Here is a 54,227-nt window from a genome sequence, read left to right as displayed (position 1 = left end):
CAGTACATCCAACCAGCCTCACAACCGCAGACCACGTGTAACCACACCAGCCCAGGACCTCCACATCCAGCATGTTCACCTCCAAGATCGTCTGAGACCAGCCACTCGGACAGCTGCTGAAACAATCGGTTTGCATCATAGAAGTGGCGTTTTACTGTGGGCAGTCTAAGGCACACCTGTGCACTAATCATGGTGTCTAATCAGCATCTTGATATGGCACACCTGTGAGGTGTGATGGATTATCTCAGCAAAGGAGAAGTGCTCACTATCACAGATTTAGACAGATTTGTGAACAATATTTGAGAGAAATGGTGATATTGTGTATGTGGAAAAAGTTTTAGATCTTTGAGTTCATCTCATAAAAAATGGGAGCAAAAAAAAGTGTTGCGTTTATATTTTTGTTGAGTGTAATTAGTCATATAATCATGCAGGTAACAGACACAGTAACTGCCAATCTAATAATTAGATTATTAATAGAATAATTTTTCCAAAAACGGAATATAGGGACAGGGATATGGAACCAGAGCTATGGCATGACATGGTCTGCATAGTGAAGAGGGCAAAAAATAAATAAATCCCTGTTTTGGACTTTGTTTATTTTATCTGGCCTGAGAGAGTCAACTACAACCAAAACTCTGGAAACTAGCTGATGAATTCCTGAAACTTTAAAAGACTTCATGTCAGAGGATTGATGGTATCCCTGCCTATGCTTAATGTTGAGTGTCCTTCAGTAAGACACTGAAACCCTAAAAAAATATAATTCAAGTCATTATTAGAGTAGAATATATAATCTATAGACTTCCAACCATCACAACATCGTGGTTCAGCACACCTTGGTCCAGTTGGTAAATCATGTGTCATCTTGCTTTGCGGTCCTGATCAGACAGCAGCAGGTTGTTCAGTTTGATGACAATGTTGGCAAAGTCAGTGAGCTCCACAAAGTCAGAGGTGATGATGTTGACCCCGTCCACTCCTGGTCTCTGAGCTGCAACCCAGGACATGATGGTCGGCAGGTTTCTAGAGCGGAAAAAAGGTTTACATATAAACACAGATTACACCAAATTTTGTCATGCTTCTTGCCATTTCAGTTTTAATCCAAACTGATTCCGTGACCTTACTAACATACCTAGTGCCAAGTTTTATTGTTGTGGCTATTACATTGCCAAAATTTAATCAGTTGTTCCTTGGCTGCATGTTTGTCTACGTCTGCTGCAAAGCTGTTGATGGGGTTTTGAGATATATGTCACAATGTGGGAGAAAATAGGCCTAATGGAAGAAATCAAAAGGGGGCGATGTTTGGGTCTGTCTGTCAGTGAAAGACAACTTTGCCACTTTTGTCTCAGAACCACTGCTTTGCTTTCAGATTTTCTGTTTTGGTTCACTGCACACACACAAATAGGGACGCTGTGGCTGTATCACTTCTAACACTGCTAACTTCTCCGCCATATTTCAGCCACCAGCAGAACAAAACCAGGAAACCAGAATGTTTATGCAGTGGTGATAAACAATCCCCATTTCCTCGGAAGTGCAAAATTAGGCCACCTCCTGTCTCGCCACAGTGTCCGTTCAGGAGTTTTATACCCCAACGCTGCTGGCTGGTTCCCGTAGCTCTAAAGGCGTGGAGAGTATGTACTGTAAGTCAGGATTTCCACTGTCATTTCCACTGAAATCTCAGGCTCAACAGGCTGCATGACTGCAAAGGTGTGTAGAAATCATTCAGTTCTTGTCTGGGTAAAATAAGATCTTTTATCTGACTTAGGAAATGTGCCATCCTTTGATACTCTGCAGTTTGGATTAGAGTTATAGCTGAATAAACTAATAGACAAGCCAGAGATACAGAGACATTATGTACTTATAGAATGCATAGATTATATAGATATAAGGATACAGTCATACAATACTAATGCAATAATGTTCTTACCACTTAACATTGTTTTATAAGATGTGGTTTAAGTTTAAAGAAATGTTAGTGGTGATGTAATTACAGCATTTGCTGCACTGTGGTGTATTTTCAGACTTTCTTCATTTTCTCTTTGTCAAGGGCATGTGCAGAGCCGGCGATCCTCTTTGTTCCACCCATAACATCAGTAGAATTTACGGTAATGCCCTCTACAGGCCGCAAACCACAGTAAGTAAATAAAGCTGAGCAATAAAGAAGAGGAAAAGATTCTTGAGCAGAGAAACAAAAGGTTCCCTTAGGTGTTTCAAATCAGCATCACTAAATGTGTTTCCTTCCTCCGCAAACCACTCCACCTCATCACTCATTCATTCACCCGCCCAAACCCAGCCACTGACCTCTCTACTAGGTAGTTGCGTAGCCCCCAGACCAAGCCCTTGGCCACAGTGTTGACTCTGGGTGTGAGGATGGCCTGGGACACATGGAAGGATCCCTGCTTGGCTCTTTCCTTCAGCGTAGTTTCCAGAAACTAAACAGGACGATGCCGAATAGAAGAAATCCAAGTAATCCTGTTAATCTGAGAATTTCGGTAAAGTAGCTTATGTAAGAATATTGAGGCAGCACAGTGGATCAGTGATTAGCACTGTTGCCTCACAGCAAGAAGAACCCTGGTTTGTGTGCCAACCTGGCATTTTTCTGCACAGAGTTTGCATGTTCTCCCTGTGCACGCATGTGTTCTCACCAAGTCCTCCAGCTTCCACACACAGTCCAAAGACATGTTGAGGTTAACTGGTGATTCTAAATTGTCCTCAAGTGTGAATATGAGTGTGATTGTCTGTCTCCCTGTGTAGTGCTGTGATAGACTGGTGACCTGTTCATGGTGTTCCTGCCTTCACCCTAAGTCAGCTGGGATAGACTCCAGCCCCCCATGACCCTAATGACGACTAAGCAGTGTGTAGATAATGGATGGATAGATGAGGGAAACATATGTTGTTGAGGTTAGTAGAGTAGGAAACTGAAGGATAAATGGCCACAAAAATGGAAAGATGGGGTAGCTTTGGATGATGACAAGTTAGAGAAGAATATGGAAATGCTTTGAACCCACAAAGTAACAGTAAATCACAAGTTCCTATGGGTTTGTTCATCTCTGGTATTAACATGAGTCTTGGGTGGTCTGATCATAAGTGAACAGCTCAGTTCACTCCTAACATCAGAATGCATCTAAAATGACCAGTTGTGATTGGATCTCGCATATCGCAATTGGGATTAGAGCACAGGGTCAGCCATGGTACAGCACCCCTGGAGGAAGAAGCATTGAGGGCTTTGATCAAGGGCCCAATAATGGCAGCTTTGGGGTTTGATCCTCTGACCTCCTGATGAGTAGCCCAGAGACTTAACTGTTGAGCCACCACTGCCAGTATATGTAAATAAGATATAATTTCATTATTCTCATTTGCAAAAAACAAATGCATTGTTCCTTTTAATTGTTGGAAGGCAGCAGTGCACTTCCTGAATCTAGTCTGCTGTAAATTAAAAGAAGAGGAAATCACTTTTTTGTCTCTTGTTTTGCTAATGCATAGGGTGTTGAGTCGGCAGTCCTATAATGCAGCCCGGGACACATTTGCGTGCAAACTGCTAACAGCATGCAGCCGTACGCCCAGACCTTCAAATATACTCTGAGCAATTGGATCTCAATGTGTCTAGAATGTGTCTAGGGTGCATTCACACCTGCTGTCCACTTGTTATCGGATAACCCATGACGCTTGTTAATGATGGGTATGAAAAGGGTCTTTAATTTGTTTTTACCCTGAAGCATTTGAAATGAAACATGCGTGTGAAAACACAGACAGGGTTGGTCATTTTCTGACCTGAATGAGCTTATTGGGTTCGGTGGTGTTCGCCCAGGGAGCGGGGATCTTGTTGCCAGGCCACATGACGGGGTTGCCCTGCCCTGAAGGATGATGGTAGAACACAATGACCTGTGGAGAGAAGAAAATGAAAGATGGTTAAAAGACTACAGGACAGTTTTTGTGCCAAAATTTGCAATAATAAACATAAAGTATCAAAAAATGCATAACAAAACCGATGAACATACCATGGTGTAACATCTGACCCCTATCTTATTGTATCATTCAGCCTAATATTTAAAGTAATATCCTCACATAATGATCATATAAACATAAATGTAACCACACTACTCTCCATCCACAGTAAGTTGGCAGAGACACAATATGACAACAGGTAGGTTACAGTGTCAAAGCAAACAGAACGAAGAGGAAGGCTGCCCTCTGCAGCTGCTAACTGTGCACTTCTACTTCCTCTCTGTCTGCTCTGCACTCTCTCTCTCCTTCTCATTTGCCAAGTAAGCCAGTATCAGATTAGGGTCATGGGAACAGGAATGATAGCATCTGAATGAGACACAGATACACATACTGTAGTAATGTAAGGCATTCACACCTAAAACAGGCACACATACTGTAAATAAACAGACACAGACGTGTGTGTACACAGCTGGCTGCTGAGCTTTCATCTGTGTATATTTGTGTAGCACGTGTTCATTAAAAATAAACTAAAAGTATTCTAAAGAAAGGTTTAAATTCAGAGTGTGAGATGACAAAAATATGGAATGATAAGAATTGTGAAATATGGTATAGAAACATGGCTTTAGCAGGAGGTCAAAGGAAGAAAGAAAGAAAACTGTTGGAAAGAGCCAAAGACAAAGAGATGTTAAGGCTAAAAGCTAAACGCACTGAGAGGAGAAAGGCTGGTTGATGGTGAAACAAGAGTTAATGGGATGAGCACTAATTCCTGCCAGGGAGAGTCACAGGTGGCTGGGATTACCTGAGCACAAAGGTCACAGTAAGTGAGCCGTCCACTACACGCACACCCACAGACCACTTTTACTTCCATCCATCATCTACACACCGCTTAATCCTCATGAGGGTCATTGGGGGCTGGAGCCTATTGCAGCTGACTTAGAGCGAAGGCAGGGGACATTCACACCTACGGACAATTTAGAGTCACCAATTAACCTGAGCATGTTTTTGGACGGTGGGAGGAAGCTGGAGTACCCGAGAAAACCCACACCGCATGTACAGGAAGAACAACTCCATGCAGAAAGATCTAGGGAAGGCCGAGAAGCAAATCATGGATCTTCTAGTAGCAAGGTGAAAGTGCTAACCACCAAGCCACTGTTTTGCTTGCAATGTATATTTTCCTGCATTTACTGACACATTCAGTGGCACCCAACAGCACAGTCAATAGAGAACTCCCTCGCGGTCACTCAATTTTAAATTGTGTTTGATTATTGGAGTCCCACTACCCACTGAGAAACACATGTTTGTTGAAATGTTTCCTTGCTTCACTCTGGTCTCACCTGGTACTTCTTCTCCCAGAGGTAGTCCAGAGTGATGCTCTCCACAGCACAATTGTTGCACAGCTTGTTGCCGAACACTTCCTGGAGCATACCGAGGAGGTACACGTGGTGCTCTGCCTCCATTGCATAGTAATGGTTAAAGTCCAGGAACACCACCTAAATCAATCAAACACCAAATTGAATCTGTTCATAGTCTACATGCGGCTATCTACAGCATATGTAATGTGTTATACATGGTGTTTTGTTCAAAAAAATACAAGTAAATGTGCTTCTCTCACCTCTTTCTTGTGTCTGCTTAGGAAAGAGCTGATTTCTAACAGGCCGTCCCTCACCTTTAGAGCAAAGCAGAGTGAAATAATGGAGATTAGAGGTTGTATCAAACCTTATGGTCCATCAGTCATACATAAATTGTTCTGGTCACAAGCTCTAAAACTCCTCTGAAATACTTTATTACCTCCGCCAGGAGGTTATGTAATCACCGGAGTTTGTTTGTCTGTCTGTCCGTCTGTCTCTGTGTGTGTGTGTCTGTCTGTTTGTCTGTTAACAGCATAATTCAAAAAGTCATGGACGGATTTTCACCAAATGTTTACAGGATGTCCGGAAGAGCACGAGTAAGAATCGATTAGATTTTGGAGGTGATCCGTATCACCGTCTGGATCCAGGAATTTTTTGAAGGTCGAAGGACAATTGAGATATGGCCGCCTGTCTCAAAAAATTTCTGGATCCAGACGGTGATTCGGATCACTTCCAAAATCTAATCGATTCTTACCCGTGCTCTTCCGGACATCCTGTAAAAATTTGGTGAAAATCCGTCCATGACCTTTTGAGTTATGCTGTTAACAGACAGACAGACACACACACACGGACACAGACAGACGGACAGACAGACAAACGGGATGGCGGAGGTATGCGCTCTCCGAGTGCTTTTCTAGTTGACTATGGAATGCAAAATACCACGAAACTAAATCACAAAACAGGGTAATGGAAGTTAATGGAGTCAAATATCAACAATACACCCTCTCCAGTCTTTGATTTTGCTTTCAAAAGCTCTTCTTTGTGTATCAAAATTACACATTTGGAAGCTTTTTGGTAAAAATGATTCCCTCCAGCTTTAAAATGTCTCTGATTTAACTCTACACTGCTTTAAGAATATGCAGCTCTACTGTGTACCCCTCCCCATTCACTGCAGCTCAAGCACACCAGCTCACCTCAGCTCAAACAGTGTGAAACCAGTCTAAACCACACAATGACGAGCTGTAATGTTGGAGTAACTGAGTCTATGCATGTTTGAACTGATTCTTGTGAAGAACAATGACACACAAGGTCTCACCCTGTAAGCTGACAGGATTGGTTCCTTTGGTTTGTCAAATATGACGCACCAAGTTATTTTTTTATCATATTTGACAGGTTGAATCCAGAGCCAGATAGGTTAGTAGGGGAGAAGACCTGCAGCAAAGGGCCGTGAGCTGGAATCCAACCCAGGCCGCTGCGTTGGGGACTATAGCCCCTGTTCATGGGTCACCCACTCAACCAGCTGAGCTACAACTTTGAGACTGTCATTGTTAAACTGCAGTGTTGTGGTGCAAATGCTCAACCATGGTGTTGACTGATGATTTTACAGTATATTAAAAAACCATCATAAGGACATGTTAACAAGGCAAAAAAACACACACACACAAAAAAAAACAGATTCTTCCTGCAGAAGGTCTTCAGCATTGCATAATGTTGATGTTCCCTCCACCAGCCAAGCCTGTATACATTTTTTGTGTAATATCTTACAGCTACAAGACCATCTGATGACGCAGTCCTCAGTTAGAATGACCCATTTCAGCAGAGGGATGTTTACAACTAAACTCACAACCTTTGATCCCTGAGCTAGTCCCCATCTCACTACACAACACAACATCAATACTCAAAGGCAACATTTACTCTTCATACTGGGACAAATTTAGCATCTAAACTAACTGAAAGATCTAAAGCAACAGTCATTTCTGTAACATTTCAGGAGTGAAGTCATCAGGTCTACAAAAACACTCAGCATAGAGTGATATACCACATCACACAAATTAAGATAAAAAAAAATGCAATCAGTGGACCACAGAATGGTCAAGACAGTCACCATGACAACCATTTAAAGTAAATGTTGACTCCTCCACTCACCTTGTGTCCAAAAAGGCCGTGAATAAAGTAGATCTCATTTCCAGGCTCCCCTGGTTTGGAGGACACCCTGAGATCAAAGTAACGAATTCCTGCATCCAGCTGCTCCATAAAAGTCAAGTTCTGGGAATACACACCATACCACATTACACATTAGAACTGGCTGTAAAACACAGACTTTCAAAATCTGCCCAAAATATGTCATCTTATGCATCATCTGGTTCCCCACATGGCTGGGTTTGCGGATTGCAGTAATTTGAGAGCGGTACCTGTGTCATGGACCACTTCACCATGACCTTCTTGGCTAAGACACTGAACATGGTGGCCAGGTACTTCACATAAACCTTCTGATCAGGTCCCACGGGAGCCTGCACATCCACCCAGTAGGTGAAGGAATCGTGGGACCCTGGAAGAAAGAGGCAGAAGGTGCAGCTGATGATGGAGTGGAAAGAGGTGAGACAAAGGACAAAACGTTGAAGTCAGTGTAAATATTTCTGAATTTTGCTGTAAAAATGTATGCTGGACCACTATGGACAATTATTGGTCCAGTTTCCGCAACATCAGCTTTATAAAGACTGACTAACCCTATTTTCATCTTAAACAATATGACTTTATCACAATCCTATCAGACTTCCGTAGTTGGAAACCATACATCTTTACGCACGGCTGGCTCACCTGGCACGGCGAGATGTTTGAGGGGCATGGCACTGAGTTTGGAGGGAAGCAAACCCATCCAGTCAGCATTGACATTGCCGATCCCCGCCGGTCTCGTCTTCATGTCAGGAACAACTGCCCGCCGACAAACCCCTCAGGAAACCACTTTCTGGCACAGACGCACTCGGTGACGGATTCCCGTGCGCTTCCAACAGGTCAAAACTACCATGGATCATCTTGGAACGTCACGATTGATGCAATCAACGTTCTACATCTACAAAACGTTACAAAGCCAACAGTTCACGCGTGACCCCCCTTTTTGTCTCCCGGTTTTGGAAGGCTGTTGCGGTGCGCACTTGTGCTCTATTCCAACCGGCAAACGAGGCATCTGGTGACAAAGCGGCGAGGTAGAGACGGTGATAATCCTCTTAGAGTGAAATTCCACTTGCTGTCCCCCCTCCCGCTTCTTGGCTTAACCTGAGTTAAGCGAAGACCACCTCTTGGACACACAAACTCATCATCGCACTTAGAGAAAGGTGGGAGATGGAGTGTAGGTGCAGAATAAATGTCCACATAGCGGTATCAGCTCATATAGATCATCTTGTCACATGGACAACATCAAAACCACAGTGTATGCTCAGGTGCACATATTCCTACCTGGTCAATCAACATTTTAAACCACCTGAGAAGTGACTTCGCAGGTGTTCTCTGACAGGCGTTGTGCCAAAAAGTTGCAACAAACTTCATGTTTCTTTTATTTGGATTAAACAGTCCTAACGTGCAAATACACACAAGTCAATATCTGAGGTGACAATAAAGGGGGGATCTGTGAAACTAAGTTTTTTTTCTAACTTAATAATTATGATCATTTATTTATTTTAGCTTTTTTAAAAACTAAACTGTCATTTAGGAGGATTATAGGTAGTAATATAGCATATTTAATGTTCAGGCTACATATGTTTGTCTAATATCTTTATTCAGACATGATTTACAGATGGGGTTTTAATATGAAATAAAGAAATTACATATTTTACAACTGTCATATAATAATAACAACAATAGTAATGTTGTTTGGATTGCATCTTTCAAAAACAAAGTTTACAAACAGCTTTGACAGACAATCCAAAAAAAAGGAACCATAGGAAGACTATATTACAACAGAAAGCCAGTAAGTGGAGAAATGGAGTTAATCATGGTTAAAGATAATGCAAAACTTGAATGTTAATAAAGTCAGAGATAAAACACCAACTGATATGAGTAAAAATAATGAAGGAACAGAAACACCCCCAAATAGCACAGAGTAAAATAGAGTAAAAGACATGACATCACATAAAATAAAGTCTACAACAATAGGTTTTAAGAAGTGATTTAAAAGAAGATTTTGAAGCCTTGTCTTGCCAGATAGGTTATTCCAAATCTGAAGGGCCCCACCTGAGGATCTCAGGCTGCGAACTGGCTCATGGAGACATTGTTTTTTTGACATATCTTTGGGGACCAGAGTCATGAAAAAAGTCTTATACTCAATTCTAATATGGAGTGCGTAAAGAAGCCAGGATAGAGCCAATGTGATGTTGTCAGTTATAACCAGTAAAAAGTCTATAATTTTAAAAACATAACCCTCATTTAATGAAGTCAAGTAATTTGACAATGGGCCTTCAGTCGCTTTTGGACAAGTTAAAAACTATATACTACCTTTAAAGCTATTTAACCTTACAAACAGAGCTGGATTAGTTCTGATGTAGAGCAAGTAAAATAATACAGACAAGGGAGATGATTTCTTCACGACTGTTTGATACAAATAAAGGCAGTTGTACATTTATATAAAGTAGATACTTTTGGCAAAGGAGCATTTTTTGGTAGAACAGTTGTGTGAAAAAACACGAGCATGCAGCTCCATCTGTTGGTGCAGACCTTCAATTACAACTGTGTGCAGAGAAGTGGTGTGAGATAGAAGACAGCTCCAACTCTGTTACTTCATCCTGATCAAAAACAGTCGTTCTGTGAATATAGATGAAGATACTGCTGAGAAGTTGGAGCTGTTTGGGTCGAACATTTGCTACATACACTACCAGTCAAAAGTTTGGACACACCTTCTCATTCAGTGGTTATTCTTTAATTATTTTATACATTGTAGATTAATACTGACAAAACATATGGAACATATGGAATTATGCTGTTAACAAAAAAGTGTTAATCTTCAGTATTAAGTAACAGAAACAAACAAAAAGCATTAAATGAGAAGGTGTGTCCAAACTTTTGATTGGTAATGTAAAAAAAACATAAATAACGAGAAAAATAATGATTTCCTCTCGTAGGCCATTATTAAATGACTGAATAAATAAGTCAAATTATCATGTTTTGGGCTGTAAAGTGTTCAAGTATTGTAGGAGTCAAAACATTTTGGAAAATAAAATCCACATCATTTCAAATTTTACAATAATTCGACCTCAACTCCCGCTGTCACGCTCGCCGCCTCCAAGGACAACAAGCCCCACAAGGCATTGCGGCACGTCGTCACCTGGCAGCTCAGCCGGCGTTGCGTTTGTGTGTCTGTTTCCATGGGGAGAAGTCACGCACACACACCCACACACACACACTTTATCGTTGGCGCTGGGTTTAGATAGTACGTAAATTTTATCTGGAGCTGTCAGCAGGCTGAGACAACGGCCGAGGAGAGGAACAACACCCCAAACTAACCGGTGAGTGTCCAATAGAGACAAAGAATGAGGAAAAGAAGAAGAAGAAGAGCTAAACACAGGAGCAGGCCTGCTGTTTACAATGGCTGAGGAGCTCAGCTGTCAGAGCTGTCATGTCAACAACAAATGTCAACTCTGTTTCTGATAAACTGCTCTGCTCGTGATGTCCGTTTGTCATATTCTCCTGTACAACTGTGTGAGCTTTAGGTTGCCTTGTTTGTTTCATATTATGGCTGAAAGCTGAGTTAGAAATTATTTAATCTAGTGTTCATATTTGGAAGTCTTGATTCAATTTGCTGTTTGGGTTCCACCGTCAGGTCAGTGTCCACGTGTATTTTCACCATAACTGACCTTGAATAGCTTCCTAATGTCATGCGGCTTGGGCACATCTTAATTCCCTTTAAATCCCTCCACAACGGATTGCCATATGTGAGAGCTGAGTGCAGGCCAGCAGTCCTCTGGCTGGCCTCTCCACGCCTCTTATTGTCTTTTTATTTTTGTTTAGAGAGCCCATTTCTAATTTGCTGTGGAAATAAAATGATAAATGTGAATGCAGTGCTGCAGAAAGAATGGCAGATCTTTAAACATTTACATAATACCACATTTCTGCTGATGATTCACTCATTAAATGATTATCAGGAGTCACAGAACTAAACCTGGTTTTTGGTATTCTTCTTGGACATGTTCCCGGGCCCATTCAGAATAATAAACACCGATCTCATTTTGTTTGGCTGCCCTTGGCTCGCCTGCAACTGCATTTCCTCTAACCTAAACACAGCAGGTCAGCACTGAAGGAGGCAAGTTCTTTTTGCTCGTACCACTTTGCTGAAGTTACATGAAAATAGCTCACAGATGGAATTCAAATCCTAGCTCTGTAATGCTTAAAATTTTTGTGTGCATTTCATTATTATTATTTGCAACCAATTCAACCATTAACATTTGTTTATCCAAGAAATACCAGATATTCCCTGACATGTTTTACCCTTATTATGCCAGAGTGTACAAGCAGCTTGTCATTCAAACCTTTATGTTGCACACTTGTTGACCATTTGCTGCTTGTTGCTCTGGGAAAGTGCAGTTTTCCAACAATATTTCAGTCTGACTTTTGTAATACCTCATTAAAATATTTTAATAATCAACAACATATACTAAAATCTACAGCGGATATACTAGTATATATTCCATGAGGTAAAACCTCAAATTACCAAGCGATTATTTTCCTGTAAAACTGATTTAAGTGGCACTTCTTAGATTAACATGCCTATCCCACAACCTATCCTGAATATTTTATCCTACGTAATTTATACCCAGTTTCTGGTTGATTTCTATCTCCCAACATTTATACTCACCATTTGAGGACACCAAAGCATGAATTATCCATGCAAAAGGATAAACTAGGCTTAAAAGGTTTCAGGGAAGCTCCTCAGTCTACCTCATTCTCTGTAAGCTATTAGCTATGAGATGTGGCTGCTGTCAGACTACCTGTGTGGATAAAATCCAACTGCTTCAAAGGAAAGAATACACAGTAGCTGTGCATTTGTTCCAGGAAGAAAATACACCATGCCAGTGTAATCTAAGTATGACAACTGTTTATTTATTTGGTTGTTGTCTGTATAATTGAGAAACAGTCCTCCAGGAGGTTTACTTGGCATATAATCTAACATAACAGTGGCCTGTGGCGTCAATCAAATCCACCTGCCAGGCAAGGTGCTTGGGGAAGGTAGTAAGCATGATGGTGATGTAACATCCTATTTACATCCCTGTTGGCCTAATCTGCCTACGGCTGGCTCTGTCATCTCCCTTGGGTGGTCATGTTGAGTCCTAGTGTGACACATGCCTAATCCTGCTCAGTGAGGGAAAAACAAGAAGTGGTCCTAGCGTTTCCTAGCCCTTGTAGTCTGGTTTTGTGGAGATTTTTAGGAGTGAGTAAAAGACTGGGTATTAATTTAGTGACTCTTTGTGTTTGTAATCTGTACTGCTGCTGATTTTTTTTCATTTCTTTATCGTCTCTTCACTTTTGGCTTAACTACACCACCAAGATCCCACCTTCCTAACAATGGATCAGTTCTTGCAAGATGAGCTCTGAACTCCCAGAATCTGCAAAGATTGTCCAACTGGAGGTCCTTCCTTCTGGGAAAGAACAACTGAACTCTACTGGAGAAGAGGCTGGTGAAACAAAGACTGAGCATTACTTCAGCTGAAGAGAACGGGGAGGACATCAATGAATCAGCACCGTGTTCCCACCTCTCGTCTCACACATAAGGAAAGTTAGAAGCTGATGAAACCGTCGTGAGAGATGATGAATCGCTACACCACCCTGAAGCAGCTGGGTGATGGCACCTACGGCAGTGTGCTGATGGGGAGAAGCAACGAGTCTGGAGAGCTTGTCGCTATCAAGAGGTGAGGATGGTGATTATATTTCTGACATAAAAATGTAAATATCACCTTTCCGTGTTAGACACTTCCAGTATATTGCTGCAGTATCTATGCTGTGGTCTTAGAGTAGCTGAAGTTGTTTTAATATTGTGATAGGTGTAAGGTTGTGATGCCAAGCAGCTCTATTTTACATGAAATATTTTTAGTAGTCATAAACTGTAATAACCCCCCAAACAGCATTACATCATTGCATGCAAGAAGTCTGATAACAACATCAAGGTATTTGAATTTAACATTACCTACGAGCTCTACTACTTTCCAAGACTGTTCCAGCTCCACTGTATATGATGTCTTCAAGTGTCTAAGTTTCTATTTACACATTTAGATACGACTCTGATAATGATAAAACCAAATCTAATTTAAATTTTAAATGTAAAAGGTCAAATCATTGCATTAACCCCCACCTCAGCCTTTTTCCCCTAATGCAGCCACACTAAACACTTTTACTGCAGATAGTACACTACAAAGCTAAACGCTTAAACCCTGGATGATTTGTCTACTTCAAGTTTCCTTCCATCACCAGGGCAAGGAAGCCAACTTGCATGCTTTTGTTTCAGCAGCATGGTAGCACGCTTTAATAATAGATGAGAAACCAGGGAGATGCGTCCACTGCTTGATCATTTGGTTACCATGCAAGACAATACATGTGGTGACGGCGAAAGGCAGTGAAAGTAGAAGGGGGTGTGTCGGGTTGCTGACATTGTGGAAGAGACGACTGAAACTGGCAGGAGCCCAGAGGAGGAGAAAAAGATATCTACACATTCTGTAGCTCTTATGTAATTCCAGAGGGACGGAGACGTAGTGTGGATCAGAGGCGATAAGCGTATACCAGCTGATGTGTTGTCTTAAGATACAACACATACTGCGATAAAAGTGACAGATTAATACGTCAGCTGAGTCGAGACGTGTTCCTAGATGTGGGTCAAGCAGAGAAAAATCAATGATGAAACTAGTAAAATACAAAATGGCAATCAATATCACTTCAATCTACAGTTTTTGCAGCGTTTCCTTGGGTGAGCTGAAACTGGAGACATGTCAAAAGAGATGAATTATTGATGGAGACACACAAAAACATTTAAAAGACAATGACACAACAGTATACTGGAGGAAATATATGTGGCCTGTCTTCTTTTTCTTCTTATTATGAGCATAATTTCCTTTAATGGCTTTCTTTCAATGACTTTTATAGGATGAAGAGGAAGTTTTATTCATGGGAAGAATGTATGAACCTAAGAGAAGTGAAGGTAAGCATTGTGATATCCTTACACTTACAGGTAGTACCTTACAGCAGCAATAAGAGTCATTGTTAGTGAGGAAAAAATGCATGCCACTGACACACACTTGTCCAAAAAGTGGCTTTCAATGCTTTCAAATGTGGACCATGAAGGGACCCCAACAATGTGAAGTTAATCACCTAAAGGTTCTACATATCTAACTTTTACTCCATGAACTACTTTGATATTTGCGTTCTAAATGAAATGTCCACAAGCGTCTTATTACGTTACATGTTTTTCTTACTTTCTCATTCATGTGTCTCTCCAGTCACTGAAGAAGCTGAACCACGCAAATGTGGTGAAACTAAAAGAGGTCATCAGAGAGAACGATCACCTCTACTTTGTCTTTGAGTACATGAAGGAGAACTTATACCAGCTTATGAAGGACAGGTAAGAAGAGAAAACACACATCTCTGCACACGTTTAAAGCCGTGGCCAGTTTCATATCATGATCACAACAAGAGCACATTTAAAAGCTCTTCCGCTCGATCACAATCCTGTTGCGGCCAATTAGCCAACAAAAGGTTTTCATGACTATTCGTAAGTTTGTGTATTTTCTCAGTTATTCAGGTCTGTGTAATCTTAGGAGCTTCAGTAAAAAGCAGCTGGGTCGATATGTAATTGCGGAACTTTTTGGAACATAGTTGACAAGTAGAGTTGACATTTTTGCTGTTTTCAGGCCTAAAATCAACATGGCCGCCTATAACCAAACACCACATGGCATTTTTATAGAAAGATTCTTCCAAATATTATATATACAATTGAGTAAAATTGAAATTGAAAGTTATTTATAAAGATATTGTAGTAAATCTGTTGACATGCCATAAATCCACACTTTTGTCACACACTACTTTATATTAAATAACTCAGAAAGCCTTGGAGTCTTGCCAGTCTTTTCTTCAGGAGGAAATGACATCATTTGGAGCATGTCATGTGATCTGGAATTAACACACTTCCTTGAGAGGTGTTTTTGTAATGGCTAACTTAGCTGAAAGTGATTTCTCGGACACAGATACAATTTGTTATTTTACATATAAAATTTGATATATTGCCAAAATAGAAATATCTGTCATGACTATCTCAACTTAATAAAAAGAACACAATCAAAAGAATTTTTAAAATAAGCTCATTTTTATTATTGTTTAGCTAATTAGAAGGTGATTGTATTTACATTCGGACGGTTATTTAGTTGACATTTTAGTTATTTCCAGAGTAAATAACTATAGAATTTGTAAAGACATGATCATAATGAACATAAAAAACTTTTTCTTTTTTTTTTTTTAAATAAAAATGTTAGCAAGATATATCCCATAGACTTCAAAAGTCCTCCAAATATATATTGACCCAGCTGGACTTTCCTAAAGACGTTTCACCTCTCATCCAAGAAAGAGAAACAGAAATCCAGGTGTATTTTTACTGAAGCTCTGAGGAAAACTAGTGAGGGTTTGTGATATGACTGGAATAATCTGATGGGATCCAGTGGTTTTCAATGAAATATTTAAAATTTCAGTCACTGCACCGTGCTACCCCGTCCCTGCATTCGGCTCTGTCCTGCAAACAGCTGCCACCAGACTTTCCTTCTCCAGACTTTCACTTTCTCTCAGGGAGTCTCTGATGTTTTTGCAAGTTTAGAAATCCCTAATGTGTACATGTGCAGAACACACCTGGGGTTTGTTGTCAAAGGCAAAAAAGCAGACAAATTAAGAAAGCTGCCATTGTTTGAACGCTGATCAGATTAGTGGCTGAACATATTTTGATGTATGCATTGGTTTTTTTTTGCATATATGTGTACAAAGACAAACAGAATGCTGTTCCTGTAATGATGCTTTCATTAGCTCGCTCATGAGAATTGTGTCAATTTTATGTTTACAGAAAAAAATTGTTCCCTGAATCAGTGATAAGAAACATAAGCTTTCAGATTTTACAAGGCCTGTCGTTTATTCATAAACATGGTAGGTGTACCGCGTTTCCTTCATGAACTGCAAGTCTATGAAAGTGGTTTCATACTGCAAGATTCACTGAGCTGCATCAAAGTAAGGCCATTATTTAAGATCTGAATTCTATAAGAAAACCGTAAAAGCCAAGATACATGAAATTCAATCAGAGATCAGAATAGCTGGGATTGGATAGACATTAACAAAATTCTTGCAGGATGTGAACCTTCCATAAATACCTTGTTTTTACTCTTGTGTACCTCTCTGCTCTGCATTACAACTATCTAACTACTGGATGTGTGGATGCTTCATATTTGTACGTGTTAGCCAAACAAACATACACTACTTTAATCCTGGTTATGGATATGTGTGGTCAGAAAACTACAAACTTATGCATGTGCGCATACACACTCCCATGCTTCCACACATCCACACTGCATGCACGTATATGGACTTCTTTCTTTTAACACTTCTCTTTGATTTGTCTTTTTTCCCCACTTTCCCTTTCACTTTTTCCATCTCTTTGGTGTGCTGTTAGAGAGAATAAGATGTTCTCAGAGAATGAAATTAGGAACATCATGTTTCAAGTGCTATCTGGGTTGGCTTTTGTACATAAGCATGGTAAGAGGCTTTACTCTGTCTTTCTGTACTTGTTCAAGAAGTAGCAGAATCTTTAGATGGTTAATTTGGATGTATTTGCTATTGTAAAAAGTCACTGTGACTCTAAGGCAGACCCCCAATTATGTACCACAAATGCAATTATACTTGTTTTATCATACCTTGGTATTATCATCTATTTGCTTCGACATATTCTATAGCCATATAGAATTTGGATTATTTTGTTTGGCTATTTTACATTGGCAAAATGCATTTTTGTATGATCTGACTTGGACTACCTTTTTCTTCAAAATATCACATGTAATGTTAATATTTAATGAAACTGCAAATTGCAATGCCGTTGTGTGACAGCTGAAGTACTGTACACTCAAGGACTCCGGCCCTGGTTACCGTAAATAATGAAAATGTTGACGTGAATTACTTTGGCCTTGGACACACTGGCCTGTCACTATTACAGGGGCTGTTTCAAATATATACCCATCCACAAGCAGTTCTTTCTGAATTATGCAGAGCATTGAAGATACTAGTGCAATGCGGTTGTGTATGGTTGCAATGTGAGTCCAGTCCATTGCGAGCTGGCTAAAATCTTGGTATAAATCTTTGTAACAGGTTTCTTCCATCGAGACATGAAGCCAGAGAATTTGCTGTGCATGGGTCCAGAACTGGTCAAAATAGCAGATTTTGGACTGGCCAGAGAAATCCGCTCCAAACCTCCCTACACAGACTATGTGTCAACGAGATGGTGAGATGTCTTTCAAAACACTGTGCACATTTAAAAAGAAGAAGAATGTCTAAGCATCCATTGCCATGTGCTAAATGAAATGCTTAATGTTCTCTCTGAAGGTACCGAGCTCCAGAGGTCCTGCTCAGGTCATCTACCTACAGCTCTCCTATTGACCTGTGGGCTGTTGGCTGCATCATGGCTGAACTCTACACACTCAGACCTCTTTTCCCAGGGAACAGTGAGGTCGATGAGATCTTTAAGATTTGCCAAGTCCTGGGCACTGTCAAAAAGGTGAGAAGAACCTGAATAGAGAGAGGCGGAAATGCTTGACCTCAGTTCAGATGTTTAATCATGAATGTCCCGAACTTATCATGTGCTGATACAAGAAGTAATATATTAAAATAAGTGAGTAAATAGCTTTTAAATATTGGGAGAAATGCTTCTGTTTCTGTGAGTGAAGTGTGCTTCGGGTGGGCCAGGTGGCTACTTCATTGTAAAGGCTTTTCAAATCCATTACTATTAAAGAGTGTGGGAAAAATTCTTTGCTTTTACTGAGAGAATCCTCACTTAAAGAGCATAAAGTGTTCATGTAACCTTTTAAATGGCATGTGCTGGTGGCATGTGTCAATTTTAGATAGATTTAATCATGTGCAAAACTAATGTCCACATATAAACCTTTGATTGCCTCCTCCTTTAGATTGATTGGCCAGAGGGCTATCAGCTAGCATCTGCTATGAACTTTCGCTTCCCCCAATGTGTGCCGACCCACCTGAAGACCCTTATCCCAAATGCCAGCAATGAGGCTATTGCCCTGATGAGGGACATGCTGCAGTGGGACCCCAAGAAAAGGCCAACTGCTGTACAGGTACGCAACATCAGAGTGTTGAAGCAAACTCTCAGACCTCAAGGCTTTTTTGGCAGGTCTGTAGAATTTCCACGCAAAATGTTGGGATTGAAAGAATAGTCGTAGCTGACGAGGAATCGAGGTATGCACTATTAGGCATTCTTGGTTGCCCAAGAATTAAATACTTTGTATAAGCTAGTATAACATTGGATGTATAGAAACATTCTGTGTGCTCAGAGATAATAAAATGTGCTCATAAGACTGCTCCTGTTTTTTTCAACTTGTGCATCATGAATAGTACTTTGGCTTTCCTTAACCAAAGTGTTTCCCCTCAAAGGCATGTTTGAACATGCGTGTAGTAAAAGGACATGCCTGTCCTCAGAGAAGCAATTTCCATTACAGCGCAACACTCAGCCTTGCTCCCCTCCTATGTGAAGATTATCTATATTTCCAATACAGAGATTGCATCAGCATCCTAATCCAAGTCATTTTAAGTAGCACCTAAGCCATACTTCATTCCCTCTGCCACTACAGTATGTTTTACCTGTGCATGTGTGCTCTGCATCACGTAGACATGTCAGGCACTATACGTGGTCATTATGCCCCTAAGGATGATTTATACTCCGGTGAGACAGCTGAATTACTCTGTGAGACTTGAGTAGGAAACACCTTTCTGGAAAGAGTGACAGCTTCTCCATTTTATGCCTACAAAGCTCCCAGGTGTTTAGAATCTCTTGGGAAGCACATTTGTTTTCACCCAGCTTAAGAAAATAGTTTGGATTCAGACAGCAAACAACTTTAATTATTGAATAGAAGAAAGGCTGTGCTACATATCTATCGTTCTAACATTGTGTGTTGAGTGTGGGGTTTGCTGATAAATTTATCAGGAAATCTTGTGTATCGAAGGCGTCCCTTAAAGTTTGATTGAGTCAAGACACAAAATGATCAGATTTATCTTGTTTTGTAAATGTTGCATAATAGTCATACTTCCTGATGGCGGACATCTTGATTTTACTAGAAAACAGGGCCCACAGAATATTCTGAATAACAACTGTATATTCATTCTTCTGTCTGGCTAGGCCCTGCGGTATCCTTACTTCCAGGTAGGCCAGATCTTAGGGCCTCGTCCTCAAAGCCAGGAGGTGAAGAAGGTCCAGAACAGGCCACAAGCCCAGAAACAGGCCTCTGAGTCCAAGGCCGATCCTCAGCAGTTTTCCTCCGAGTCCAAAGCTTCCACATCCTCCTCCAGAAACCATCAGCAGCATCAGCCTCTTCAGCAGATCCCTCTGCCCCAAGCTGAGAGCAAACCTGGCGTGAGTGGCTTTATAAAATCACTGCCGTATTTCTGTCTAATCTTAATGAAATGAAGCAGTGAAAGACCGAGCTAAGCTAAGTGGCCAAAATATAGCAGAACTTCCAGATTAACTGTGTCCTCTTCTATGGAGTGGAACTTCTAAAATGATGACAGTAGCAGAGAGCAGAGTTAACTTAGTAAGACAGAGTTCATCGGTCCAAATATGACAGTATGATCTTGATCAGAAGGTGACACGGCAGGGCAGTGAGGACAACATTGGCATGGGGGCGCTGAAGAGTGGCCGTCGTCGCTGGGGCCAGACGGTTACCAAGACCTCAGACAGCTGGGAGGAATCCGACCTGTCTGAAACTTCCGCCTCCAACTCCAAGAAACCCAGCTTGGGAAATGCAGAGGAGGAGAGGAGCCCGAAGGAGCACTGCCCACAGTGAGTGCTAGAAAGTCTCGACATGAGCTGCATATGTATGTGTGCATACAATTTTATTTTCTGCCAAAAACACTTTAGACATTTATAAATGCATTACACCCACAGAAGCAGTGCTGAAATTCAAGCCTAAAGTGATGCATTTTTGGCGTTTTGGTTCAACAGACATTTACTAGTATGTGTTTGGATTCTGTTTTTAGGCCTAAGGAGCAGAAACCTCTGTACTCCTTCAGCACAGTTACCAAGCTACCTAATAATGTTAAGGTTGGCCAAATGGACTCTAATCTCCCAGGATCTGCAGCACGACAGCACTATCTCAGCCAGTCACGATACTTGCCAGGTAGGGCTAACAGGCGGTCTCAACTGTGTTGTTACCAATAGATCATTGCAACCTAGATAATAAAAGCAATGTGAAATCTCCCTTTTACTCAAAAACTAAAGAAATGCTCATTGATTTTAGGAAGAACCCTCCACCTGAATTAAAATAGGGGTATTTTAATTCATGGTCAGAGTGTTGACGTTGTCCAGCAATACACCTCCTGTCTGAAAATGTTCTATTCTTGTTTTATTTGATCTGTTTTAATTTTTGCTTTTATTGCTGCTTTTGGTCTCTTACCCTGAAAAACAAGAACAGGTTGGAGGGAATTGTAAAAGTCAAAAAGTCATAGGGACTGACCTGAGAAAGCTCAGTTTCAGCAAGAGCCTTAACAGATGTAAAAACTCATTTGTCCCTGCTGCCACTGTGTTTTAAAACAGCAATGTGTCATTTTATATTATTGTAATTATTTCAGTTTATTTGACTCTTACTTTGTTTCACTTTATCAACATTTATCATTTATTCTGTCCTAAACTGATGATGAATTAATTAACTTTAGTCTTCTTTCTTTCTGGAATCATATTTTTGTCTATTGTGTGGTTTTAGTGTAGTAAAATGATGTACCATTGTGGTGTACAGCTGGCAAATCGGCCCTCTGTGTTATAAAGATTACCCTTACTTTTGCGTCATTATCCCTCTTAAAGTGCATTTCAAGGCTTGTTTTACCTTTTTAAGTAGAATTATTGCAAAGTCCAACTGCTGGTATGCTAGTCATTTTATTGTCTGTATTTTTAACCTCAGTTTCTGTCACTTTAAGGCTTGATCGGCAAAAATCAGACTTCCTCCGGTGATAAGGAGTTGGGCGGTATGACACTGAGGGACCTGTGGGAGAACTCCTCAAACACTGTAAATAAACCACTGGGCCCCATTGGAGGAGGATTATCTGTCACGAGAGCCAATGCAGGTAAGGACTGCTGATGTCTAATGCACACGTGTTAAAAGGTTTGGCATAGTGTACAGTGGAGGGGACTCGGGTTTCCAGATTTCACTGACATGCTAAGGAAATTACATGCAACAAGCTGCTCGACAGCTTGTAGATTTGCTAATGTAGAGAGGAACTGAGACTTGCAATGTCAAATAAAAAATAGGTCTTCCAGGAAAAAAAAATCAGGTATCAGTAATTGAGCTCACACAGTAGGGTTTGACAACAAAATTAGCTAATAAACCTGTTCATCCGGTTGATTGAATAACAACTACACCATAACTTGCCTCATTTTGCCGTCCACTGGAAACCTAGTGTCACCTAGAGTTACATGATGCGACACAAAGGCTCTGAATGCTAATGGTGCAGCTAAAGTCTCCTGGTCAGTAGTTAGGGAGTGAACCTCCGTGATGCGACTTTAGAGATATGAGACATCTATAAATCATTTGTTGTGTAGAGAGACACATAATCTGACTCCCCCCTGTGATCCCTTCTCGTCTCTGTCTTTCACCTTGCCTCTCTCCATGGCTTATTGATGAGATTAAGACTGTCCCTGTAAGATCAAGTGTTTCTTAAATTGTTGCAACTGCACCCCAGTCTTTAGAAGTGTTGGCTTTAACACTACTCATCAATATAAAGTCTCATTAAGTTGTGGAAAGTGCTTTTCATTTCCTCTATTTCTGTTGTGTTATTTAATATTTCCTTTTCTTTCTCCTTTCTCTTTGCATGCACATCTCCTCCAACTCCAATTTCTTTGCTTTGAAATTAGAAGAGAATGCCACTAAATCTGAGGATAGCCCACCAGAGAAAACTATTGTTAAAGAAAGAATACTGGAGAAAATCGATCTCTCCAAAGGTATTTAAGTCAACAGTTTTGCTGTATTTTACAGTTGGCAGCAATAGATGCAGTTGTAGTACACAGGATAGCTTGAGAGTAAAATGAAATAAGCCAGTGTGGCGGCTGATGCAACAAGCTTCAGGTATTCAAACAGCACTTTAACATGTGAAAGGAACTCCCTGCTTAAAGCTCTGCAGGAGATAAGGGTGCAAATACACAGTTTCACCGGATAACTAAGAACTCCAATTGCTAAACAGAGGGTAAATGACACTAAAACAGGGAACAATGAAGCTTTTCACTGATAACCATCTGCGGCTGCTGGTGAAGGAGCTCGATTGAAAAGCTCAATGACAACGATCCCTCTGCCTTATTCATCCGTTTTGGTCCTCTGAAGCGTTTGCATATGCAGCAGCTACTTCACACGCGCTCACAGCAGTAGTAGCCCTGTGTGTCTTTGTTTACTATCCTATTCTTCATTTATTTGTTGTTCGTGTTTTAAATACTGCATAGTTAATATGTTGTTGTCTGGAAACCCGTGTTGGTTGGATACCTGGAGGATATAATAAGAAAACACACACAAAAAAAATGCAAAGCTTTGACCTATGTTTCCTTTCTTAAAGGGAATTTTATAAGCACCAAGTACAACCTCTCTGGCGGTTACATCCCTTCATTCCAGAAGAAGGAGGTTGGCTCAGTGGGACAGAGAATCCAGCTTGCCCCTTTAGCTGGACAACAGGCAAGTAAGAACTTAATTCATTTATGTACAGACAAGAGGAGGACAGACAGGACTCAGATGAAGGGAAGCAGCTATTCGGCACTGGGGAAAACCTCTGGAAACCTCCTGACCAGAGCTCCTGCTGTGCAGCCCGTCCATGGCCGGGTGGACTGGACGTCCAAGTACGGTGGAAATCGATAATTCAGGGAAGCAGGTGCTGCTGCATTCACTACATGCTGGGCTGGTGCATCTCCGACTGAGAGAAATAATCCTGAGCAAAATTTTAACCACATCAAAACTGAATCATACAATTTTTCCTGACGATTACATAGACATTTTTCATGCACATTTCGGATCAACGGTATGTGCATAAAATCTGCGTTTTGGAGATGATGGTTGCCATGATGCTGAACCAAGACTGGTAAAGTCTGCAAGACAATCCCACTGTATTCCTCAAGGATCCAGTGTGAGCCAATTTCTACTGTTAGGGCTTGGATATTTTGAATAGGACTTAAATGTAGCATAGCTTTTCAACATTTTTTGTACTTTAGTTTTTATTGTCTGGTATTGTTTCACTCTATAAACAGTTCCTATGATGAAGCTGCATTCTCTCTACTTCACGTCACCATACTGTAGTTGACACATGGAAAAACTGTTCATTGTATTTGCTATAAGGATGATTACAACTTACCCTGCAAACCTCTTTGTATTATGCAATGAATAAACTGAACATTTTGTAATTGTTTTATACAAATAAATATATGGAAAGTCTAATGTGGATTCATTAAAAAAAGACAAGACACCTTTTCCTATACATAAACAATATATTTCATTCTCAAATATACATTTTTTTAGAAAGAAAATGGCATGATTTTCAACAGTGAATGACAACTGCAGAGAGGCTGCTTCAAGAGATCCACATGAGCGAACGTTTTATCATCTTGACTTCTTCAGGACTCCGCGGGCTTCTGGAGCAGCGCCAAACTCAGCTTCCCCACCATCAGAATACTAGAACAGAAGGATAACATTATAACTTATTCACAGAGCATTAAGTGAGAATTGTTTTATAGACAACAAAAACATAAATATATGTCACTGTAGTTAATAAAAAAAAGCCCCAAATATAAATATTGGTTCTGTACTTTTAGCTCAGGAGAGAATTAAAGTTTCTTCAGATAAGAATAATGGTCCAGAATGAGTTTAAGGTTTCCTTCATGCAAACACCAGAGCTGCTTTTAAAACTAGACACATAATCTACAGTCAGATTTGGCCATCTTGATTAATTACACAACCACATTTAATACTTTACACATTTCCTCCTGAAATAAAAATGAGGTTGATACCGTACCTTGCTCCAGCAATCAAACCAGCTGGCATGAACTTCCTCGATCCATAGAACCTCTTTCCCATGACGGCAGACAGAGCTCCAGATGTAGCTGACAGATAGCATAAATGTTTGTCACTTTGGAGACACCTTACTAATTCAGAAACTCTTTACTCAGTTTACCCACATGAGGAACATACGGGTGCAATCAAAATTATAGGACATAATCGTTTATGCATGAAATGATTTCTGATTATTGACAAATTTTACAGATTACGTTTGAGGAGTTTGTTCTGCATACAAGAATTGTTAGAACACCCAAAGACATTGTAGTCAGCACAGAAATGGAGATTGTTTTAAACTGTGTTCTTGTCAAACATTGTATCATGGACTTCTTGCTGCACATGGATTGATCATGTTTGATGTCATGTGTAGTGACCCAGCAAAGGTCTATTTTGACCCAAGTAAAACCATGAAATGTACGATTTGAGTGACATTATTTGATAAAATTTGCAGTATAATATTTCTGAGTTGCAGGATTTTTTGTTACACAGTCATATCCGAAACATTCAGACCTTTTCTAACATCACTGTTTTTAATTACTTACTAGAATGAAAGGCTATTAGACTGAACGAACTAAACACATCTAAAACAATCAGAGTTTGCTTTAGTAATCATTCCTGAAATATCCTCCTATAAAAGTGGCTTTCGTCTGGGAAAAAGTCATATATCATTAGTGCTATTCCAAAGCTCAAACAATATACTCCCCAAAACACACAGATGAGTTTTTAACTCTCTAAAAGAAGGATAAAATGTCTGACAGGTTGATGCAGCTCAATTAATTCCATTGCAACTATGCAAACCAAATTATTTAAAGTTTACGAACCTAGTGACACCCAAATATTATTTGGGTCATTGGAGATCTGATAGGCACCAAAACCTGCGAGGCCTCCAAACAGAAGACCAGCAGCCAGGGAGGGGACACTGCCTAAAAGAAAAAAAAAAACAAAATAATAATACAGGAAGTGAACACCTGCACCTGACACCTACAATACTTTAATAGCATGTGGAGTAGGAAGCAGACTGGTGTATTTAAGGAATGACGTGTTTCAACTTTATGAATTATGAAAACAACTAAATGTACAGTGTGATAAAGTCCATCTGCAAAGGATTTTAATGTCATTATAACCAGCAGAGATGCAGATCTTGGAGATCTGATAGAAAACACACCTGCTTTCACATATCCAAGGACTCCTCCTGATGCCACAAGAGTTGCATATCCATATCCTACCCAATCCACCGACATGTTGGACACCTGTTCAGTAAAACAACAAACAAATACACGTTGAAAAACTTGTGCACAGTGACAACTCAACTCACACGACCTCCTGTTGTGAATCTCAGATAACTTACAGATGCAAAAATATTAAAAGGACTGTCTGAGTCCTGCAACACAGAGCTGTTGCTGAAAACCAGCTGAACCAAGAGAATATGTGCAAACATTTCCCACACTGGCTGCTTTTGATGAGAAATCGTTGCGCAGAGATGTCCATGAGTGTGTCTGTTTTAGTAGATAAGATAAAACCACTGTACGGTGCATTAGCATGAGCCGCAGCAGCGTGAACTAGCATCTCTGTTACAACACACACGCCGAACGGACACAGAATACGCGACAAAACACGAATATTGTCACTTTATAAAACAACTACAGTGGTTCTAATCTGAATTTGACTTTTAAATGTCTTTAAATATCAAATACAAACCCCAAAACCGACCTAAAATAGCAACTTACAGCTTTAATCCTTCAGTTTGTCCTCTGTCACCAACAGCAGCAGCCTGTTTCCCACCGAGCACAAATTACTGGTACACACTCCACACAAAGAGGGGCTGATGGGAAATGTAGGAATTTCACGCCAATGAGGCAAAAATATACTACCTCGTATATTTAAGGCATTAGTATGGGCAAAACTTGTAATTACATAGCACGTGAACTGTTAAAATTCATACGGTGCCTGAGTGCATCAGCAAATTCAGGCAGATCTTGTTAAACTCATAAATGAACTTTAATATAATAATAATGTAGAAATAATGTATCCACGGGGAACAGTTATTTCTACTTTTGTCATTTATATTATCCTTTGGACGTTCAAAAAGATAAATGTCATTGCTTTATATCTGTGGAGACATATAATAAGTGAAATAAGTTTTCAAGTTTGTGATGTACACTGTAAAAAACAGTCTGTAGATTTTACAGTGAAAAACCGTCAAACCATGACGGTAAAAATCAACTCTAGGAATATAGAAACAGTCCTATACTGTTAATAATTACTGTAAATGAGTGAATCAGGAGACAAAAAATGCATTTTTACATTTTTTCTCCTGAAAAAAATATTTCTCTACTCTCACACAATTTTTAATGAAAAAAATGCTGCATTATGTAAAATAATAACATTTTGTCATTTTTACATTTATTTCTCCTAAAGAATACAGTTTTCATAAGTAAATGTACGTTCTGTTGTTGTGAAACATGTCGAGAAATTTAAAAGCAGCATTTTTGTATTCATTTGATGTAAAAAATACAATTTGTTCCTGTCTAATAATGTGCTTTTGTGTTTATAATGCACATACGCTTCAATATTTATGACAGCTACAGTTGCAATTTTTGCATATATGCCATGCTAAAAATGCATATATTAAATACACTAGCTGTTGTGCTGATAATGGAAAAATACTATAATATTTATATTAGGTGACACTGCAGGCTTTACATTCACTTCTTGTAAAGAATGCAGTTTGTAGTAACTGCGGCAGTATTGACTAACTACTACTGTATTTGTCTACTATACTATACTATACTATACTATACTATACTATACTATACTATACTATAGAGCTCCGGGAGATGACGTCACACAATCCCGGCATGCAACAGTCGAAATCAAAACACCGCCATATTGGCAGGAAGGCGCGCTGTTTAAACTACTACCAGCTAACTCCTAAACGTTCTTCAGCGTCGACATCAGAGAGTTCCACCATATGGTGGACAGTTGTTGCGCCCCGGGATGCCAGAACAGCCGAGGACGAGCAAAGGGGAGAGCATTTTATCGGATTCCCAAAGATCCTGAAAGACAACAGAGGTGGATCACTGCCATAAAACGCGCAAGAAGCGAGCAGAAGAAAACGGAGCGGTGGGAACCCACAGGCAACGGATTCCGCTTATGTAGCGACCACTTTGTATCAGGTACAGAATCCGTTTCCTAAGCTTTATATCTGATCGCGTAATTTCTCTTACCCCTCAAGGCTTTTATACGCTGTTCCGCTTCAGTTGCGCTTCAGTGTCCCGCCCGCGGTACACTTTGAGATCTGCATAAGCAATTTGCTACATGTCTGAAACACGATTATACAAACACTATACGCCGATGGAAAGCTTAGATTCTCATGAATCCGCCGGTGTAAACCACTTTCAGATGCGATTACCACAGCGGGTAATATAAACACATTTGTCCAACAAACAACGAATATCCATCCATCTGTTCTCTATACACGGCTTCAACGTACACAGCGCGACTCACATTTCCGGGTTCATTATTACACACAGATGAAAATATTCCACAAAAAACGGCCATAATCCGACCTTGGACATCCAGACGACACAAGCCTGTAAAATATTTTTTCCAAAACATGTCTTGAAGTCGGCATATTATCCACGAATATGTCGTTTTCGAGGAAATGCACCTCGCCATGCGTCCAATATTCCCTGTATTTCTCGTCATATTTTTATTTACAAATAGAATATTAGCGATTTTTTGGACTGAAAATGGCTGGAATTGACTGCAGCTTAAAGGGTTAAGAGATTCACCGGAGTAGGATGAAGGAAAATTTATCAGGTAATTGTAGATGTCAGGGTACCGCAGGTCCGGTAAAAGGTCCGCTCCGACCGTCTCAAGATTCTTAAATAAGATACCGGGGGTATGATATGGATCGGATAATGTTTAGTTTGTCCAGTTTGTTTGTATATTTTATAATATCGTCTGATTTAAAATGAAAAGTAAAATCAGACGGCGTAAATTTTCTACCAGCGCCATTCATTTTGAAGCGGAGTTTCCTGCCAACATGGCGGCGTAAACAAACGGAGTCACGTGACGTCCGGAGCTCTATACCACCCTGCCCTCCTTCCCTCCTTAATTAAAATACGTTGTTTGACAGTGTGTCTAAAATTCAAACTGGCCAATCAGCGCGTCGCATCTGACTCCATCCGGCTTTGATTCTGTTTGTTTGGACTTCACGGGTCAAGTACATGGTCTTCAACTAGGGGAACTTCATCAGCCGGCTGGATTTTTATGAATTTGACTCAGCCAGAACCTGTCTTCAGTAACCCCGGTAATTAAATCAACACATATTAAAGACTTAACTGTATTTGAATTGGGTTTATTCAGCTAATCTAGAGGGTTGCTTTACAGACAGCTAACCATACCTTAATGTTCTGATAGTTTTAGCTGGATTAGACATTTATAACTGCATGGAAACGTAAACAATACGTCTTCAGGCATGTTTAGGAGACGGAGTGTATTATTATCAATTTGGCTACTTTATAAAAATGCAGTGTGGGTTTACCCGACTAGCATCAAAGCTAAAGTGGGATCTGTCTACTTGCTGAAACTTCTGGCTAGCTAGCTGCTCCTGTTGGTTGTGGATATAACCCCGGTGTTTTTTGACTATCGAAAATGTATTCCTGTAACATGTGGAGAAAACGTTCAGTCAGTAAAAGCACATGTTTTGCATTGCCAATTGTACCGCAATGAATTCTGGCGCATTTTAAAGCGTGTTGAACAAGTTGTAAGCAGGTGCTTTCTGTCACTACAGCTTTAAAATGACACTTCTATAGCCACCACAAGAGCACAGTAACAATTACTAAGGATATACGGCCTTACTTTGTGAACTAAGTCATTGGTTGCTCACTTAAAGGAGCACAGAGCAGAAGGGTGTCATGTAGCTTGCCCAGTGAGAGGATGCAAAAGTGTGTTCACTGTGTTTTACCTCTCACTTGCACACACAGCACAGATGTTGGTCAGAATGGGGTCTTTATCATATTACATTAAAATATGGATATCACATTGTCCCATTGAAGCACAGTCTCTTGTCACACCAAATGCTTTTATTACAGTGGGTCAGATGCTAAACTCTCTTGTTTGTGTATTAACAGATATGAAGAAGAGGGTAAGCAATGTCGTACCAGTAGTGCTGCCAGATCTTCCTGATCAAATTGTCGAGTAGTGCAGCAACAACAGATGATTTACTGTACATTACAGGAGATTTGCTGTCAGTATTAAGGCCAATACAAGACAGAAGACTGATTGTTGCCTGAGTCCAAAACAGTGAGTGAAAAGCAAACACCACCTCAATGCAACGCAGTTCTCTTATAGAACTGCATAGGTAATTTAAAATAGTTGAAATTTCAATTTAGCTAAGTGTAATTTTCAAATCACAAATAACTGTAGTGGTGTACTCGACTCTAAAGCTTGATCTCCAGATGAAATCTAACAAAAAATGTTACATCAGCATGATTTTTAAGCATATTTTCAATGCGTATGAGATGCAAAAAGGAAGATTTTTAGCAATTTTGATAACATTGCCATCCAAATCTGTGTAATACTGAAACTGATGCAACACGTTTCAGATGCTGTACTAGCATTTTCATTAAGGAGTACAAAGACATTCACCACATTTATTGAAATTTTGTGGCTTTTTCCCCAAACTTTTGCACCTTTTTCTTTGAAAATGTGTGACCTTTTTATGAAATACATGTCTATTCATCTTTGCATTGACTTTTTAATGTATTATGCACAGTAACATTTGAAGAACGTCTAGAAATTTTGTCGACATTTATAGAAAAAAAGTCATAAAATTTCTAAAAAAGTGGTAACATTTTGTGAAAGTTGGAGTATTTCATTTAAAAATTAATTTTATGAAGTAAGGTCAAAAAGCCGCAAATTTCTAAAGGAAAAAAGGTGTGTAATTCTGAGAAAAAGTCACAATATTTTGAAAAACACACAAAAAAATTAATAATGTCAATATATCGGGTTGAATCTGGGCCACAATTTTTGAGATTTTCAAGTGGGCATGAGTTGGAAAAGTTTGTGAACCACTGATGTAGAAATTTATCAATACGCTACATTCTGTTACAGAGTAGAAAAACATTCAAGGTTTAATGCTTTCAAATCTCTTTTGTTGTACTTTTACAGACTCTTCCACTCCAAGTCCAGCCCCAGCATGTTCCTCTCCAGTGTGTCTCCTTTCCTCTCCGTCATCGGTCACTCCCTGACCTACATCATCCACACCTACATCATCCCCCTCAGAAAGCTGCTATCTGCTTCCATCAAACTGGGTTGACAGTTTTCAGATACCATGGGAGAAGCTCCCTGAAGAGTTGGTACAGAGTTTGGGAAGACAAAAAAGGCCGAGTGCACGACTACGATGAGAAATGGTAAGGATTGTGGTCTCTGAGATGATGAAGATTTGTAAGAATTCAACCAAACACAACATTAAACAAGGCATTACAAAGCATTATTAGTCATTCAATTGATTTTGTGAAAATTAAGACCTTAAATGGTATAAAAAATCATTAAATTTGATTCTCAGTGACATTGAAAATTCTTTTTGTAGTTTTCAAGAAAAATATTTGATAATAATAATATGTAATTACAGACTGCAGTTTGTCAGACATGTGCATTTGTGTAAACATGCCGAAGCATTGTGAGATCGTTCCGGCCGGTCTGGTACAGTTGCCATAAACTGCGTGTTTGAAAAGTGGCCAGCAGGCTGGACCAGGTGGAGGAGAGCTGGGAAATGGGGAAATGCAAATTCCAGCAAAAATGGCAGTAAAAAGGAAGAAGTCAGAGAATGAGTACAACCCGTGGGTGGTCAGGGCAGTTTCTGGATTCAGAAATTGTGAAATGTAGGGACAATTTTTTATATATAAATCATCTTTTACCAAAAAACAAACCTGTGTAATTTGTTGAGTTCATGGTCATGGCATTAAAATGTTTACAGTATAGCATTAAAATGGCATTAAAAAGCATTAAATTTGACTGGCTGATTTCTGCAGAAACCCTGGAAAAGGATGATGGCCAGGTATCCAATGTCTCTTCAAGATGTGATTGATGGCGGTGTTATTGGACTTGGATATCATTTCCTGGTAAAGCAGCTCAAAATGTCAAACAACCTGATACACCAAAGATAAAGAAACGCAATGTGACATCAGATGATGACACCGATGAAACACCTGCCAAACAAAGAGCAAGTGTTCGAGGTACGTATCGCTGTCAACTGGGAGCCGAAACATTTGCCGCTCTGACTGTGGAGAGTCAGCTAGAAAAACACAGAACGTCTTTATACAGTGTACAACGAAATTGCTATCACATACTGATGGGGGAAGCTGCTATGCAGAGCACTAACCACGGCTCTTCAGGAGCAGTTAGGGGCTCGGCATCTTGCTCAGGGGCACCTCTGCATGAGCTCTCCAGGCCAAGGATCAAACCAGCGACCCTCCAGTTGCAAGACAGCCACTCTACCCATTGAGCCATGCCGCCCCATTAGCTCGTCCAATATAGATGTTGGAAGAAATTAACTAAGATTCAGATGTGAAAAAACTAATCATGTCCACCTATTTCACACAGCATATAGAGATCAATAAAGGTGCAAACATCCAGAAATTATGCCAGGAATGGTCATGTTTGTTTTAGGACATTGATATGGCAGCACATTTCCAGGAACTGACTGACGAGAGTTTGATTAAGTCTTTCCTTGCCAATATCGACAAAAAGAGGCCACATCTCTTAAACTTCTTCCAATTGTGTTGATGCACAAGAACACAAACAAGTTCTGGAGGCTCTTCTTAAGCAGCAAACTGAAAGAGGTCAGTCTACTGGTTGCTCAGAAGAAGTCATACAGATGGAGCTTCTTTTACAGGCCTGTTTTGACGAGAAGGAAGAGCAGCCGTTCCATTTCGTTGAGAAGACGAGCCTTGCTGAGGAGGCTCACATGGAGAATGTGCCACCAACACCATGCTTTATTGTGTGTGTGGTAAGTAAACTGAAACCAAATCTGCAAGCTTTCTCTAATGTGGTTCCAACACCAACTTGTACTCTTGTCTTGTTTACTTTCATGTTGTCTTGCAGCCCACTTTTAGACACTAGCTAACAATTCTCCTGACAAGTTCTGCCAACAGTAGATGGTGTGAGTCTCATCCTATATTGAAATAAGGGCCATTGAATTACTATTTATGGCTGAGACTGAAACCTTTGCCATTAAAGTGTATTTTTTGTTCATTCTGCTTATTCTTAGCGTCCTCCTACTTTGCCAGTGAGACATTTATGTGGAGCATCGACCAAGAGGTTGTTAGAAAATAGAAAGCATTTGACAATACACCTGGGGTTGTTTCTATTTCTTTCTTAAAGGTGTTTCTTTTCAATACATCCTGAGAAAGGCTCCAAAGTTGAGTAGAAGAAGAAAAACTGTTCTCAGTCAATCCCAGGATCCTCTCTGATCTCAGACCTTGCTGACTATGGGCGGACCTACCAGTGATGCTGAGGGATGATATAATAAAAGGTACACTGGGTGTTATGTACACTGTAGGATTTTGTTGTTAGTTAAAGTTTTACTAAATGTATAGTTTTACTAGATATATTGTCTAGTGCAATTACTGTATGTTCAGCTTTACTGCACTGGTGTTGTACTTTCAAGTTGAGTAAAACTTGTTAATTCCATTCCTTAATTGCTAGCAAGTTCACTGGAGGTATGCAGTTCACGTTCTTAAAGGAATAGTTCACTTTAAAGTTAATTTCAGTCATTATCTACCCACCCTCATGCTGATGAGAAGTCTGGTGTAGTTTTTTTATCCACAAAACATTGCTGGAGTTACGGAGCAAAACAGCTTTCAGTATTTTTTCCAAAACAATAGAAGTATGTACAGGTCAGTGCTAAAACATAAGAAAACACCCCCTCTATAGATCTGCATTGTTTTGGGAAAAATCTGAAAGCTTCATGTTTTGTAGGTTAAAAAAACTGCTCTGGACTTATCAGCACGAGGCTGAGTAGATCATGAATGAATTCTCTTTTTAAATGAACTTTTCCTTTAAGCCATATTTAAATAATGCATAATTCATAATGAATGCTCTAATGAAGGATGCATGATTCCTGTCCTGTCCAAGCTAATGTGATTTGTTCACACTTATTAGATCATCAATCAAGGATTGTTTGTTCTGTTACTTCATATGTAAATTGGTATTTGACAAGATTAGTGTGATTTTTTTCTTTTTCTTTTTTAGTTTAATAGTTTACGGGCAGCGCCTTAATTTCAATTAATTTTTAAGGGAATACACGGGGTCCTCGGGTTACGACGTCCTCAGCCTACGGCATTTTGTCGTTACATCGGAACCGGTTATGTGGAGATAGTTAGCGAGCAGAGAGGATGAATACATCGTCACTTGGTGCATTAAGAGGGCTTTGTTTACATTTGCTGGTTTTATGCTACCTTGGATTGTGCTACCTTTGCTAACTTTCTGCCCTTCATTATTACCCTAGCCGCGCTAGACAACCCACGGCAACGAATTTAATTCTCTGCCAGGGTGGGTCTAGTTACCCTCCATAAGGCTCGAGGCTGAATGCTCCTAAAACTGGCCGGACCAATCACCATGAAGTGTAGAGTCAGAAGGCGGGCGTAACTAAGTGACGACAGAGGCGTGACGATTCTGACAGAAACAACCAGCGCACAATAAACAGTTATCTTTCGACTCGGCTTTGGCCACAGCCCTTTTAGATTTGAAGCTAAAATTCAACTTGAAAGATAAACAAAGGACGGCACTGAAGTGTTTCATTGAGAAGAAAGACGTATTTGGACTTATGCCGACGGGATATGGCAAATCCTTAATATACCAGTTGGCTCCGCTGGTTGGGAAGCTAATGGGACTTAGCCACAATCCGCCGGTGCTCTAGGAACTACGTCAGCCTATTCGTTGCTTTGATTGGTTGTATACCTACCCAATTGCTGCAGAGTGATTTGATAGACAACCTTTTAGCCTGCCTCCCTCCCTGTCGAGCGTGCCTAGACCCTTGTGCCTTCAGAACATGGGGTCTAGCGTGGCTAGGCTACTTCATTATGGCTCCCACGCAGAAGTCAGACTCTTCTGATGGCAGTGCCTTGAAGAAAAGGTAAGCCATCTCCATGGAAGTGAAATGAGATATAATAAAATGCTCGGAACATGACTTTTCCGAAGAACTGATATTGTGATGCATGTAATGACTTTGTTTATGTTTTCGCCGGAGTTCCGACTTACAGCCCAGTGTAGCTCTGATGGTATTTTTTGGAGAGATTTACAACACAGTAGATGGATTATGACATGATCAGATATTTTTAAGCTCAAGTTCCAAGTGAACTTGTGAACAGTTCTTGCATGATGTTCTTCTCAGTCACAGATGTGTTGTGATTTGTAAAACTTCAAGCATTTGATGTTTGCAACCTCACAAATATCAAATAAAGAGTTTATATATTTGAACGTTTTATGGTGAACATTTTTTGTGGCCGTTTTGATGCATGAAGTTGTTTTACAATATTAGTTCATGTTTTGTGTATTAAGTTTACAGAACAGAATGAAGGACACAGAATACACACTTACAGTAAAATATGGACTCAAACACCATTTTAAACCATAAAACCAGCAGCCCGAGCACCCATTACTGTTACAAGTAAAAACTGATTTGCTGTCATTTTTACAATGAACTTCTGCCTGGACTAAATATTTACAGTAATTTCTGGGGATTATTACCGAATCAATTAGTAGTTTATAATTTAGACCATCAATTGTCCAGTAAAATCCTTCCTATGTGGCACAAACTTTATTTTATAAGGTGTTTTATTTTTTTAAAGTTAAAACTTCTTTGTAACAGTAAAATATGGAATGAAGCACATTTTAAACTGTAAAATCAACAGCATCAATGCATAGCTTTAAATGAAGAAAATGTTGCACTGTAATTTTATGGTAGTGTTCAGGCAACCACAGGGTACTGTAAAAAGTTGTTTTTACGGTGTACTGTGCAGGGTAATGCTTTATGTCATGCTTGTTGTTTTTAAACTTATTAGTAGAGATTAAGGGCCCAAGCTGCACAGAAAATAAAAATGACCCTGTTATCTAATCTGCTAACTCCAGAGTCACTTTCCTGCAGGAATGTAGCTCCACCTCAAAGACCCTTGATCCTCAGACTCCAGTCCAGCTGGTTTTACTCTGACGACCACAAGATGGCACCACAGGATTGGATTATGTTGTGTTTTAAGGCAGAACCCACCATTCGCACATTTAAGGTACCTTTTTTTCTTTCTTTCTCACAACTTCATCTGAGTATATTTTGATTTGCACCCTGGAAATAATATGCAAAGAGGCAGGATAAAACACAATCTCACCTCTAATTACACTGGAGTGTCTTTTCCAGTTTTAATTCAGTGATGTCCATGAAAGTGGGCAGGTTTAGTCTTGAAAGTTTGATTAAAGTTTATGAAGAAGGACAGGTGGAATAAATTAAACAAGGGCTCTTATTCATGCTCTGTGAGTGGCGGGTGTTGGTTCAGTGATTAAAATTTCCAACATTTGCCAACATTTGGACCCTGAGCATTCACTTCACTTAAACTGCACGTGTTCATTTTGACCACCTGTACTTTTTTTTTTTTTTTTTTGACTGGCATCACCTTGGCAGCTTCACTTACTGGAATGCTCCCTGCGCACACATTCTCATTTGGTTTCAATTACGGTACCAGCGGTGCTGTTTTACATCCACCGGCTCTTCTCCTGAAGCAAGGTGGCGCTAGAACACAAGTTATCCTCCTTGGAGAACAGCGTGTCCCCCCCCCCCCCCCCCCCCCCCCCCCCCCTCAAAGACCACCAATTTTTGTTTTATTTCTACCAATATCACCAAAGCGACGTGGTGGCTTTTGCCCCTTGAAAGCGCGCGTTGTGATGGCGCACTGGTGCGTAAAGCTGGAGCAGGTCTGTAGGCTGAAATATTTGTTGCGCTCTGAACGTTTTGTGTGAGAGGATTTTTTTTAACCAACTCTTTCACAACAGAGAGGCTCATAACAAATTATCTATCACTGATCAATATTTGTAAAAGCAACCAGGAAGTAGCTTTACATGTAGTTGTGTCTCAGCGATTTTTATATTTTGGATAGGACACTGACCAACCACGCGTATGCACACAAATAACGCCACCAATGGCAACAATTTACTCTACAGATGCCACAATAATAATGACAATGATAATAATAATTAGTTTGAATTTGATTGGCTGTGCAGAGTGCCTGAGGAGCAGCCGTTGCCGACGCCTATTAAACACAGCTCGCGGTTTTCGAACTTTGCCGGAGGCCCGGCGCTCTGGTGGAAGTGGTTGAAACCAAGCCCTAGACAAACAGGCTGGATATTCAAAAGGGACCCCGCTCCAGTCTGAGAGTTCTCCACTCTCAGACAGCTCTGCTTTAAAACTTACTCCTCCCTTGCGCAGAGCCCCAAACAATATTTCTGATCCCCCTCCACCTCCACCAGCAGCAGCAGCAGCAGCACCTCCCTTCCCTTTGTCCAGGCCCTGCTAAGGTCTGTATAGCTGCAGGTATTGTGTGTGCAGTTAAAATGTGTTCGCCTTTGAAGTCAAACATGAAGGCTTGTTTTAAATATTAACAGCACAAAAAATCTATACACCCCGTGTGGAATTATGCAATTGGAGAAAAAAAATCTATTACTGGGGAAAAGCAAAAAAAATGAGTATTTTTTCCGTTAAAAGTTTGCCCAATATTGAAAGTGCAGGCGCTAAATATGTTTCATGTACGTGATGTAGTGACAGAAGCATCGGTGGTGCCGTTTACGCGCAACCCTGTGCGTTCCATTTGCATCTAGCCTTAACTTCAAAGAGGAGGAGAGAGAGAGGAAGAAAGGAAGGTTTTGGACTAAAGCTTTGACCATTATCACCTATGTGAGCGCACGTGTTGCTCTTCTGTCTCTCTGTGTGTGTGTGTCTATGTGTGTGTGTGTGTGACGGAGAGAGGCAGAGCTCATTCGCTCTTGGCCCGAGGGGTCTACATAAGTATGTATTAGAAATAAACAGTGGATAAATAAATAATGACCCCCTCACAATAGCGGGGTATGGCTTTCTGTGCAGAAGTAATGATGTTGGCAGTTAACCTTCAAGTTTTTTAAGTTGACACAGTTTCATTTGCACTGAGAATTTGTGTTTGCTATCAAGACAAATCAAGAGAAGACAAAACAACGGAAAGGTTAATTGACTGCTGAAACTAACAGACATGTCCTTTGTTAGTTAGGACATATATATATATATATATATATATATATATATATATATATATATAATTTAACATATATTTCTATTGCACCATGCTCGTTTTTCCCTTATAAATAATCTTTATTAATTGATTTTTACCAGCAATTAAGAAATACACACGTGGCAGGTTACTTCCATTCATGTGCATAGTAAATAAAATTAATCTTGTATGAAAATTCACTTCCTAATTTATTTTGGAAGACCAGAAATACACGCATCCATGTAAATGCAATTAATTATAGATGTATTTTTGTGTATTTACAGTGCAATGGCAGTGTATGTCAGAGTGTTCTTCAATAGATGGTATGATTTTCTCGACTTTTACCGTTATTGTTTAGAAAACAAATTTATTTGTGAATGAAAAGCAGCCCAAACCTAACCATTACTCGCCTATTTCACTTTTCTTCCCAGGTACTTCACGCTTTCCCCGTCCACACCCGCTACAGTGCGCATGCGTCACCAGGTGGCCCCGCACCGTTTTTTTTACGGCCAGGTGAGGCGATCCAGTCCAGGTAGAAAAAAAAAGAAGCAAAGGTTTACTTTGGGACCGGAGGCTCAATGAGATAGACACAGCCGGACCGGAGCAGCCTAAAAAACAAACCTCCAAAGGCAGCAGAGGACAAAGAATGTCAATTATGGGCAAAATGGGGGAATGGCAGGTATGTGCTGCTTACTTTAAGACAAAGAGACTGCTCCGAAAAATCCACGAAGACTGTCAAAGTGTCGACTTGTTATAGGATGAGGCTGCATGAGGACTGTAGAATCTTTCGTGTAAAAACAGGAGATGGCGGAGTTCTCTTAGACTAGAAGCTTATAGATTTTGTCAGACAGGAGATCATACACAGAAGATATTTTAGTTGGATTTTTTTTTCTGCTCTGAGAAAGCCTTACACGTCAAATTGTTCATCTCATTTTTTTTTGATCGTGTGCTGTAGGCTGTAAGGACTCCGCGTGTGTTTCTCAGATTTGTTTTTATCACGAATTAGAAATGTGTGGAAACAGTCATGAGCTGGAGTGGACTGCTTCTTTTTTTTCCCCAAATTGACTTTGAAGTAAAAAAAAAAAAACTTTTAATAAATATACTGATCCATAGATTATCCAAATCGGCTTGCATTCGTTACAAAACATCCCAGAATCGACTTTCCTTACAGATTGTCTAGGCTTCTCTGCAAATGTGGCCTTTGCTTTGAGAGGTGTGTTGAAGAGACGACCAGAAAGAAAAAGTAGTTGAGTTAAAATCCGATCAGTGCGACAGACACGCAGGCCAGATCTGTGGAAAAGACGCTCTCTCGCATGCATTTTGCTGTCATTGTCAGCCGCTTTCATCGCTCCACATTCATTAATAACAACTGCGTGTAGAAAGGCATTCCACCAAAAATGGTAATCCGAGGGTTTAAGCAAGAAGGGGCCAACGCCTTAAAGGGCTGGCGACCTGTCTGCTGACCCACGACCTGCTGAGGTGAAGGCTCGGCCGGCGACAGGGCAGAGCCAGGCTCCCCCAGCCGCTCATTCAAATGAAACAAGGAAACAAGGCCATGTTGTTGTGTTAATTATTTACATTCTCCTCCTCCTCCTCCCCCTACTCCAAAAAAAAAAAAAAAAGCCCTTGCTCCCTTACAGGTAGTCAATGGACCTGTAGAGCCGTTTTGGAATAGCTCAGCCTTTTAGCATAACATTGAAAGAATAGCCTCTCAAGGTCTCCACTCTCAATGGGATTAAAATAACATAACAAAATACAACAAACAAAATAACAAAATCAAGGTGGGCAGCAAAGTGTGTGACAGGCTGGTATTTACATAGACCTGACCAATAAAGCAGAACAGAGCAGAGCACAAGAGTTAGAAAAGAAAGTGTCACAGCAAACATGAGATTTTTTTTTAAGTATTAATTTAAAATATGATTGATGAAAAATGAGTGTTTGGTTTTTCTCTGTAAAAGTGAAATTCTAGTAGAAAGCGTCCCAGGTGCATGCAGGTCCCCATGCATGTCTGTACACCCTCCCTTCCCCTCCACAATCACACACACACACATCTCGCTGAACAGTGGAAATAATAAGCATGTGTAACGTCTTGCCGCTTTAGTTTTTACCTGTGCGCTGTCCATTGGTGTTGTGTGAGCAGATGGGGGGAATCAAACGGCTGTTGATATGCTAATGAGGCCCTGTGCCAGTGTTATTACAGAGCTGCTCCAGCCCTTCACTTCCACCATTAGAGGGAGACCTCAGAGCGCAAGACAGACAGCAGCCCACAGCTTCAATAAAAGTAGTTTTTCTGAGCGGGGGAGCACAATTCACTGAGTGAAAACAAGGCTAAGGCGATACCTATACTCAATATCCACTTCAGCAACCCATGAAAATGCTTTGGAAATTAACTGATAACATTAAATATGAAGACTGCGAGGTAAGAGGCTCGATTTTATTTTTTTTTAATTAATTTATTGCATTTTTTATGTCAGATTTAATAAGGTAAATAATTATTTGAGGGATGTGTTGCATTGTTTTGATCCAGATATGACAGTTTTTTGACAGCTGAACACATTTAACTGTAGGATGAATTGGTAGCATCTTATGGCTTTTAATATTTCCACTGACACGTGTATTAAAGCATGATGATAATAATAAGAATATTAATAGTAATAATAATGATAATAATTTATTGTGGCAGTATAAGCTGTATTTAATTTAATTCATGGATACAGTCACACCAGTCATTCATTTTTCCCTTTTTAAATTCACATTTTAAATATGTCCAAATATTAACTGACACTTGGGGACATTAAAATAATAATTTGCACTTAGCACGCGTTTAATTAAAAGCAATATTTTGACCAAATGGTGGACATGTGCGCAAACACAGCCAGCTTTATTTAGCGTTTAAACGACATGCACACGTACCCTTCACCTTAAAATCTCTGCAGTGTGAGCCGTTAAATTTTTTGCTCAGCCTGCGTGTGTGTGTTTTTTTTTGTGTCTGTGTGTGTGTGTGTGTGTGTGTGTGTGTGTGTGTGTGTGGAGTGCATACACTGAGTGATTGTTGTTTTGGACAAACTTTGGCAGTAATATCGGTGGCTTGTTCAGGAGTGGAGAAGCCAGTCGGACGTGTTTTCGAGCGCGTCCTGCGAGGATAGGGACGGACGGGCAGCAGGAAAAGCAAAACTGGCCACCTCCGCGTCGGTGTTACGTTGATTCTTTTAATTTACAGGCAAATGTTTTTCTCTCCTCCGTTGTTATCGATTCAAGGAAACGCAAATCTAATTTGCATTCGAAGTCCGGTCAAGGCCCAGCGTTTCGCAATTAAAAAAAAAAATGCATGATTAAGCAGGAAGGGAAGTGGAGCTGTTTTGAGCCGCGCGTAAAAGTTAGTTCAGAGCGCCGGATCCAGCGGCCCTATCTTAGACTGTGGGAATTTATTTTTTTCCCCCTCCCTCATCTTTCAAGTTAAAGTTAAAGCCGGCGTGGCTGTGGGTTTTGGAGTCGAGGAGGAATCGGTGGATTAATTCGGCGAGGAGAGCCATGGAGGACAGCTCGCCTTCGGAGTCTGAGGTGGAAAACAAAGGGACAAGCGGTAGAAATGAGCCGGTCGGAATGCCCGTAGCGTCGTCTGGTGGATTTTCACCCAGTTCAGAGGTGCACATTGTTTCCTTTCCTGGCTTCTTCATCCCCTGTCTGCGGTCCACCTCCCTTCATTCCTACGTCTTTCTTTCACTTTTGCGCTTTGGCCCTGGGACTCTTTTAAAATGCCCCCCCTCCTCCCTCTCTCTCTGATTCGTCAGACGAGAGTGAATGTCCCTCTTTTTGTCTCTCTCTCTCTATCCACTCCCTCCACACACTCTCTCACTCCTCTTTCTCTCTCACTCCCCCTTCTCTCTCTCTCTCTCTCCCCATCTCTGATTAGATATACTGATTCCTCCTTTCAATGGACGTCATTTAAGCGCAGACTCCTGCCTCGAGTTGCGTCCTCCGCTTTACGCCAGATTTCCGACTATTCTTTCCTTATTATTAAGTATTCCTGTAATATTAATAGTCATGAATGCGCTCTATTAGGAGTCCAAGAGGGAGACGAAGAAGCGGCTCTTTTGCTAATATGAGCTCAAGCGAAGGGACGGTAGCACTGTGATAGAAGCCCGGAGAAGAGGGAGAAAGAGGGGTTTTTACCACGAGAAACTTTCCAGCCCTGATCCGCCAGCACCGCCGAATATCTGCGTTTTTAGACCCAAATGAAGGGCGGCCGGGATCTAACCGTTTGTTTCTGATGGATTATCGTCCTGCTGTTGAGGCACATATCTGATCGCCGGGGCCATCGTGATCTTCCAGGAGACTGTTTTCGGGGGCCTGTTATTCTTTTTTGTTTGTTTTTTGCTGGTTAATTCCTCTTTTCGTTGCTCGGCCCCCTTCCCCAAAAACACTCCCGGTGTTTTCTGAACTGATTATTATTCTCTTGAGTCGCACCAAAAATCCTTACAGATGTTAGTGCACAGTTTTTCCGCGATGGTAAGTTGCTGGAGTCTCACCGTGTCAGATACTTCTTTTTTTTCTTTGCTTGTTTGCATAACAGAACATTTTTTTCTCCCTTTCTTTTTTTTCTTTTTTTTTTTGGCTAAATAGTATTTTGCTGCAAGAAAAATATTCCAAAAGAGGCTCGGTTGTGTATTTCAAATCTCTGGAATTTAGATGTTTAATTTATTTTTTTGGACTTTTTCAATTTGTTATTGTGTTGTTTTATTTTTTAAGTTCATAGTCACGTGGTTTGTGTTTTGGGAGGATGTGTTTGTTGTTTAAAATCAGATTTAAGGGGGAATAATTGTGCACAGATTCCACACTTGCTGTAATTCCTGTCATCCACTCAGGCCATATTTGATGCGCCCGCAGAGCGCTCAGCACACTTACAATAAAGAGGATAATTCCACTGATTTATAACTGAGGCTGTTTCTGGATTTTATTTAATCTTAAACATGCTTGTCTCTGTGTCCTTCCCTGCCAGGATCGCCACGACGGCACCAGCAACGGGACAGCCAGGTTACCTCAGCTGGGCGGCGTGGGCCAGAGTCCCTACACGAGCGCGCCTCCGCTCTCCCACACGCCGAACTCGGACTTCCAGCCCCCGTACTTCCCCCCGCCCTACCAGCCCATCTACCCGCAGTCTCAGGACCCTTACTCGCACGTCAACGACCCGTACTCCCTCAACTCCCTGCACGCCCAGCCGCAGCCGCAGCACCCGGGCTGGCCGGGCCAGAGGCAGGGTCAGGAGAGCGGCCTGCTGCACCAGCACCGCAGCCTGCCCCACCAGTTGTGCCGGGAGTATCGCAGGGAAGTGCTCCTACCGTCCGGCCACGGCATCGAAACGGGACTGTCGGACTCTATCCCTATCCATGGAATACCTCACTCTTTAGAAGACGTTCAGGTGAGGGTTAAGCGTTTACCTGGCTTTCTCTTCCTTATTTTTACCCCCCTCTTTTCTTTCTGGGATTACTCGGTTTAACAATAAAAGATTATGTCAAAACAGCGGGGGCACTTGGCTGTTTGTAAATGAATAAGATCATTAATAATAGAGAGGATGGTGTTATTTTTATTTTTGCACAGTGATAATTGCAATTTGTTCAATCACCCTAATTACTAATTCTGTTATTATTATTATTATTATTGGTGTATTAGTGCACGTGTTTTTGTTATTGCTTATATTAAATCAAGGTGAGAAGGATGACACGGATTGAATTAGGTCGTAGCTGTTAAAATATCCCTTTTTTTAAAAAAAAAGAAAGAAAGAAAATTATTTTCCTCATTGCCACAATTAGTGTCACATTTTTCTTTATCCATTTTATGAAATACATATTTTAAACCAATATTTTAATAATGCCGTTAGTCTGCAAATTCGATGTATTTTTATTCAATATTATAAATGAATTAACGAGATAAAAACTGCACGCTGTGTTTCCGCTCATATCCTCCTTCATGTCTTTTGACTTTTATTTGATTTCTGTCTTCTTTTTTTATATATAAATCAAGCTCACGGTTCCAGTGCGAACAATAACACCCTAATACATTGCATTCAGTAGAAGAGCAGAATTGAGTTTGGTGCATTGAGTTTAGGTGGCTGCACCATTACTAAAGATACATGATGAATGAGCTCTAAAATTGTCAATAACCCCTCCATTCTTATTGGGAGTATTCTCCCCAGTTTTTCATCAGAAACAAACACCAATAATCCTCTAATTAGTTCATAGGCCTTTAATAGGCTGCGCCGCCGTAATTACTATCCAATCTAGATTAGAAGTTTCCTTGTGAGTAGAGCCAATCTGAGGGCGAAATTGGGTCAGGATTATGGGGCGACACAGCTTCGTTATTTAAGTCTGAGTTGGTGATCTAATGCAAACGCGTCCATCAGTGCAACCCGCTGAAAACACGCATGGACAACAATAACAGGTATGGGCCTCGGGAGCCTCCATGTTGGGCGATTGTGGCTGCTAATTGTGCCAGGCTTTGTTCGTGCGCAGCATCCTGAGGTACTATCACAGGACTGAGGCTGACATTTTGGTGCCTTTTTCTTCATTCTTTTGTTGCTAATTTTTGTGTGTGTGTGTGCGTGTTGTTGTTTGTGTCACAGCCTGTTGAGGATCAAGGAATTCACATCCCCGACCAGACTGTAATTAAAAAAGGTAAGCAATTTCCTCCGAGATATCATGCATGTTTCTTCACTAGGCTGCACACGCACACACACACACACACACACACCATCCACCATTCTGCTCCAGAGAACTCGATGCAATGCGGTAATGCCTGACTGATCCTAATACGCAGTAGCCTATTTTTCATTACATGGTTTCCAAGTGCATCAAACTGGCTGCACCTTTTTTTCTCCCCCCTCTCTCTCACTCTCTCTCGCTGATGGAATTTACTGTCAGCGTTTCAGCGCAGCGGGGAGATGAGTGGAGCTGCTGGGGCTTTGTAGGGCCCGGGCTATTGATGGTCAAAGATGCAGGCCTTCTAGACGGCCCTGGCACTTACAGTGGTGGAAGCTGCGATTTACGCGGCGTGGTCAGATCTAAAATGGAAGTTGGTACCGCTGGATGTGAGCACAGGCCTGCAGTGTGTGCAGCCAGATAATCCGTCATTTAGGGAGGGAATCAAAAGTAGGCTTGGAGAGGAGGAGGAGGGGGGGGGGGGATCACTGGCTGCGTTTTGGTGTCGCGAAATGTAATTTTCAGATTTACTTTGGTGAAGGTTGTTGGATACGACCTGCTTCTTTATTTATTTATTTTTTAAAATGTATTATTTGCTGTCAAAAAATTCTATGGAGGCCTTTTTTCGTGGCCATGTTTAAAAACGTTTTGTCAGGTCGAATTAGACCTCGCTAGATGAGATATGGAGCGGTTTTCCTTCCTCCCTTTCTTTCATTTTACGTCTTTTAGTCCCACCATTCTCTCTCCTTTTTGACTCTGTCTATCTGCACATCAACATGATAATTGGCTTCTTATATTAGTAATCTCAAGAGTTCGTTTAACTCCTATTGTCTCTATTAGGCTCCCTTGAGCCATTAATGTCACAAGTGATCTATCCAAAGGCGCACAGTCCCCTTTGTCTCCGGTTACTGCACACCAAAACGGTGTAAAGCCCAGCAGTGGCTGAGGGCCCCCCCACCCTCCTCTTCCTCCTAACCCCCCATCTCACACTCGCACACACCCGGTGTGGAATCACACACAGTGGTTTTTTTCTTTTTCTTTTCCTTGCTAGATACCGAGGATATGTCAAAATAGGTTGACTTTACCAAAAAAAAAAAAAAAAATCTCTCGGCTGGTGTAGTTTGCTTTGTGCGCAGAGTCGATCCGGGGGAAAATGCGCAAAAAGATCCGCTGTTGGTTCTCATTGTCTGTTGCGATGATAGGCGGTGTGGAGGAGAGAAACACTGAATAAAGGACAAAGTGAATGGGGGAAAAAATATGGAGTCCGTAGGCCTGCATAACGAGAATTATGCCTCATAGTAGTGGTGGAAACGGACACACAGAGGAACATTATTATTATTATTATTATTATTATTATTATTATTATTATTATAGGCATGTATTTGTCATTTTCCCTGCATGTCTTCCTTGCTGAACGTGTACACATGTGGTGCTAAACTCTAAATCCGGGGCCTAAATCCCCCCCTTCTCATTTAGTTAAGGCTCTGCATTGCATGAAATTCACTGAGCACGCTCTCTTTCTGTCCCCCCTCCCTCCATCCCTCTCTTTCTCTCACCCCACTCCCTCTCTCTCTCTCTCTCTCTCCCTCCCTCTCTCCCCTGGCTATAGGTCCAGTGTCTTTATCCAAGAACAACAACGTCTCCATCCCCGTAAATAAGGACGGTCTTTTCGGTGGGGTGGTTAACCCCAACGAGGTGTTCTGCTCGGTTCCGGGTCGCCTGTCCCTGCTCAGCTCCACATCGAAGTACAAGGTCACGGTGGCGGAGGTGCAGAGACGCCTCTCGCCGCCCGAGTGCCTCAACGCCTCTCTGCTGGGCGGGGTGCTGAGGAGGTGAGTTGGACTGAAAAAGCTGGAGGAAAAAAAAAAAGATCTCCTCTCTGGTCTACCTGTGTGTGTGCTCTCACTCTACTCCAATCATTTCTCTCTGTAAGCGTGCATCTCTCTCTCTCTTTCTCACTCTCTCTCTCCTCTGTACCAAGAATAATTAAAATCGACCAACCATGACACCTAGCTCCTGCATTTAAAGCAGGAGGGGTCTGTTAAATTCCATATTAACTTCCCTTGCGCACTGGAGCTCTCTCTCTTTCTCTCTCTCTCAAATTAATGTAGGCCTAGTCTGTTTCAAGCCCAGCTCTATAGGCCCAGTGAAGGCATTACACATGAAAACATTGGTCTCCAGTGAACTGTCTACTGAAGTGCTGCAGACACACAGCCAGTAATAGCGCTGCCTATTAAGTAGGACTTTATTTATTCAGTTTGTACAGTATTTGTCTGCTGCTGAAATAAAAAAAAGAAGAGCTCTTTTCGTGGTATTTATTGTTCGTGTCAGAGATGTGGAGGAGGGTGAAGTTTACCTCCAAATTTAAATCCGGCCCACTCATCTTCTAATCAGCAAAAAAGAGCTGAACCATCTTTCAGCATAAATGACTTTTTACCCCCCTCGTCCATTGCGCACAAATCGCAATTTAGCTTTTAAATTCACCACTGCTCTATCATAAATTTCAGATACTGGCATGTTTATTCAAAAAGAAAGTGTTCCTCTTTGCAGATTGCACAGAAATTCCTCCACATGAGCATCCCTGCAATAAATTTCTGCCTTTGTTTTACTGTCACAGGGCCAAATCCAAGAACGGAGGCAGATCCTTAAGGGAGAAGTTGGATAAAATCGGCTTGAATCTACCTGCAGGCAGACGCAAGGCAGCCAACGTCACCTTGCTGACGTCACTAGTCGAAGGTAAGTCGTCCGCCGTAAATCACGTTCCCACTCTTGTTGCTCCCGCGATATCAGGTGCTCGCAAACTGGATCCCCCCCCCTCTCTCTCTTCTTCTTCTTCTTCTTCTCCTCTCTCTCTTTCTTTCTCTGTGTTGGAAATCAGCATATGCGCTCATCCGTGTAATGTGGACCGACTTTGCCTCGCAAGTAATAAAGCATGAAGGGTGTGTGTGTGTGTGTGTGTGTGTGTGTGTGTGTGTGTGTGTGTGTGTGTGTGTGTGTGTGTGTGTGTGTGTGTGTGTGTGTGTGTGTGTAGAAAGAGACACACATACACACATAGAGAGAGAATAGTGCTGGTAATTCTAGTGGCTTTGCAGCGTTGGCCTTCGCTTTCAGGAGCACACTTGCAGGTCCACGGCTGGCCTAGTTTATACACTGGATTAATTTGTGTTGAAGTCCAGTTAATTATTGAGTGCTGCTTGTTTATTGGACACCGCTGAGCTGTTTCACCTCATGGATGAGAAGTCGATTGATTTATTAACCCTGCATTGTTTCAGATACAGTCGCCATGTAGCAGTGCAGGGCTGCTTTTTTATTTTTTACATTTTTTATTTTTTAATGGTGACTTAATTCTTTTGCTAATAGCTTCTTGTGCTTTGGTTCCCACTGAAGATTTTTTTATTGCATGCACATGGCGTGGCGCTGACCTATGGGGAGCTATATGTTTTGGGCCTATTAAGGAATAAATTAGTCAATTATTGCGCGCAGGAAAGATGCCTTTTACGCGACTGGATAAATCCATTTTGCTTGAGTTGAACCTTATTATTCAGTGCAGTGGTATTTGGTGTGCTGCTGGTTTCCAAAGGTGAAAGCCTGCGATGGTTCATTGGTCCCCGTTAATCATTATTGCAGACGAGGGGGCCGAATGCAATATTCATTGTGTTTCGTAGAAATTTGGTCATGTATTGTAATGAGCCTGGAGAAATGTTTGATTGTGGGTAATAAGGGGGTGGTGGCACGTGGTAGAGGAGGGGAGGATGGGTGGATGGATGAAAGAAGGAAGGGGGAGCCGAAGCAGCCGGTTATTTAGTGAAGGGACAGTGCGTTTTGTGTGCTGTCATTGTTTATGATCCGCTCCATTTTATGGAAAATAGTTTACTGGACTTGAGCTTTGATGCTAATTGGCGCATGCGTTCTTCCGGAGCAGAGGCTTATGGGCAGGAAGCCCCGCAGTAAAAAAAAAAAAAAAACTCAACTGCTTCAGGAAATTAAAACCAAAGACTTGGAGAGGAAGAAAGAAAAATTCAACCAACGAGAGAGGCGAGCTCAGACTCGGACGGCTTGAAACCTGTAATTCTCAGAGCTGAAGTATGTAAAGGCAAAGTGAGATTTAGGTATAGCCCTTTAAAATTGCTTCCCCATGCCTGTGTGATCTGCTGGACTTTCAATAATGTGCAGGCATTGGTAATCAATGACATGGTGTTAAGCATGACGCTCGGTCTATATTTCATATCCACTTATAGTTTCTCCTCCATATTTAAGCTTTCTCACGGTATGAAGGGAAGGAGGGGGTGTATTGGCAGCTCGCATGGCGGTTTTATTGTCATTTCCAGGCTATTATTGTTGTATCATCACCATTAGTGTTGTTGGGAATGTACAGGTGCCATAACCCTGCTGCTGCCTGAGCGCATAAACAGAGTGGACGCAGATCACATGGATCAAGAGTTAGTCCAGGCAGGGGGGGTGTCAACCTCTCTGTATTTGATGGAACCATATTTAATAAGCAAACATATTCAACCTCACCCCCCCCCCCCTTTCTTTCTTTCTTTCTTTCTTTCTTTCTTTCTTTCTTTCTTTCTTTCTTTCTTTCTCAGGCGAAGCGGTGCATCTTGCCAGGGATTTTGGTTATGTATGCGAGACCGAGTTTCCAGCCAAGGCAGTAGCTGAATATGTAAACCGTCAGCATTCCGACCCAAACGAACAAGTCCAAAGAAAAAACATGCTATTGGCCACGAAGTAAGTGCTATTATCACGTTTCACTGTGTCACACCAAATGCATCCCAGTCTGTGCCAACGTGTGTGTGTATATGTGTGTGTGTGTGTGTGTGTGTGTGTGTGTGTGTGTATATATGTGTGTGTGTGTGTGTGTGTGTGTGTGTGTGTGTGTGTATCTGTTTGCACACGCTCAGATAACTTTATTAAAATGCAGCTTTTGCACTTTGCACAAGTTGGATATGTTCAGATTTTTTATTTAAAAAAAATAAAATTGTGTTTCATGTCAGTCATAAAATATCTCGTCTCCACTGCTCCATGTCCACATCAGTCTCGTGACATTACTGGATAATAATTATAATAATAATGAATAAACAATAAAAGTTTTTTTTTTAAAATTATGAATTTCATCATTTCATTTCAGACGCTCATTTTCCTTTTTTTTTATTAAAACAGGTGCTTCGGTATGATATTGTAAATTATAATTGCAGAGCTTACAGTGCAGTTAAACGGTGGATCACTGGGCCTCTCCACCGGCCACTGGCACAGCAGCGTCTTTTTTCTTTCTTTTTTTGTTTTTTTTTGTTTACCGGATGATTTCAGTGACACTGACACATGGCTGGTTCTCATCCAGCGCTACCACTGCTGTTTACTATGCATTAACTAAAACATGGGCATTCCTTACCAGGCATGGAGGCCAGCGTTTAATATTGATGATGGGCTGCTATAATCAAACAGCTGTCAGCCATAACCGCTCATTACAGGCTTTGTAGTGCTGTGAAGATACAGCACCAGGAGATGCAGAGTAAGCCTCACATTTTAATGCTTTTTATAAATAAATAAATAAAAAATTGAATTAATGTTTAGATTTTTAGATGTGAGTTATGAAGGTAAATTGATAAAAGCATGGAGTCATGGATCTTTTTAAATAAAAAAAAACGACAGTTGACAGTGCAAACATGTATTTTACAGTCCTGTTTAAATCAATGTGTTTATTATTTATTTATTTATGTAAGAAAAAAGTTAACGAAAAAGTAGAAAATGAAATAAAATGTGGCGAGAGGTGACAGATTAATTTCCACCTGTTAGTAGCTTCAGGACATCTTATCCATGTGTTGATTTTTGGAACAAAGAATAAAGTTTTGAATCTTTATTTATGAAGACTTATATATATATATATATATATATATATATATATATATATATATATATAGGAATCGTATGTGTCACCTGTTTTTTTTTTTCTCGTTACTCTAAGCTTTAAGCAAAATCCTAATTTACAAGCTGCCCTCCCGCAGGGCTGCTTATTTTTGCAGCATGTCCACTTTGATTTATTTTTATCAGGACCTTAAAATGCATGCAGGGATTTTCAGACTTGGCCATTAACACCCGCTCTCTCTCTGTGTGTTTTCAGGCAAGTCTGCAAAGAGTTCACAGACCTGCTGTCCCAGGACCGCTCGCCGCTGGGAAACTCACGGCCGCAGCCCATTCTTGAACCGGGGATCCAGAGCTGTTTGACCCACTTCAGTCTAATCTCGCACGGTTTCGGGACCCCGGCACTGTGCGCGGCCGTCACAGCCCTGCAGAACTATCTGACCGAGGCTATCAAAGCCATGGACAAAATGTACCTCAACAACAACCCTAACAGTCACTCAGATAACGGCACTAAAGGCGGAGACAAAGACGAGAAGCACAGAAAGTGATGTTTCCATCCCACCTTCACCGAGGGCCAGACCCCAGGGCCTCCTTCTGCACCCACCCACAGCCCTCCGCCTCGCCCCGGCCCCCACCCATCCAATATAAATATTATAAATACCTTATAAATATTATTGATAAAGTTAAACGTGCCACTTCCCCGATCTTGCGCGGTTTTACATGTTTTGTTTCTACATCCCACTTTGGATTCAAGGGGAAAACGACGCAAGAATCTTCTTCTTCTTCTTCTTCTTCCAAACACCTGAACCATACGAAACGTTATTTAAAAAAGAAAAAAAAAGAAAGAAAAGAGAAAAAAAGCTGCAGAGGAACAGCTCCAGGGCGAGGAAAAAGGTGTATTGCCTCACCCAGAGGACTTTTTATGTACTCCCCTTATTTTTTATGAGCTGCAACGAATGGACTGAAATCCAGCGACCCCTCTATATCTCAATTTTACGATTGTGACGAAAACGAAGCTTAAAAAAAAGGATGAATTCTTATCAGTATTGTGAATAAAAAACTTGAAAAACAAAGAGAAATCCCACAGATCTCCATGTCATGACTTCAGTTGTAGACTCTCTCACTCTTCTCCAAGCGACCAACTTGAACTTTTTGAATTTCAACACGATTCGCGGTTATATAAGGGAATCAGTGTTCATGTATGTATATATTTATTTATGTGTAATTTAATGGGAATTGTAAATATGGTGCGTCTGTTGAAACTTCTTTTTTTTATTTATCTGGTGCCTCCTGTTTTAGTGGGTTTGAATATTCGGTTAGTTCTTCATGTGATTTTATGGTTCTTAGAAAACAGAAGTTTGGGGTATTTTATTTCTCTGGGATATTTCAATTCAGCCCTCTTGTAGCATGTTGAGGCGACATTGAAGCAAGTGAACAAATTTAATAGAAATAAACTTCCATTTCTCTCTCTATATATCATCCTTTTTCAGTTTTTTTTTATTTGAGACAGAGCATAAGTGAGACCCCGAGGAGAAATGTTTTTTTTTTCTTTCGTTGTGTTTCTATTTTCGTTTTTATACAAGCTTTTATGTGTTGTGCCAATCAGAATACGTTTCACCTCTTGTTCTCTCCTTGAAGCACCATAAAAGCAATAAATGGAATATTGTCTTTTTTTCAATGTTCGAAGACATTCAAAAACATTTTTTGGGACCACCTGATATCTTGTTATGTCCGATAATGTCCAAAATTGGAGGCGGTTTTAGCTGTATTGTATAGACATGTGCTGGCAATAGTTCCTATGCCTGTCAATGTATTATAGTCCTTTGTTGCCCAGAAAAAAATAAATATTTGATACGCTTCATCTCGATTTTATTCATATCTTTAATTTTTTATTCACTGCTTGATACACCCGGGTGTTTTTTCTTTTTCTGTATTTTTTCTTTTTTTGTCTTTGGTATTTTTTCCCATTCTGAACGGCTACAGTAATTGAGTTTAAGTCTCCCCTGACGATTGCTCCTTGCAATAAGCAGCTGAACTCATTGTTTCCCTCAAGTATAATAAAAAAAAAAAATCTTACTTTAAACTCCCTAGTTCAGAGCACAGGATCTTATGCAGGCCAAATGGCTCACAACAATGGATAGATTCGCGTTTGAAGTGTGCAGCGCCACCCCTCCAGCTAAAACCCTCTGAGATGTATATAGACCTGGTGTGCGATGTTTGGTTGTTATAGGCTATATTTGGCTCCCCCCCCCCCCCCCCCCCCCCCCGTTTATTCTGCGCTGGAGTCTTATTCAAAGACATGCATCAAATATTTGTTCTGTTGTTTGCCTCTCAGTGTAATCAATGAACAATCACAGCTCAGTGTGCAGGATGCTTTTTTCTTTTCTTTTTTTTTTTTTAAATGTATATTCCATGATCTAATCATAACACTTTCATAACGAATCTCCTTCTCCCCATCTCGTCGTTTATGCTCTTTCCCCTGCTTTTCGTTGTGTTTGGCTGACTGGCTCTGTAAATGTGGCCATCAAGGCTGGCTGTAGCAGCAAATCTGACGTTGGCCTTTGCTTTTTTTTTTATTTCCACTGCCAGGCCGTTGCATAACATTTGAGTTGAGTTTGATTGTGTATTGATGGCGTGTGCACCTCTACAGCTCGTCTGGTGATGTATGCATCTTGTATTGTTTCTTGCTTTCCCCCTATTTCACTGTCTGGTAAGCATGCAGTTGGAAATATTGTAACACTGGCAGATACAAGTCGACCTCCTCTCTTCTTCCTCCTCCTCCCTCTTCTTCTTTTTCTACCCCAGCAGCCGTATTTATTATCTGCATGATTTTTTTTTTCGGGCCCCTTGGTTTAATTCTGAGGCAGTTTGTTGTTGCAGGAGGGGTGAATGAAGCCTAACTGTACATGTCCTTGGCATAATTGCGATGCACAGTGCTGGAGCAGGTGAAGCGAGGCATTGTCTGTCAGGCCCTGTTTTTGTTGGCTCAGTCCTCAGATTGTGTGTGGGATCCTGTCCTCAGGCACAATAGCTCACTCATAAAGGGGAGAGACTACCCGGCTGCTCCTGCTATGGTGGATGTGAGGTGGGAATAGCATAAATAGTCACTTTAAGGGGGGGAAAACAATCGTATTAAAGCAGGCATTCATTGGTATTAGCGCAGGGGAGGGGGGGGAGAAAAGGAAGCCCCTCGCGTGTGTCATTAATGCTAATGTCGTTTAATAAATTTATCGGGGTTTGCTTGAATGAAAACAGGTTTTGGAGGGTGAAACAAACGCATTAGAAATAGTTGTACGTGGGACAATGGTGGATATTTGTGCGCTTTATTAGTGTAAGATGAGGAGGACGGAAAAGGCCTGTAATTATGTCTTTCTGTGTAATGGAATTGTGAGTGTTAAAGAAACTCCCATTGTTTGCTCGTTTGTTTGCACTGATAGCTGCATGCAATTTGCAATTTTAAATACAAAAAAAATTATAATTCTTCATTTGATCTTAAACAGGTAGAGCTAGTTTCTCGAAACGCCTCGTGGCAAAAGTCATTTGCGCGAGACAAAAAAAAAAGAAAAGGTCTGAAATTTGAAGAGCCAGTAAGCAATACCCAGCTGAATTTGGATAATTCAATCCATAACTGCTGCTTGTCTCAACTAAAGCAATTACAGCTGATTCCCGCATAGTAATTAATAAGTGTGAGGCCTGTTGTGATCAAATATTGTGGAGAATATGTGAAGCTAAATATGCGCACGGACAAATGTGTGTTGGTAGATCTATTTATTTCATACAGTATCTGTCTGC

The 54,227-nt window shown here is 40.8% G+C and overlaps 4 protein-coding genes and 1 long non-coding RNA gene across 14 annotated transcripts; 3 read left to right on the top strand and 2 right to left on the bottom strand.

The window, feature by feature from the left end:
• Positions 1-575: 575 nt before the first annotated feature.
• On the bottom strand, positions 576-10,237 carry plcxd2 (phosphatidylinositol-specific phospholipase C, X domain containing 2). Its single transcript, XM_022198923.2, has 8 exons — positions 8,106-10,237; positions 7,700-7,836; positions 7,434-7,553; positions 5,552-5,605; positions 5,274-5,429; positions 3,766-3,876; positions 2,296-2,426; positions 576-1,017 (listed from the first exon to the last, which is right to left on the bottom strand). The coding sequence occupies exons 1-8, from the start codon at positions 8,206-8,208 to the stop codon at positions 858-860; spliced, it is 972 nt and encodes a 323-aa protein (XP_022054615.2). The 5' UTR covers positions 8,209-10,237; the 3' UTR covers positions 576-857.
• A 391-nt stretch (positions 10,238-10,628) lies between these two features.
• On the top strand, positions 10,629-23,971 carry mak (male germ cell-associated kinase). Of its 6 annotated transcripts, none has more exons than XM_051940524.1 (14): positions 10,629-10,783; positions 12,820-13,180; positions 14,406-14,460; positions 14,759-14,880; positions 16,963-17,045; positions 17,652-17,784; positions 17,886-18,057; positions 18,464-18,631; positions 19,690-19,923; positions 20,153-20,349; positions 20,547-20,686; positions 21,480-21,626; positions 22,414-22,500; positions 23,103-23,971. In XM_051940524.1, the coding sequence occupies exons 2-14, from the start codon at positions 13,077-13,079 to the stop codon at positions 23,396-23,398; spliced, it is 1,938 nt and encodes a 645-aa protein (XP_051796484.1). In that variant the 5' UTR covers positions 10,629-10,783; positions 12,820-13,076; the 3' UTR covers positions 23,399-23,971. The 6 variants fall into 6 exon arrangements, with proteins under 6 accessions (XP_051796484.1, XP_051796482.1, XP_051796483.1 ...); XM_051940522.1 differs by having other exon boundaries at positions 10,630-10,783; positions 20,150-20,349; XM_051940523.1 differs by lacking the exon at positions 16,963-17,045 and adding an exon at positions 16,363-16,442 and having other exon boundaries at positions 10,630-10,783; positions 20,150-20,349.
• A 30-nt stretch (positions 23,972-24,001) lies between these two features.
• tmem14ca (transmembrane protein 14Ca) lies at positions 24,002-26,413 on the bottom strand. Of its 3 annotated transcripts, none has more exons than XM_022198936.2 (5): positions 26,314-26,413; positions 25,752-25,836; positions 25,408-25,509; positions 24,546-24,633; positions 24,002-24,205 (listed from the first exon to the last, which is right to left on the bottom strand). In XM_022198936.2, the coding sequence occupies exons 2-5, from the start codon at positions 25,825-25,827 to the stop codon at positions 24,148-24,150; spliced, it is 324 nt and encodes a 107-aa protein (XP_022054628.2). In that variant the 5' UTR covers positions 25,828-25,836; positions 26,314-26,413; the 3' UTR covers positions 24,002-24,147. The 3 variants fall into 3 exon arrangements, with proteins under 3 accessions (XP_022054628.2, XP_051796488.1, XP_022054627.2); XM_051940528.1 differs by having other exon boundaries at positions 26,297-26,338; XM_022198935.2 differs by lacking the exon at positions 26,314-26,413 and adding an exon at positions 25,935-26,052.
• A 4,274-nt stretch (positions 26,414-30,687) lies between these two features.
• LOC127531335 (uncharacterized) lies at positions 30,688-35,035 on the top strand. Its single transcript, XR_007938402.1, has 3 exons — positions 30,688-31,005; positions 31,627-31,830; positions 32,490-35,035. It is a non-coding gene; the product is annotated as an uncharacterized LOC127531335 (long non-coding RNA).
• A 5,058-nt stretch (positions 35,036-40,093) lies between these two features.
• Positions 40,094-52,296, top strand: tfap2a (transcription factor AP-2 alpha). 3 transcript variants are annotated; one of them, XM_051940418.1, is made up of 7 exons: positions 40,094-40,297; positions 42,878-43,297; positions 44,498-44,549; positions 46,183-46,405; positions 47,191-47,309; positions 49,163-49,304; positions 50,695-52,296. In XM_051940418.1, the coding sequence occupies exons 1-7, from the start codon at positions 40,247-40,249 to the stop codon at positions 50,981-50,983; spliced, it is 1,296 nt and encodes a 431-aa protein (XP_051796378.1). In that variant the 5' UTR covers positions 40,094-40,246; the 3' UTR covers positions 50,984-52,296. The 3 variants fall into 3 exon arrangements, with proteins under 3 accessions (XP_051796378.1, XP_051796380.1, XP_051796379.1); XM_051940420.1 differs by lacking the exon at positions 40,094-40,297 and adding an exon at positions 41,395-41,523; XM_051940419.1 differs by lacking the exon at positions 40,094-40,297 and adding an exon at positions 41,710-42,387.
• The last annotated feature ends 1,931 nt before the right edge of the window (positions 52,297-54,227 follow it).

This window comes from Acanthochromis polyacanthus, chromosome 20 (assembly GCF_021347895.1).
Source record: "Acanthochromis polyacanthus isolate Apoly-LR-REF ecotype Palm Island chromosome 20, KAUST_Apoly_ChrSc, whole genome shotgun sequence".
In the NCBI taxonomy this organism is placed as follows: domain Eukaryota; kingdom Metazoa; phylum Chordata; class Actinopteri; family Pomacentridae; genus Acanthochromis; species Acanthochromis polyacanthus.
This window is presented reverse-complemented; position numbering and strand designations above follow the sequence as displayed.

What these genes read in the sequence shown, in the direction of transcription:
- mak (XM_051940522.1), top strand. Translation starts at nt 13,077, where the DNA reads ATGATGAATCGCTACACCACCCTGAAGCAGCTGGGTGATGGCACCTAC. An exon ending in TGAACCTAAGAGAAGTGAAG is followed by an intron (nt 14,461 to 14,758) that starts GTAAGCATTGTG and finishes GTGTCTCTCCAG; the next exon opens with TCACTGAAGAAGCTGAACCA. An exon ending in AAGCTGAGAGCAAACCTGGC is followed by an intron (nt 19,924 to 20,149) that starts GTGAGTGGCTTT and finishes GATCTTGATCAG; the next exon opens with AAGGTGACACGGCAGGGCAG.
- plcxd2 (XM_022198923.2), bottom strand. Translation starts at nt 8,208, where the DNA reads ATGAAGACGAGACCGGCGGGGATCGGCAATGTCAATGCTGACTGGATG. An exon ending in TGAAGTGGTCCATGACACAG is followed by an intron (nt 7,554 to 7,699) that starts GTACCGCTCTCA and finishes GTGTATTCCCAG; the next exon opens with AACTTGACTTTTATGGAGCA. An exon ending in TCTGGGAGAAGAAGTACCAG is followed by an intron (nt 3,877 to 5,273) that starts GTGAGACCAGAG and finishes TTCTCTCCACAG; the next exon opens with GTCATTGTGTTCTACCATCA.
- tfap2a (XM_051940420.1), top strand. Translation starts at nt 41,410, where the DNA reads ATGGAGGACAGCTCGCCTTCGGAGTCTGAGGTGGAAAACAAAGGGACA. An exon ending in CCAGACTGTAATTAAAAAAG is followed by an intron (nt 44,550 to 46,182) that starts GTAAGCAATTTC and finishes CCCTGGCTATAG; the next exon opens with GTCCAGTGTCTTTATCCAAG. An exon ending in AACATGCTATTGGCCACGAA is followed by an intron (nt 49,305 to 50,694) that starts GTAAGTGCTATT and finishes GTGTGTTTTCAG; the next exon opens with GCAAGTCTGCAAAGAGTTCA.
- tmem14ca (XM_022198935.2), bottom strand. Translation starts at nt 26,024, where the DNA reads ATGTTTGCACATATTCTCTTGGTTCAGCTGGTTTTCAGCAACAGCTCT. An exon ending in TAATATTTGGGTGTCACTAG is followed by an intron (nt 24,634 to 25,407) that starts GTTCGTAAACTT and finishes GCTATCTGTCAG; the next exon opens with CTACATCTGGAGCTCTGTCT. An exon ending in GGTTTGATTGCTGGAGCAAG is followed by an intron (nt 24,206 to 24,545) that starts GTACGGTATCAA and finishes CTTCTGTTCTAG; the next exon opens with TATTCTGATGGTGGGGAAGC.